The sequence below is a fragment of the Miscanthus floridulus genome, chromosome 5 (assembly GCF_019320115.1).
Source record: "Miscanthus floridulus cultivar M001 chromosome 5, ASM1932011v1, whole genome shotgun sequence".
NCBI classification, from domain to species: domain Eukaryota; kingdom Viridiplantae; phylum Streptophyta; class Magnoliopsida; order Poales; family Poaceae; genus Miscanthus; species Miscanthus floridulus.
The window spans coordinates 91,723,340-91,795,192 of NC_089584.1; the positions used below are offsets into that span (position 1 = coordinate 91,723,340).

The 71,853-nt window shown below is 47.5% G+C and overlaps 3 protein-coding genes across 6 annotated transcripts; 2 read left to right on the plus strand and 1 right to left on the minus strand.

Moving 5' to 3' along the window:
- Window positions 1-34,455: 34,455 nt before the first annotated feature.
- On the plus strand, window positions 34,456-35,070 carry LOC136452608 (uncharacterized). The gene has a single exon (XM_066453214.1). It carries the CDS (start codon window positions 34,456-34,458, stop codon window positions 34,909-34,911), a length of 456 nt encoding a protein of 151 aa, XP_066309311.1. The 3' UTR covers window positions 34,912-35,070.
- A 3,417-nt stretch (window positions 35,071-38,487) lies between these two features.
- LOC136450231 (oleosin-like) lies at window positions 38,488-39,119 on the minus strand. Its single transcript, XM_066450601.1, has one exon. The coding sequence runs from the start codon at window positions 39,055-39,057 to the stop codon at window positions 38,488-38,490; it is 570 nt and encodes a 189-aa protein (XP_066306698.1). The 5' UTR covers window positions 39,058-39,119.
- A 7,572-nt stretch (window positions 39,120-46,691) lies between these two features.
- On the plus strand, window positions 46,692-53,687 carry LOC136450230 (mitogen-activated protein kinase 16). 4 transcript variants are annotated; one of them, XM_066450597.1, is made up of 10 exons: window positions 46,692-46,991; window positions 47,107-47,643; window positions 47,739-47,798; window positions 47,964-48,113; window positions 50,855-51,010; window positions 51,100-51,237; window positions 51,306-51,379; window positions 51,993-52,094; window positions 52,334-52,496; window positions 53,176-53,687. In XM_066450597.1, exons 1-10 carry the CDS (start codon window positions 46,977-46,979, stop codon window positions 53,248-53,250), a joined length of 1,470 nt encoding a protein of 489 aa, XP_066306694.1. In that variant the 5' UTR covers window positions 46,692-46,976; the 3' UTR covers window positions 53,251-53,687. The 4 variants fall into 4 exon arrangements, with proteins under 4 accessions (XP_066306694.1, XP_066306693.1, XP_066306697.1 ...); XM_066450596.1 differs by lacking the exon at window positions 53,176-53,687 and having other exon boundaries at window positions 52,334-53,120; XM_066450600.1 differs by lacking the exon at window positions 53,176-53,687 and having other exon boundaries at window positions 51,993-52,048; window positions 52,334-52,472.
- Window positions 53,688-71,853: the final 18,166 nt, after the last annotated feature.

The following is a 71,853-nucleotide window of genomic DNA, read 5'->3' on the forward strand; positions in this document are numbered from 1 at the left end:
GCCACGGCAAAGAGAAAGATCCGATCACCATACAGGGAGAAGACACAGATCTGACAGAGGATTTAAGCTGTTTAGGAATGGTTCACTTTTTTCATTCGACGCGACTCGACTTCGATTCAGAGTTGTAGGAGAAAAGCTAACTGCACAAGGCAAAACACATGTACCAAGAACTAGAACAGACTAGGAGAATACTGAATTATTGTTTAACTCTATTAAACGACTAGCGAACGGATATGGCTGAAAACCCTGAGCAGGACTCTGTAGGTGTCTCAAACTGTTTAAAAGAGGAAAAGCTGGCTGGTTCTGTCGAAAATCAAACCCTGACTTAGACTGGAAACACCAGTTCTAGGCTTCGTTGGTTTCGCTGAAAAAACAAACTGGAACACTGTTTCGACTAATTTGTTGTGAGAGAGAAACACTGTTCCGGCTGAAAAAAAAAACAAACTGAAAAAAATAAATTATAAGATAAGCGAACATTACCCTTGTAAACTTTCCCTTAGCTACATTGTTCTTTTTCTTTTTTGGCGGTAGGTTGAGCCGTCTTGTTTCGACTAATTTGACAAATATTGTCCAATCGTGGACCAACTAGGCTCAAAAGATTTATCTCGTGATTTTCAACTAAACTGTGCAATTAGTTATTTTTTTTACCTACATTTAATACTCTATGCAAGCAGCTAAAAATTGATATGATGAAGAGATAGTGAAAAAACTTGGAATTTGAGGGTCATCTAAACAAGGCCTTGCTGGACATGGAGACCGAGGCCTTCGATCGCCCTCATAGCAGAAAGCAGAAGACCAGGCCTGCGAGCGCAGCCTGTCAGATCTGTGTCTTCTCCCTGTACGGTGATCGGATCTTTGTGTTTGCCGTGGCTTATAAAAATGTAGAAAAAAAATCAGCGCTGGGTTTGAACTTAGGTCTTTGAGCTAAGTCGTGCATATTCTAACTAGCTGAATCACAATGGTGTTATTGTATATTTCTCGGAACAATTATACTTATTTCATTTAAAACGTAAGATCTATAGGGTAACAACTCGACGCCAAGATCTATGGCGCCGAGGCCTTGTCCACATCGACGTCAGGTCACTGCTACGTCCGACACCTCGTCAAGACCTCGGCACCATTGGCCATGGCGCCGAGACGTGTTTCATCGGCGCCAAAAGCTATAGCGCCGAGGTCAGAGTCCATAAACAAAAATCAAACCACCAGAAATCTACTTGTGAATATTTTTCAAAAAAAAGCTAAAAAATAAAAAAATCAGTGGGACTATAGGAATGAGTTGTTAGACTATCTCCAACAACATCACCCAAAATATAAGAACCATTCTAAGTTTGGTTAGCGTTATAGGCAAATGGTTCAATACTCATTTTTTTGTCTCCTACAACCATAAGAACGAAAAGAGAACATTTTCTGCAAATGGATCTCCAGTAGAAATGATGCTTAGATTTAAATTATGTCTCTCTTGGCATCTAAAATAGGTCTCCTGTATAGGTACTCTGTTGGATGCTGATATAGTACTGTTGGAGACCCATTTTATATTTGGGTGCCCTTATGGGTCTCAGAGCAAGTACTTCGTGATGTGCTCTTCCTCCTTCCACTCTTATACTATAATGATTTCGCATAAATTACTTTTAACAACAAATATAAAAAATGGAGAGAAAAAATCTACGTTCCAAACGAGATCTTAGATTATTTTGATTTAAGGATCTTCTTTTGAGAGGTGTTCTTTCTCTCTCCACTCTTAATCTTGGGTTGCATTTGGTCTAAGGATAAGGAAGATGTGATGAAGCCATTCTAATTTTCTAAGATGGGATGACCCCGTCTCCTTTTTTTAGTTGAGTGGATGAGCACATCTCCGTTTTGTATTTGGTAGGAGAGATGGAGAGAGAGGAGATATAGATGACAATTTTTCTTCTATTTACAATTGTTTGTTGTTAGCTACTTAGCTTGGGCTTGTATGTCAGCTATTCTCTAACCTCCACCTTCTCTTGTGACAACCCCCTACTCATCGTGCTCGCCCCGACCTATTGCGCAATCGCCCTCGCCAACCATGGCTCCATAGGCCCAACTTCTAGTAGTTTCGCCTAGCCTGCCCACCCCTACCTCTGCTAGTTTTGTCTGCCACACTTGCCTCCACCCATGCTCCCCTCCCTCCTTGCTCTCACCACAATTTTGCACAACTGCACAACTCCATCAGTCGCAGCCAGCAACGGCAACGACCACCACCGCCACCTGGTTGCATGACTTGGTCCGCTACTGACGCTGGCCACCAGTGCTTAGCTTGGCACACCTGACCGCCCCCTCCCCCACACACCGGTTTCGTGAAGCCCACAAGAAGGAGAATGAAGAATGGCGTCAGGGAGAGAGAAAAATGTCATCGGGAGCTAGAGGAATCGATAGAGATGGCTCAAACATGGAAGACGAAGACGATACTTTATAGCGTTGAAGTAGGATGGATCAGTTCGCTCATTTTTGGGGGGATGAGTGTAACACCCTAGGTGTTAGCCTTGCATAACTTGACTTGCATAGCATGAGCATGAGCATCAAGCATTCATATGTAAGCATTTACACTTGAAATATGAGATTGAAACATGTGCAACATTTCTTATTATTTCATGTTTCCATGTGTATATGTATATGATCATGAGTGTAAACATGTAATTGGTTGATATGAGTTACAAAAACATGTTAGCAATACTTAGGTTAACAAATGGAACATTGTTCATGAATGTCACCTTTCATGATCAAGCACTTAAGTAATGTTACATGTGTTGATCTGGATAGCCCTATGTGTGACCAATGCATTAAATGAGTGTGTGACCTTGCAATTAGCTTAAACATGTTTATAGTATCATTATGAACAACTTTGGTATTCATTGGTAAGGGCAATTTGGTCACTAAGCCCTAGTTTGAAGGTATACCATCATTTGAATGTAACATGTTTGACCAAGTTTGAACTATGTGCTAGAGACCTTGCATGGAGGTGGTCACTAAAGCAAAGTTGTAGTGTTTGGCAAGAGGAACAACTTTTATTTTTGGGTCATTGACTGGTTTAGCTCCTAACATGCTTGAATTAGGCTCACAAAAATCATCAAATAACTGTTTTCAACACTTAGCACATTTTTGCCAAGTCAGTTAACTGTCAGTCGGACAAGCCTGACTTTGGGAAGACATAAATCGAGTTTGGTTGAGAATTAGGGCTTGAGTTCTAAACAAGAATTGGAGATGGTACTTAGGGCTACAATTTTTGTTTGAGTCATTCGGTGAATTGCTTTGTATCGTGAGGAATTGCGCTATCAAAACACGTCGTCAGGCTCGGCATAGTGTTCACTGACGAACTGAATCGCCGTTCTCGATGGCCGACCGGCTTCAGAGACCGTGTGCCGCATGGAGCCGAGGCACGCTGCGCGTCGCCGACGCCCTGCCCCGTGTGGCCAAGCCAGGCCAGAGCCAGCCTTAACACTCCCTGCGCCCGCCCGCACTGCCCCGCGCTCGCCATTTTCATTTTCTTGGCCACCTTCTTTGCCGCAGCAGCAGCCACAACACCAAGTGCTCACCGCCGTCGCCATTGCCGGCGCCAGCTCACCCTTGCCGCTCCTCCATCACCACAGCCGCCCCGTCGTGCTCGCACAGCCCCACCGCACCTGCCTTGCTAGCCTAAAGCGCACGGTAAGCTTCCGTGCCACGCGCAGTCCTCACTGGTGTCCGCCGCCGAGCTCTGTCGACGCGGCCACACCACCTCCGACCGCCACTCGCCGCATTAGTCGATGAAATAGATTCGATGTAGCTTGTATTTACTTGACCGAACCCTATTTCGAGCCTTCACGGCCGGCTCCGGCGTATTGCCGTCGTCCCACCTTGTCGCACCATCACAGTCGTCCGCCATGGCCGCCGCCATTGTCGTTAGTGTTGGCGAGAGGCCCAACCAAGTAGCTCAATCGGTGCGCTAGGTCACGAGGGTCACAGTGGTAGTGGTGCCGTCGCCGGTGAAGCTCGCCGTCGACGAGCCGTGGCCGCGCAATGTCGCGTAGCGCCGCTGCCCTATTCTGAGTCACTGGCGCGTGGGGTCCACTGTCAGGCGGGTCCCACCGGTCAACGACAGTAGAGAGTAGGATAGCTCATTTAATTCCAGATTTCATGCTGTTTTGTAAATTTTATATCTGGAGTTTGGGAGATCCAAAATTTGTAGTTCAAATTTTGTTAAGATCTTGGTGAAGTTTAGTATTTAGAAAAAAATATGATATTAGCATTTTCAGTAAAGTTTTTGGAAGATTTAAATTGAAACTTGAAATGTGTTTTTGAATGCATGCAAACTTGTTTATTTTATATCTAGAGTTCCTGTGCTCCAAAAATTATGAAAGTTTTGTGGTAAGCTGTTCTTGACATGTATGAGCTCTGGTGAAAATTTGAGGAGCAGTGCATGTATAGATTTGTAGTTATAAATTTTTCATTTATAAATAGGTAATCCTTGTATGAATTTTTATAAATTATTTATGAATCCAATATTCATGAGATTTGTTGGAGGTTATCCTAGTACCATATGGACGTTAGGAAAAATATAAAATCTGTTGCTTGACACTTTTCACTAGGGTTTTCTATTTTTGCTATTATAAGCCTTTCTACCTTATCATTTTTTTATAGAATGTTCTATTTGGTAAAATGACATGAAACATTTACAGTAGTCATTTGGTAGCATTATTAAGGCAATGTAAATTTTTGAAAAATTATGATGCACATTTAGTATATGTTTATTATTTAACCTAAGTATCTAAATAAAATAATAAAGGCATTTAAATAAATAGTTTGGGCCTTACCATTATGTTTTCTTGAGTGTATTTGGTATGCTTGCACTGTTGGTAGACTTTGGGTTGTAAAAATTTGAATGCTTGCATGAAGTAAAAGTATTGTTGCTTTATAATTCGAGTTGGGAGGATTTAGGATAGATTCTGTAGTTTGGTGTGATGCATAGTGAAAATGAGGTATGCTGTAAAAATAGTTAATAACAAAGTTGTAGATAACTTCTTCATACATCTTGTGTTTAAATTTTAGGACCATAGGCCAAAGGGTTTGGGAGTTATAGCTGTTTAAAGTTAGTATTTCTGAATTGCTTACTCTCTGGAATTTCTGGACAGCACTGGGTTGCTTGTCTATTTTGGTTAAGATAAATTGTGAATTAGCTTTTGGTGATTAAATAAGAGTTGTAGAAAATTTTATAAGCTTTCCAGAAAGTCCAAGATCACCGCATTTGGATAAGTAGAACTTCAGTTATAAGTAAATTGAGTAGCTATTGTTTGGTGATATAGTAGATGCATTGTTGAAGTAGTTAATTTAAATAATCAAGAAGAGATATGCACATACTCAGTAAAATGTGATACACTTGTTATTCCTTAAACAACATGCTGTTAAGAATACTTACAAGAATGCATTCATCACTGATCATGCAACTATACTTGTCAACATATACGCATTCGCAATACCTTATGCCATATTCATGCATCTAGGATCGAAGGAAGCAATAACGTTGCTGGAGTTCGACGAAGTAGAGGAAGGGGACCAGCAGGAGAATCCTTAAGCCGTAGCCCCCAAAGGTGAGGAGCAGAACCCAGAAGAGCTTCCAGAGTGCCCTGATCACCACCCCATGTCCTTTTTGAAAGGCAAGCCCTGGAGCATTCTAAGTCTCCCAGTATTTTACAAATGATTACTTAAGTTCTTATGATTGCTGCATTAGGTTATAAGAGTTGATTGGAACCACTTGATGCATATAAATTCCTTATCTAGATATATACACCGTTAACCCTATGTAGGTCTAGGATCGAATATATACTTAGCCTTGCTTAGACCGGTAGAAGTCGGGTGATTTCCTGTCACCTGCGAGATATAGGTGGATATCAGAGCATGGTTGGCTATATTTGCTATCGTGGAATAGAACCATGGGGTGATGTAAATCGAGGCCGGACGAAGTCTATGTGTAGGTTGACTCATGTGATTCCGCCTGTGCCAGTTAAGGACCGTACCATTGTTGGCACTTCTGACAAGATTGAACGCATGCCTATCACTTAGCTGGCTAGATAACTCGTTTCGACCGTGAAGCCGAGTAGCTCAACTCAGGTCGGGCACCATTCTGTTGTGCACTCCTTGTAGGGAGCCAAACTTAGCCCAAGAGTAGGGTAGTCCTGAACGTCCTGGCATTTGGTGTCCCCGATTGTGCGGCACGGTATGAACCCGCAAAATGTGTACCTGAGTTGTACCAAAGGTGACCTAAGGCGACTAATGATCTGGTCTGCCGGGGTTTGTGTTAGGAATAAATTCCCAGCTGGTTGAAATTGATTCAAATCGCTGTCTCTCCCGGATAGTGAGAAACTTGGCTAGCCCCAACATCATAGTAACTGTGTTATGAAACATGATGGTTCGAATGAATATGGAATTACAATACCAGCTATGGTTACTATTGTATGCTTTTAAAATGATATACCACATGTTTGGCACAGGTTAGTCGCTAATCTAGAGATGGATAGTTATAATTAACTTGATAACTGAATCATAATTGTATAACTGAGTTAATCGCTTTTCTGCAAAATGTTGTCAAGCTATCTCCACTTAGATAGCCTTGCATGATCCTTGGAGTCATTTTATTTCTGGTTTATGACGGGTAAGTCTAGCTGAGTACCTTCTGGTACTCAAAGTTTTATTTCCCATTGTTGCAGATGGCACTGTGTATCATGGTTATTGCAAGAGTTGCTTCTATCCCGCTGTGGATGAGGAGTAAGCCTTGGGCAGGCTTCTTTATTAATCCCTCTACTTGCTTTTGTGGATTGTGATCATATTTTGGCACTGTATTAAACTATGTTGGAAACTTTACTTTCAAACTTAATTTGCTTCCACTTTTATATATCAAACTCGGTTTGTAATAACTTTGTTTCATACTCTGATGATGGAAATGTATCTGTGAACTTTATGTAATATGTGACATGTATGTTGAATCATGTACGATCTTGGTTGTTGTAAATCATTTATCGAGACCCATCGTGGTACTCGACGGACTACCAGGTTTATATGGGTTCAAGTATGACAGTGCGACCGCTTGCGGGCTGCCATTGTACTTGTACTCTTATAAATTGGTCGGTTCTGCGACAATGAGCTCGCCTTGCATCTCACGGGAATATTTCCCAGGTAGGATGACCTGTTCCATTTGTTTGATTTTGGAGAATTTCACAGAGAAGTCTATTTTTGACCATCAAACTTTCATCAAAGTTTGATTTCATCCATCAAACTCAAAAACCAAAAATCTTTGCTAAGTTCATATTTGTCCATTTGGTAGATTTGAAAATAGTTTTGGACCATTTTGGCAGGCAAGGCCAACATGTGGCGGTGGGACCACATGTCATCTCTCTTCTCTTCCTCTTTCTCATATTTGCATCTTCTCTCTCTTCCACATCCACATCACATGACCGCCTCCTGAAAGGTCCTAAATGGCTAGAGGAGGGTGAATAGCCTATAAAAATTATCTACAAATTCACTAGAGCAATTGGTTAGTAACCTAAATGGCGAAATGTAATTTTGATCTAGCTCTACAAGGGTTACGAGCCATCTATGTCACAATTCTAATTCTTTACAATCTCTAGGCACACACAAGGCTATGTCACTACTCTTACACTAGTTGAGCTAGCTAACAACTAACAACAAACTAAACAAAGCTACTCAACTAACTAGCAAGAGAGTTACTCTACTCAAACTACAGCAAGTATGAAATAATGTAGTACAAGGGAGATGAGTAGGGTGATTATACTGCATGTGGCAAGAGATGATCAATCACAATATTAATGTCAAATAAACACCGGGAGATATCCAATGAGAAAAGTGACACATGATTTTTCTCCCGAGGTTCACATGCTTGCCGGCACGCTAGTCCCTATTGTGTCGACCACACACTTGGTGGTTCACGAGCTAATTGGCACCACACCAAGACCACACTAGGGTGCCGCAAGAACCTACCCAAAGTGAGGGTAATTCAATGACACGCGCAATCCAATAGAGTACCTTTTGGCTCTCCACCGGGGAAAGGTTAAGAACCCCTCACAAATCACCACCGGGATGGCCACAAACAATCACCAACTCATACCAATCACCGAGAGCTGCTCCAAGCCATCTAGTTGGCGGCAACCACCAAGAGTAACAAGAAAACTGCAGCCACAACGATCTCTAAGTGCCACTAGATGCAATAACTCAAGCAAATGCACTAGGAATCATGCCCAATCTCACTTTGATGATGAATCAATGATGGAGATGAGTAGGAGGTGTTTGCTTTAGCTCACAAGGATGTGTCACCGATGAAAATATACAAGAGAGTGAGCTAGAGTCGCCCCTTCTATTTATAGAGCCCCCTTGGTTCAAAGAGCCGTTGGGCTGTGCAGAGCTGACTAGACTCTGAGCAAGGTCTGGTCCTTAGGGTCTAGTCCTCCGATGACTGCCACATGTCCTTGGTCCAAATCCCATCCATCGGATTCCAATGGTCACTTAACATTCATGCGCAAAGTTAATGTGTGACCAGACTCGCCTGAGCAACGATCGAACTCGGCGCCACTCAGGGTCAGGTCACTTCCAATAAGCAACCAGAGGACATTTTTATGACCGAACCAACCCGGTCCTGATGATCAGATGCAGGGCAGGGTCTGGTCCTCATAGATGTTCACACCCACGTGCTAAGTCACGATGACAGGATGCACCCCATCGGGTCCGGTCCTAACGAGTTGACCAGGGTCTGATCATGGCCAAATTTACACCGAGAGCTCCCAGACCCCTCGGACTGGGTCTGGTCACCCATGATCAAACTCAGGGCCAGGGTCCAGTCACTCTTCGACAGCCACGTCGCCTCATGCCCGCGCCTAAGTTCAGTCGGACCCCGAGCGTCGGGTCCGGACTCACCACCATGCCGAGTCCACTCATAGCAGAGCCCTCTCAGCTTTAGCATAGAGTCTAGACCAGACTCACCCTATTAGGGTCTGGTCCTAGCACACCTAGGGTTCGGTCCTAGGGTTTCTCCTCCTTTTCTTTTTCTAACACTTCAACCACTTCACACTTGTTTCCAAGTTGCTAACCACAAAGCGTATAACCCGTGTGTATGTGTGTTAGCATTTTTCAAAGGTTAATTGTTAACACACTAGGTCTTAATGCATATGCAAGAATCATTTCACCTAGTGGCACTCGATAACCGCTTATCCAAGATTTTCCCTTCTTAATAGTATGGCTATCGATTCTAAACACACTCACACCCTCTATGGTGTCTTGAGTGCTAAAACAAAAACCTATTTGATACATTTGTCTTGATCAACACTTGGATTTTGTTTTTCTCTTTCTTCTTTTCCAAGTTGGAGCACTTGATCATCTCTTTTGACCACCACCATCACCATGACCATCATCTAGCTCCACCACTTGATGTGTACCACCCTATCTCTTATACAACACTTAATGACAATGGTTAGTACACTAGGTTTCTTCAATTATCCAAAACCAAACTAGGGTTGTCACCTCCTCCTAGTGAATTTTGCTAGGACATGCTAGAGAGAGGAGACGAGTGCATGGATTTGGGGGGCTATGCCTCAGCAGACCGTGCCTGAGGACAACGAGCACATAGACCCCATGGCGGGTCATGTTGCATCGGGCCTACCCATAGATGATAACCACAAGGGATCTAGTGGTAGGCCATGCTTTGCATGCATCAGACCTTGCACTCGTCGGCATGGAACGCCATCACCATGGGCTTGGCAATGTGGGAGAAGAGGAGGAGGAGGCTGCAGCCTCGCTTGTGCACCTCAGTTCATAGGGGAGAGAGAAGGTCATAGCTACACATGTTTGTTGCTGCAACTAGAGCAAGAACCACTCACTAACCACATTCAATGTCAATGGATCTCATGAGGTCGGCTTTCCCCATCCTTCCCGGTCACTACCTATCCAGGCGTTGTTGCCTACCTAGAGGCAAGCATTACCATGCCTCGATCAACACCCAAAACTTGAGTGGATCTCAATCCAGGAACTGCGAGGAGCTCTATTTAGCTATCAAAGCCACTATAGCTTGGGAAGATCTAGGTGTCACAACGACAATGAGCTTGGCGAGCAGGGAAGCAAAGCTATGGAAGAGGTGGCACATGGGTGGTAGGAGAAGGGAGGATAAGTGAAGAAAGAAAAAAAGAGAATAGATGAAGTGGTAAAGGAAGAGAGATGACAGGTGAACACCACTGCCATGCATTGCACATGCTAGCGAAAGCCACCTTGGACTCCATTAGATGGTAAATGTGAACGGTTTTGATAGTTATTAGGTGGTCGAAGATTTCTGAGTTTTGAGTCTAATGAACAAAATCAAACTTTGGTGATAGTTTGATGGTTAAAACTAGACTTCTTCCTTTTTCGATAAACCAAATAATTATGAACATTAGACTTGGCTAGGCCAGGTTGGCAAAAATCCCAAGTTCTCTCTAGTCTTGAAGCCAACCAAGCTTCTTGGGCTTGTAAATTTTAGACTACGTCAAGCATAAAGAAAAATAAGGACCTTTTTAGTGGAGCTTCAGCTAGCTCTGGCTCCATATTATGGAGATAGTAAGCAGAGGAGGTAGCATATAGTTTGTCTAAGTCAACTTTAAAAAATTAATCATTATTTTTATCGTATAAAAATCTATAATAATATGTTCTCCAATTTGTCATGTATTTATAAAACCTACATCACATTCACTTCAACCTATCTCCTTCAAAATTATATAAAACCAACACATAACATCTAGCTGAATTTTACCTATGTAAGGACAAAAGAATTCCGGTGACCGCTAGTTGTTTTTATTTTCCTTCTCCTTAAATGTCTTTACCAATTACTTGGACCAAGTTTAGACTTAGAATTTTGCCATGTAATAGATCAGAAAATCTACATTATTCCCTCACAAAATAAATCTATATGGCACCAGACAGTTTGTTTGCATAAATTGTTGTGATTTTGTAGCGATACCCGATACCTATTACTCGACCTAGCCACATATACTATAGTTACAATCGCCACTTTCTCGCCATGGCTGTTGTCGGTGTTTCGAGTAAACACCAACTAGTAAATTTGTATTTGTTGCGTGTTAGGCCCGGATGGTGTGCTAAAAGACACAAGGTTTATACTGGTTCGAGCAGAATGTCCCTACGTCCAGTTTGCTGCTGCTCATGTTATTAGCACTGAAAGGTTCGTAGTAGGAGGTACAAACGGTCGAGAGAGAGACATGTCCCAAGTCTCTGATGGAAAGGTTGAAAGGGTGCCGAGAGCTTGGTTGCTGCTCAGCTATGTGTTATATGATGTTTGGTGTGTAGAATTGATCCATCCCTTTAGTGGGGTGCCCTGCCCTCCCTTTTATAGATCAAGGGGGAGCAGGGATTATAGATAAGAGAAAGAGGAAAACCCAGAGGCAGAGAAGGTCCTTCGAAGGTGCTGGATCTTCTTTTTCCTTTAAGCCTGCCTGCCTGACATGGCAGATGGTGCCAGGGATAGCACGTTTGCTGATCCTGATACGACCGTGCTCTAGCTTCGGTCAGTAAGTGGTCACGTCCCATCCCACTCCGACGGATGGTGTGGCGCACCAGGGTAGCGAGCCACGACCCTATAGGGAGTAGATGGTGTAGAGGCCCCATGTTCGTTACTATATATGACATGAGTTTCCTCCTGGACCATAGTGGTTGTCGTATGTTCCCATCAGGACTCATGCCCGAGGGCAAATGCCGGCACCCATAACACTGTAGGACAAATGTTGGCGCCCACAACACTGTTTGGGCTCTGACATGCCTGGAAGGGCTTAAAGCGCCCGTCTGGTCATATCCTGATGGTACTTTTCTATAGGTGTGCAGGGTATGGTCCTCGGTATTGCGATTGACCTAAGTGCCCCGCCTTATCTGCGCATGTAGTCATGAAGGAGCAGTGCATAGACATCAGGCGAGGTGGAGCCTGCCCTCAGACATCGCCCTCAGACATCGGGCAAAGCAGAGCTGGCCCCCAAATGTTGGGCGAGGCAGAGCTAGCCCTCAGTCATCGGGCGAGGCAGAGTCCATCCCTTGAGGGTCGACGCGAGGTGGAGACAGCCCTCAAGGGTCGGGTAAGGTGGAGCCAGCCCTCGGGGGTCAAGCGATGCGGAGCCAACCCTTAGAGGTCGAGCAAGGCGGAGCCAACCTTCGGTCATTTGGGCAAGAAGTGCAATCGTGTTCTTGTCTATTCGAAAGCATCAACGTTTGATGGTTATTAGCTCCTTCTCTTTGGGTACCCTAGTATTCGGTCCCCAATAGTAGCCCTCGAGCCCCCGAGTGATTCGGATACAATCACCCGAGGGTGATTTGACTTGCTAGAGGGTGCGCGCGAGTGCACCCGATGGGTGTAGCCCCTGAGCCCCTGGGTGATTTGGATAGAATTGCCTGGGGGATATTTCAGTTCGCCAGAGGGTGCACGCGAGCGCACCCATCAGGTGTAGCCCTCGAGCCCTGGGTGGTTCGGATAGTATCGCCTGGGGGTAATTTGGACCTTTCGTGGGTATGGCTGTGAGATTTGATGTTTTGATCACTAAATGGTTTGATTGGAGTCCTGGTATTCCATTCATGGGGATCCGATAAGAGTCAGCCTGTTGAGGCTCAATCGTGGGTCGAGATACTTGTGGCACTCGCGTGCCTGGGTTTTGGCTGCTCGCGGACCCATCCTTTATCATAAGGCTGCCTTGGGATGGTCATCGAAACCATTGATGGGCCAGCCCATGAACTCCTAGGCCTAGGCGGGCGGGAAGAATGCTTTTTTGACTCATGTCCTTTTGCTGGTAAAGAGTCCTGGTCTGCCAAGGAAGGCAAAACGTCTAGCGTGACTTTGGTGGGAAAGGATAGGGATTGGGGGCGCATATCCCGCATGGTGACGTGGTGGCGAACCATGGTAGGTGCGTAGATCTAGGTAGACGGTTGCCTTCCTCACATCCATTGCCGCTATAAAACCAAAGGGCTCGCCCCCAGGGTTTCATACATTGCTTCCTTGCCTTTCCATCTATAACCTCCACCACCAATCGCCTAAGACTTCCGTATCCGCATCTTAGCCGCCATCAAGTTCACATCCACCCTCCCCAATCGTTCAATGGAGCTATGGTGTAGATCCAATGTCACCCTCTAGCGCATAGAAGGCCTCATTCGCCACGGCCTTCTTTGCGCGCGGACCACAGTCGAGGAGTGGCGGCTGCCGGCAATGAGGATGTGTTGTCGCTGCCCAAAGGCTACATTATGTCCTTCGCTCAACTACACGAGCAGAGATTTGCCACCCCCACCCACAAGTTCCTTCGGGGGTTGCTGCATTACTACAATGTAGAGCTGTAGCACCTTACCCCCAACAGGATCTAACACATTGTGGCATTTGTCGCCCTACATGAGGGGTTCCTAGGGATTAGTCCCCACTTCGACCTATGGTGGCACTTCTTCGATGTCACCCTCTTAAAGAAGTGGGAGAAGAGGCAAGAGTTGAGCGTGCCGATGGGATGCGCCGATATTCAGCTCTCCAACAACCAGGTAAATGAATACCCACTGATGCGTCTGTCGACCTCCAACAAGGGGTGGAATTTGCATTGGTTCTACATCAAGGATGATGCGGCCATCCCCTTGCCAGCGTTCACCGAACACCTCATCGAAGAGGTCCTAGAATCATGGAGGAAGTGGGGGTCCTGGATAAAGACAAGAAGAAAATCTAGAACCATCTCGCCACCATCCGCATCCTGAAGGAGAGGGGTGTGAAGGGGTCGGGGATCATCGGCGCCTACCACATGTGGAGAGTGGCACCACTGATGAGGCATGCACTTCCCCTATGTTGCGCCTAGGGTGGCGCTTGACGGGATGGCGCTCGTCGAGGGGGCGCTCTCCCCCTCCAAAGTGGCATAGCGCATCAAGGAGGAGATGGAGCCTTCATGGGACGACATCGGTGCTGCTCTTGATTTTGTGTATCCGGTGCCGGGGCATCCCCAAATGTAGCTGGAACCGAGGTACATTGACTTCGTAAGTTCCTTTCCCCATGCCTCCTTTTTAATTGAACTCCTGACCCCTTGATGTTGATATTGGGATAGCGAGACTAGCCAAAGAGACTCATCTTTATGGATCGCTCGGCTCCATTGCTGAAGGACCCATTGGTGATGGCGGCCAACCATGCCATGGCCGAGTGGCAGAGGAAGACGAAGGAGGTCGAGAGGAAGAAGAAGAAGCAGAAGCTACTGGCACAGGAGCGAGGAGAGAAGACCAATAGTGATGATGATGACAATGAGGAGGACAATGAGGTAGCTACCGACAATGAGTGGGATGACCCGGTGAGTGAGGATACGCTAATAGGTATCCACTCGTCTGTGCAGGGGCCTTTCCCATTCCACGTAGGGGAAAGCACGTCTACGGGGCCAGTGGGGACGGCCGAACCATCAGCCTACCCTAGGAGATAGCAGGAGCGGGTAGGTCTACCACCATGCCCGAGGTGTCGGCGTAGGGGGGTGGCCCCACCGGTGTACCTCAAGAGCTATCAGGGGTGGGTGGATCTGTCGCCAAGCCCGAGGTGTCGGTGGAGGGGGTGGATCTGCTTCCGCGCCCTTAGACATAAGGGAGGTGGGTCCCTCTACCTAGGAGCAAGGGGTGGGCTTAAAATGACCCTACAATGATGAGGCGGAGCAGAGGCCTAGGGGTTCATCCCCCAAACATCTCCACTACCCAACAGCGCCAGCGTAAGTCACTAGCTTCTCTATTTTCTCTATTTTTCTCTGTTTTTCCTATTGCCATCATGACTCACACCTTTTGTTTCTTCTATAGCATTGGGAGACGGTTCATATGGGGCACTTCTTTAGTGCTGGCGCCCAAGAAGAGCATTGCCATTTAGGCAAGGCGGGGGTCGTCGCCTGACGTCGCTCTCATTTCGGGCAAGAGTGGAACCGGTGTCGTAGCCTCATCGGCCGGTTAGGCGCCATCCATGGCAGTGCCTGTGCCCTCGGTGGGTCAAGCGGTCGGTGAGGCAGAGGGACTGCCCTCGGAGGTTGCCGAGCAATTGGCAATGGAAGCGATTTCATTGCCGATGTTGGAGCGGTCGGAGCTATCGGGCACACTCGTTGTGTTGACCACGACGGGCGTGGCACAGCCGGACGAGGTCCCTCCGATGGAGGTGGAGGTTGCGGTGGCTATGATGGATGGGTCATAGCCAAAAGCTGCTATGGTAGTGCCCGAGGCAGCAACGTGTCCCGTGCTACCGGCGGCCCTAGAGACGATGCCCATTGTGGGTAGGACGAAGGGGGTCATGGCCGAGGGACCCCTAGACACCGCGGCGGTTGCCGAGGAGACCGGCAGGGAGTTGTCCCTAGTCCTAACATCGGAGGGCCACCACCCACCCATGCAGGATGAGCCCCTGCTCTGGTGGACGAGTCCGTGGGACCCGTCGTCAGAACTCTTCACCCTCAATGATTCCACTGAGGGCATGGAGCGGGAGAGGCTCAATGAGGGGATCACAGCTGGGCCGGACGCTCTAAAACAAGCTAGGGGCGCCCTACAAGATGTCGTCATTCCCACCAGCTAGGTATTTACTTAGTCTTGACTCTCGCCCTCCTCTTTCTTCCTCTATTTTTGTGTTCTGACCACCGTCTCTTTTTAGTCTCTTATTGCTCGCGGCCAGGAGAAATCCTGGTTCCTTCGCAAATGTAAGGAGGACTAGGACTACCTTGTTGATGAGGCATGGCTGCATAGAGACGTGACCACCTAGCTCCGACGGAGAGTGGCCAAGCTGACTCCCTTGGTCAAGGAGGCAGCCAGTCTCTAGTTGTGGGAGGCCGAGGCCCATCAGCAGAAGGAGGAAACCGAGAAAGCATTCAAGGAGCTCTTGGCGAGGGCACGACAGGATGAGGAGGAGGCCGCTAGAGTGTGGAAGGAGCGGGATGAGCTACTATAGTGAGATGCCAAGACCTGCTAGTGGATCATCGACCTCCTAGCCAAGGCCGAGAAGGAGCAAGATCTTAGGCTGGGAGCTGAGGAGAGGTCCATGGCCCTAGAGAAGAGGGCAAAGCTAGATGCCAAGGTGGTCACCTAGCTACACCAGGAGAGAGATGAGTTATGCCATACTATAGAGAGGCTTCACTCGGAGCATGGCGTAGCCCATGGGGAGCGCGACCAGGCCATCTGAGAGTGCAACGAGGCGCAACAGAGGATCAGCTCCCTCTAGGCTGAGCTTGGAACCATGAAAGCCCAGAAGCTAGAGGCTGAGGGCGTCACTACCGAACTGGCCACGGATCTCACTAAGGCGAGGAGTATTCTTTAGGTGGAGAGCAACAAGCTCGATGTCTTGAAGGTTGCCCTTGGCGTAATCTGCGATGACCTGCAGGTGGTGCAGGCGGAGGGGACCTGCTCGCTTGCCGCCCATGTCGTAGATATTATGGCATGGGTGCATCAGCTAGAGAAGGAAGCACTTTGTACAGGGATCACCCAAGCCTTTGCCATCGCCCGCTTTCATTATGATGAAAGCATTGACTTAGAGGCGATGAGCCTCAGTTTCATGCCTAGCTACGAAGCCTCTGAGCTGGATGAGATAGAAGCAGCGGTGACTCCTCTTGCGGCAACCCTAGTGAGGAAAGTTGAAGACATGGTTCTCCCCCAGAGGGGGTAGTTAGTCAAATAGGTCTAATGGACACTATTTTTAATCTATGGACAAGTGTCGGCACTTTTGTATCTCAAGAATAGATTCGTAATTTTGTTTCGTTAAACAAATTCATAGTTTGATTGAACTTGTTTTCTTCCCTTTTTTGTTTTTGAAAAAAGGTGCTCATGCAATCCGACCCTTCCATTCATTAAGACTGTAGGGCCTGAGGTGGATAAGAGGGAAACTTCGATTACGCTGGTGAGCAAAGTTACCGTAGCCGTCCGGGCATGGGTTTTTTGCAGTCTGACCAGGCATGCTTGGTTATTTGTTCCCACAAACCTTGCCACTAACTTTAACATGAGAAATGGGTTCGATGTAGCGACTATTTTTAAAAAAAGGAGGTATTTATACCTTTATCAGCCCTAGAGTGAGATCCGACCCCTTACGGCTGCTGGGGTCGAATGTTACTGAAGACCGAAGAGGGGATAGTGAAACTACTTTCGTACTCGCACGTACCCCTTCCTTAGGATTTTAGCAATCGTTCTACGACCATGCGCTTGGTCTCTTTGTAAGTCCAACTTTCCTTGAGCCCCTGCGAGTGGTGGGGATTCGGTCAAGGGTTGGCTTGTTTTTGTGACTGTTGCCCTGTCCATAGTTTTCACAACCGGAGGGGTTGAGGCGACATCACTTGCCTCGATGGCTCGAGTGACGTGCTTGATGACCTCGCTAATGGGGATGTTCGAACAGAATCCAGTCCTGTCACTCATGACAGGGTCGACAAAGCCCTCAGGTGGTATTTTGTTGCTCCTTAACCCGCCTTCTAACAGATTCCCCCTCAATGGGGATTCTATGGTCTCAGCTAGAGGCTGGATCGAACGGGAAGGTTGAGATGACCCTCTCCACCTCTATGCGGGTTGGGAGAAGGCTGTTGAGGCTCATCTGCATTTTCTCCCCTGGCTCTTGTTCGACATGAGGTGACCTCGGGTCCTTCGGGGGCCAGCCTTTGAACCTTGGTCTCTTGATCTAGGATCGGGCGGCTCAAGCCCCCGAGCCCCTTGGGGTCTGATAGGGGTCAGCCGTGTTTTGCGTGTCACCTCGTCCTTGGTTTCTATAAATAGAGGGGCTGAGCTAATGACACTTGCCTCGATGGCTTGAGTGTTGCGCTCAATGATCTCGCTAACGGGCACATTCGAGTGGAATCTGGGTCCGTCACCGCTGACGGGGTCAACAGAGCCCTCATATGGTATTCCACTACTTCTTTACCCACCTCCCAGTAGATGCCCGAGCCATTCGATAGGCTCGAGTGACCTATTGGCCTCTCCTCAATGGAGATTCTATGGGTTTGTCTTGAGGTTAGAAGTGAACGAGAAAGGTTGAGATGTCGTTGTCCGCTTCTAAGTGGGGTCGAGAAAGGCCGCTAGGGCTCATCTCAGTTTTTCTCCCCTGGCTCTATTTGATGCGAGGTGGCCACAAGCCCTTCATGGGCTAGCCTTCGAACCTCAATCAATTGCCGCTCATATCGAATGAGGCGACTACCGCTTTGTGATGTGACACGAAGCGTTGAGATGCAGCAATTGCATATGCAACGCTTAGATATATGGGATGAATGTATGATATAATGGAAATGAAAGCAGGGGTCAGTGATGTAACCTTGGTGTCATGACTGATAGGGAGCTCTTACCGGATAGGTCCGTGCGGGGTTTGGGTCCGACGTTTGCGATGGGGCCGGCGTAACCTGCATGAGCACGACAATTTTTCATTTCTCTCTCTCGACAGTGATCCGAGCCGTTCGATCAACTTGGGCGACCTCACAGCTTCTCCTTGAAGGAGATTCCGTAGGTAGACCCCTTCAGACCCTTCTTGAGAAAGCAGATGCTAAAGCTTGGGGTACGGGGACAAAGAATTCGATCATGCTAGTGAACAAAAATGTCGTAGCCGCTGCGGAGTAGCGTCTAGCGGTTCGACCAGTTTTACTCAAAGTTTATACCCGCACACCGTGCCTCCCATTTTTAAACGTAAGGAGGGGTCGGTTGAAGAGAATGTCTAAACGAGTAGACACTCTCAGCAGCCCTCGAGCGATGTCTGCGCCCCTGCCATTGCTGGGGTCGGAGGCTCGATAGTGAAATTGATACGTAAAGTAAGTAAATAAGGGTGCTTATCTATCGGTGGCCGTCCGTCGCTCGGCATTTGCCTGGGCTATCCGATCAACTTAGGAGGCACATTGGTCTCCCCTTGATGGAGGCTCCATCATTGGGACCTTCCAGGTCCTATCTGGGAAGATGGAGAGTCGCATGCATGCGGCTGCGCCTTGTTTCTCGTGCCCGGCATGCGGTAGTGGTGGGCCATGCCTAGGCCACGTCTTGTTTGACCAGGCGCCATCTCATCGAGAAGGGTGCATCCTGTCAGTCAAGACGTGTCCCATCAAATTCCCATCTACATTGAATAGGGGAAGGGAGAGGGTTTTTCGCCCCAACGCTTCGCCTTTCTCCAACTATTGCATCTCCTTCTTAAATAGGGGAAGGGACAGGGTTCTCGTCCCATTCCTCCACCTATTCTTGAGCTGCTAGCTCTCCTCCTTCTTCCTTCTTGTCGAGTGTGTTTGTGCATCATGGCGGTTTCTAAGTGAGAGAGGGTAATGCGAGGGAGAGGAGAACTCATAGATCCGTTTGAGGATCCAGAGCGCGATGTCGAGCTAGAGGTCATCCGACATAGATGAGATGGTGCTGGCCACCTTCACCAAGAAGGGGCTGGTTCCACCAAAGGAGGAGGCACACTAGAGGCTATTGCACATCGCTGGATTTGTCACCATCTTTGAGGCCTTCATCGGGATGGAGCTGTACGTAGGCTTCTTCCAGCAAATCTTCCCTGAGCGAACCTTGTTGGTGGGGAAGACGCCCAGGACAACACCGATGGGGGGTTGCACCCTTGTAGCCACTCAGGTCGGCTAGTTCATCAAGTTTGATGAGACATCAGAGACATCCACTAGCCATGGCGGCCATACTTTGGTGGGTAGTGTCCCTATCTAAGAGTTGCCTCATCTCTAGGCACCATTATCAGGGTTGCGGCTGATCACGATGGCATAGTCCCTAGATGCCCCGGTGAAGACACCACGGTCAATGACGTGGTGCTCGACATTGTAGACGACGGCACCCTCAGGGATCCCACAGAGCGGTAGGACATTGCCGATGGAGAGCATGGTGCGGTGGCCGCAGTAGTATTTAGACTAGAAGTGGTCAGCAAATGTAACCATTTAAGTTGTGGAGGAGCCCCCATGTAAATACTTTTATGTATTCATGAATACATCAGTCCCTTTTCATGATGAAATCACTTTGTAACGGGAAGTTTGTCCCATCTGTTTCCTGACAATGGTCGTGCCATTTGGTCGATTTGGGCTACCTGCTGAAACAAAAATTCCCTGCAGATACAAAGGATGTGGACATCCCGTGCAAGAATTTAGTTAAGCAGGGAAGCTAGATGGCGAAACTTGTAACAAATGGACAAGCTTTCAAATTCCATTATAGCAAACAATTTCTTATTTCTTCTCCCCTTTTGTGTAAAAAAGGTTTAGTGCATCCCGACCCTTTCCGTGGTTAAGGTCGCAAAAGCTAGGAGTGCGGGTGAGCCAATTCTTATCATGCTAGAGAGCAAAGAGAATGTAGCCACTGGGCCGTAGGTGCCTCGCAATCCGCCCAGTTTTACTCAGAGCTTGTTCTCAAACTTCTAGCTCTTAGGATTTACCATGAGAAAGGAGGGCAGGCACAGAGAATGTTCGTAGGATAAGTATACTCATACCAACCCCCGAGTGAGGCCCAACCCCTCGCACTTGCAAGGGTCGGATGTCACAAAAGATCAGGGATTTTAATGACAAAAGTGATAAGAGAAAGTATGCATTTATTTAGGGGTAAAAATGACGTAGCTGCTCAATATTCCAAGCATTGGTGAAGACCTTGTCGTCGATGGTTTTCAGCTTGTAGGCGCCTGGCCGGAGTACTTCCATGACGACGTACGGCCCCTCCTAGAGCGAGAAGAACTTGTGGCTGTCCTTGTTGCTCTACATGAGGTAGAGAACTAGGTCCCCAACATTGAAGGCTTGGTCCTGCACCCATCAGTTGTGGCACCGCTGCAACGCCTGTTGGTACTTGGCCGAGCGGAGGAGGGTGATGTCATGAGCTTCGTCTAGCTAGTCCATGGCATCTTCGTGGGATGCCTTGGCTCCCTATTCGTCGTATGCTCTGATCCTTAGCACTCCATAGTCTAGGTCGGTTGGGAGGATGGCCTCGGAATCATAGACTATGAAGAAAGGCATGTAGCTAGTGGCTCGACTAGGGGTTGTCCTTAGGCTCTAGAGCACTGTGGGGAGCTCAGCGACCCACCGTGCGCTGAACTTGTTCAACCGGTTGAAGATCCTGGGCTTAAGGCCCTATAGAACCATGTCGTTTGCGTGCTCGACCTATCCGTTTGTTCGAGGGTGCACGACAGCGGCCCAATTGACCCAGATGTGGTATTCATCGTAGAATTGAAGGAACTTCTTGCTGGTGAACTACGTACCATTGTCCGTGATGATGGAGTTCGAGACTCCAAAGCGATGGATGATGTCGAGGAAGAATAGTACAGCTTGCTCGGACTTGATCGTGGAGATCGACCGAGCTTCTATCCATTTTTAAACTTGTCTATGGTGACAAGCAAGTGGGTGTATCCTCTAGGCGCCTTCTTGAGAGGTCCATCTAGATCGAGCCCCTAGATTGCAAAGGGCCACATGATGGGGATCATTTGGAGTGCCTGGGCCAGGAGGTGAGTTTGTTGAGCGTAGTACTGACATCCTTCGTAGGTGCACACGATCTGCTTGGCATCAGCTACTGCAATGGCCCAGTAGAAGCCCTGTTGGAATGCATTTCCAACCAAGGTTCTAGGCATGGTGTGGTGACCGCAGACCCTACCTTAGATATCGCTCAGCAAACGCTTCACCTGTTTGATGGGGATGCAACGCTGCAGGATCCTGGTGTGGCTCCGCTTGTAGAGTTCACCCTCCACAAGAACAAAGGACTTGGCGCGACGTGCGAGCCATTGACCTTCCATCTTGTCCATCAGCAGCATGTCATGGAGGAGGTAGTCAAGGTAGAGTACCCTCCAGTTGACCAGAGGTTCGAGCTCTATCACTGGGCCTTCTTCGAGCTCCATGCCTTTGGGGCCAGACAAAGCCGATGGTTGGCCAGCCCCCGAGGTTGAATCGAGGGGACCATCATCGGCCTATTCTAACCCCTCGTAGCGTACCGATGGCTTGTGTTGGTCGTTGGTGAAAACACCCATTGGCACCGGCTCTCGGCTGGATGCACCTTCGCAAGTGCGTCAGCTGCCTCGTTGAGGCGTCTCAGGATGTGATTGAGCTCGAGGCCATTGAATTTGTCCTCCAGCCATCAGACTTCTTGGCAGTATGCAGCCATCTTGGCATCATGATAGCTTGACTCATTCATGACTTGATCGATGACTAGCTGGGAGTCTCCCCAAACATCAAGACATCGGACGCCCAACTCGATGGCGATGCGTAGGCCGTTGATGAGTGCTTCATACTCAGCCACATTATTGGATGAGGGGAAATGGAGATGAACCATGTACCTCATACATACCCCAAGAGGCAACACAAAGACTAGCCCTACACCAGCGCCCTTCTTCATCTGTGATCCATCGAAGTACATTGTCCAGTACTCTTGATCGACGATCGCTGAAGGCATTTGGACCTCGGTCCACTCCATAATGAAATCAGCTAATACCTAAGACTTTATGGTCGTCTGAGGGGCATATGAAATGCCTTGGTCCATTAGCTCGAGTGCCCATTTCACAGTTCTTCCCATGGCATCCTAGCTTTGTATGACCTCGCCGATGGCGAACGACGTCACGACCATCACCGGGTGTGACTTGAAGTAGTGGTGTAGCTTCCTTTTGGTGATGAGGAAGGCATATAGGAGCTTCTGGATTTGGGAGTAGTGGGTCTTAGAGTCAGATAGTACCTCGCTGATGAAGTACACAGGGCACTGCACCTTGAGGGCATGCCCCTCTTCTTCCCGCTCCACTATTAGGGTAGCGCTGACCACTTGCATGGTGGTTGCTATATATAGCAGAAGGGAATCTCCATTGGTTGGAGGAACCAAGATCAAGGCCCTTGTTAGAAGCAGTTTGACCATGTCAAGTGCCTCCTGGGCCTTGGATGTCCATTCAAAGCGGTCAGCTTTCTTCAAGAGTCGATAAAGGGGGAGACCTCGTTCGTCGAGGCGCAAGATGAATTGGCTGAGTGCGGAGAGGAACCTTATGACTCATTGAACCCCCTTTATGTTCTGAATCAGGCCCATCCTTGTGATGGCTAAGATTTTCTCTAGGCTGGCTTTGATGCCATGCTCGGAGACAATGAAGCCGAGCAGCATACCCCTCGGGACCCTGAAAACACACTTCTTGGGATTGAGTTTGATGCCGTTGGCTTGGAGTTTTGCAAAGGTCTGCTCAAGATCGACAATGAGGTGGTTAGCCCATTTGGACATGACCATGATGTTATCAACATAGGCCTCAACGGTCCGCCCGATGAGGCCCCCGAAACACTTGAGCATACAACATTAGTATGTAGCCCCAGCGTTCTTCAGACCGAACGACATTGAGACATAGCAGAATAATCCGAAGGGGGTGATGAAAGATGTTGTGAGCTGGTCAAACTCTTTCATCACAATTTGATGGTACCCAGAGTACGCATCAAGAAAGCAGAGGGTTTTGCACCCCGAGGTAGAGTCAACTATTTGGTCTATGTGCGGCAAAGGAAATGGATCCTTTGGGCATGTCTTGCTAAGACCCATATAGTCAACACACATCCTCCATTTCCCACTCTTCTTTCATACAAGAACAGGATTGGCTAACCACTCTGGGTGGTATACTTCCTTGATGAACCCGGCTGCCAAAAGTTTTGCTATCTCTTTGCCGATGGTCATGCGTTTCTCCCTATCGAAGCGATGAAGGCATTGCTTCACCGGCTTGGAGCCTAGGTGGATCTTCAACGTATGCTCGATGATTTCCCTCGGAATGTCAGGCATATTCAAGGGTTTCCATGCAAAGATGTCTTTGTTGCCGTGGAGGAAGACGATGAGGGTGCTTTCCTATTCAGAGGAAAGTGTGGTACCAATGCGCACCATTTTGCCCTTGGAGCTATCGAGATCTATGAGGACTTCCTTAGAGCTCTCTACTGGCTTGAAGGACCTGGTGTACTTCTTGGTGTCAGGCGCTTCTTCGGTGACCTCCCTCTTGATGGCGGCAAGTTCTCCTGAGGCGACGATTGCTGCAGCATGACCGTAGCACTTGACCTCACACGCATAGGAGCATTGGAAGGAGCTGCCAACGGTGATGACCCCATGGGGGCCTAGTATTTTTAGCTTGAGGCATATGTAGTTGGGGATGGCCATAAACTTCACATGGCATGGACGTCCTAGGATGGTGTGGAAGGTTCTGAGGAACCCAACCACCTCAAAGGTGAAGGTTTCCGTCCTATAATTGAACGAATCCCCAAAGGTAACGAGCAGATTGATCTACCCAAGTGGCATGGCCTACTTTCTAGGCACGATGCCAGGGAAAGGTGCTCGGGTTGGGCGGAGGCATGTCCGGTCGATGCTTATTTCATTGAGCGTCTTGGCGTACATGATGTTGAGGCCGCTGCCTTTATCCCTCAGTACTTTGGTGAGCCACTTTGGACTAACGATCGGGTTGACCATGAGCAGATATCTCCCCGGATGTAGGACGCTCTCTGGGTGGTCTGCCCGATCGAAGGTTATGGCAGCCTCTGACCACTGGACAAAGGTAGGCGTGGCCGGTTCAGCCATATAGACCATGCGGCGTATGACCTTCTAACGGCGTTTGGAGTCATAGGCCGTCGATCCTCTGAAAATCATGAGGCAATAGTCCGGTGTTGGAAAGCTATCATCATTCTCCTCAGCATCGTCTATGGTGGGGGCAGGGTCCTTTCCATGCTCCCTTTTGTTGGAACCTCCGGACAAGAACCGCCGCATGAGGCTACGATCCTTGTACAGATGCTTCACTGGGAAAGCATGGTTCGGGCATGGCCCCTCGAGTAATTTTTCGAAGTGGTTTGGAGTGCCCTCCATGGGCTTTTGACCACCCTTGTGGTCAGCAGTGGCTACGAGCGAGTCCTCGCGCCATTGCTTCTTGTTCTTCTTTTTAGTAGAACGATTGGAGGTGCCTTCGTCAGCGCCCTCGTCCTGCCTTGCCTTGCCATCGAGACGATCGAAGATCGCTCTGACCGCTTCTTCTCCATAGGTGTGGCTGGTGGCTGGTGGCGATGTCTAGGAGTTCCTTAGTGGTTCGTGGGCTATGGGAGTTTGGCCCCCAGTATCCACAAGATAAGACATGGGCTGCACCATCAGAGGTGGCCCAGCTCACAAGATCAAGACATGCACGGCGCTACTCGGCGTGCACCACAAGATAGTATAGTACCAAATAGGATACTTTCCTTATAACCCTACCCCTCTAGAGTATATAAGGAGAGGCATGGGTCCCCTAGCAGACAAGATACATACATCTGCATACACGTAATATCATACGATAGCTAATACAAACCAACAGACCATAGGAGTAGGGTATTACGTCATACTGATGGCCTAAACCTGTCTCACTCATGTGTCCACGTTGCCTTCATGTTCTTGGTCACATGTTTCCCTACCGATCAATCTACCTTTATGGGATACTCCTCAGAGGACTACCGACGATATTCTATTGACAGTTGGCGCACTAGGTAGGGGAGTGCGTGCTATTTTCTTGTCGAACAAGATGGCTTTTTCTATAGACTCTTCGTCCCTCCCGCAGCCTGGCCAGATCTTCATAGTCGAATCCATCTCGTGGGTCATCAGCGCTAATGGAGTCAGAGACCTCATCGAGCCAGTGCAGATCAACGCTACGCCGATCACCTCAACACCTATGACTACAGATCTAATCTCAGAACTGCCTCCGAGGTCACCTTCATCGATGACTCACCGCCCGCTTCCTCGCTACCAGAGGAGGCAGATCAACAATGACGATCTGATCACATCCATCGATCAGGTTGGTCTAAAGCTCACCGATTGCCTCTCCATTGCCAAATCAGCTCTAGACACTCTGGTTCAGCATCGACCACCCTCCAATCTAGATCTATCGGAGGCTGCTCGAGAAACCCCAGGGGTTACCACCCTACCCTTTGGGTTCACCAACATTGCCACCACCTACCAAGATGCCCTAGGAGGCAAATTCACCGACTAGGTTGGAGATGTCCATCCTCTCGCCGACCAGATAATGCCATATGCCACCGACTAGACATTTTGTTTAAAGCTAAGTCATGCTTTAATATTCTTCTAAATATTCTCCAGTCTCCGTATATCGCCATAATGTTTCCCTGAGCTGTTTTCTCCATGTTTGCTCTCCAAATGATTTTTCGAACCCCCAAATAGTCATGTTGATGCTCGGATGCCTCCAAAGACGGCCCTGTCTCTGGCTCCTCCCTACACGTGCTATGGGCTCCGCGCTCTGTGCTCTACATTATGGGTGGTCGACAGTGGCTCCTTAGCGACGCCTGTTTCTCCTACATGTGCACGGGCTCCGTGCTCGATGCTATGGTTAATGGGCTAGTTAGGGCTAGAGACACAGCTACACACTAACTGTTCAGGTGGTTTATATAAAATACATCTTCACACTAACTGGTCGTCGAGCTACTTACGCTATTTCATCGCCATTGCTGATTTTTCTCCAGAGTTCATATATTTTTACATCATGTACTACCCGTTCTACATATTTATATTGCAGGATCATCGTCCAGGTGGTCGCATCACCTAGCCTTCGGACTTCTCCACTGATCAACTGGTCGAACCGCTAGGTTCATGGACTTTGTCACCGACTAGTTGATCGGATTGTTCGCCGATCGCTTCTACTCAATGCTCACTTCACCACCGATCGGTTGACCAGACTATTCGTCATTCGTGCTTCATCGCCAGCTACGTTGGTTACTCCTCAACACTCAGTTTCTTCATGCTCGAGGACTAAGTGGGCACACTTTACCTTACGGACATCGCTAGCGACGCCGGGGACTCCTCGGTGCTCAGACATCGCTAGAGACGCCGGGGACTCCTCAGTGCTCGGACATCACCGGCTATGCTGAGGACTCCTCTATGCTCAGACATCGCCAGCTACGCCAGTGTAAGGTTGAGATGGTGGACTAGAGGGGGGTGAATAGTCCTTTCTAAAATTAATCGCGTCAGCTAACCGAAACAAGTGCGGAATTAAAACTATCGGTCTAGCCAAGACTACACCCCTCTATTTATGTTCTCTAGCACCTTCCAAAGATACTAATTAAGCAACAAAGGTGCCGGGCTAGCTAAAGCTCACCTAACCAATTCTAGAAGCAAGGTCACACAAACCTATGCCACTAGTACTTTAAGCAAAAAGGGAGCTCCTACATATGCTAGTAAGCAAAAGCACAAAGCCACCTAAGCTCACTAGCAATGCTCAATAACAAGGCAACCAATGCTAAATTAGAGAGCGTAAATACTTAGCTACACAAACTAAGCAATGTGACTAACAAGGTTACACAAACCAAATTAGCCACGCAAGGGAGCCACTTCTATGCTACACAAGCAAGAAGGTAACTAGTGAGCTACACAAGCTTAACTAAATATAAGAGCAACTACACAAGCACAATGTATATGAAAGTAATTATAAGCTTGTGTAATGAGGATGCAAACCAATGGGAAGAACAAGGTTGACACGGTGATTTTTCTCCCGAGGTTCACGTGCTTGCCAATACGCTAGTCCCTGTTGTGTCGACCGCTCACTTGGTGGTTCGGCGGCTAACTGGTATCACCTGCCAAGCCTGCATGTCGGGCACCATAAGAACCTACCCCAAAAGTGAGGATAGCTCAATGACATGCTTTACTAAAGTTGCTCTTCGTGGCTCCCGCGGGGCAAGCACAATGCCCCTCACAAAGCTCTTCTTCGGAGCACCGCACAAGCTTCTTGCGGGCTTCAACGGAGACCACCACCAAGCTGTCTAGGAGGTGGCAACCTCCAAGAGTAACAAGCATTGCAGCTCGATCACCTAGTGCCACTCGATGCAACCTCACGATGCAATCGCACTAGAATTGCTCTCTCACATAATCGGATGATCACTATCAAGCATATGTGAGATGGAGGGCTCCCAAGCACTACTACACAAGCCACCAAGGCTCTAGTGTGCTCCACTACAAGCCCAAGGCTGAGACCCCTTCTATTTATAGCCCCATGGGCTAAAATAGTTGTTACCCCTTCACTAGGCATTTTTCGGGTTGACCGGACACGCCGGTCATATCGACCGAACGCAGGACCTCAACGTCCGGTCAACGGATGCTCACCACGTGTCGCCTTCGTTCAACCTTAGTCACCTGATCTCAATGGTCAAGTGATGACCGAATGTAGCTGCTCAAACTGACCAGACGCAGCAACCCCAGCGTCTGGTCGTTTCTAGTAAGGTACCAGTCACGACCGGACATGTCCGGTCGGTCACGATCGGACACAGCGTCAGCGTCCGATCCATCTCCAACTTTTCTGTGTCACCTACGTCACCATATGTCAGCCTAGCCGGACGCACCCTGTCAGCGTCCGATCAATTCCAGCGCCAGCGTCCAATCGAAGACCAAGGCCTGCACGCTCTCTGCAGTCACTAACCGGACATAGGACCCTAGCATCCGGTCACCACGTGACCAGCATCCGGTCCACTCTAGGAGACCCTGTCTTTTCTGTATAGGGTGCCGGTGGTACCATCGGACTATCCGCACTCTATGGGCGGACACTCCGCCAGTGGAGTTCGAACCCTTGCCTCCGTTCCTTCTCCGAGTTGATCCACATCAACTCCAACTTCATCTCCTTTGTAAATGTGCCAACACCACCAAGTGTACACCACTATGTGTATGTGTGTTAGCATTTTCACAAACCTTTTCCAAAGGATTAGCCACTCAACTTGCCACGCCACTCAATCCTAGCAACGATGCAGAGTTAGATCACTCGAGTGGCACTTAGATGACTAATATGCAAACAAATTTGCCCCTCTTGATAGTACGGCCATCTATCCTAAACCCGGTTATCAACTTCTCTACACACCTATGACCGGTGAAATGAAATGCCCTAGGTTATACCTTTGCCTTGCGCATTCCATTCCATCTCCTCCAATGTTGATGCAACACATGCACCAACATGATCAATAATGATATGATCCACTTCATATCATCACGTGATCATATTGGTTCATCGATCTTGACTTCACTTGCTTTTCACCATTGCCTTCGTCCATCAGCGCCAAGTCTTGCTCAAGCTTCACCACCACGCGGTCCATCGCTCCAAAGCCTCTGACTTGCCCTTCATGCTTGCAACCGGACCATCAAGCCAAGTCTTATCTTGATCTTCTCCACCTTGATCACATGACTCAATGTCATGTCTCATGTGCAATGAGCTCCTTCATCATCACATGTGTGAGCTTTGCAACATCTCCAACCCATTTTCACCTTCATGGCATATGTTGCTCACACACATGTACTTGTGGACTAATCACCAGTGTATCTCACATAAACTCAATTAGTCCACCTAGGTTGTCACTCAATTACCAAAACCACATCAAGATACATACATCTGCATACACGCAATATCATAAAATAGCTAATACAAACCACAGGAGTAGGGTATTATGTCATACTGATGGCCTGAACCTATCTAACTCATGTGTCTCTGTTGCCTTCTTATTCTTGGTCATAAGTTTCCCTGCTGATCAATCTACCTTCGTGGGATACCCCTTAGAGGATTGCTGACGATATTCTGTCGAGATGGGCCCTTGCGTCCTAGCTTATGAACCAGAGACTCGTAGGTAGTTCTGGATAGGAAAGCTCCTATGACGTCGGTGTTGGCGACGTTAGGCAGCTCGTTGCACTGACGGGAGAAGCGCTAGATGCACCCGCGAAGGGTCTCACTGACCTTCTGATGGCAGTTTTTGAGGTCCCATGGGTTTCCAAGGCGCTTGTATGTGTCTTGGAAGTTTCCTACAAAGATCTCCTTTAGGTCCACCCAACTCTAGATTGCGTTGGACGATAGGTGTTCCAACCACACTCGTGCCAAATCGGCTAAGAACAATGGAAGGTTATGGATAATGAAGTCATCATTATCTGCACCACCGGCTTGGCAGGCAAGTCGATAGTCTTCGAGCCATAATCCAAGGTTTGTCTCCCTAGAGTAATTTGGGATATTGGTCAATGGTCGATACCTTGGTGGGAAAGCAGCGTTGAGGATGTGATGGCTAAAGCCTGAGGGCCCGGTAGGCCGGGGCTTGGGCTTCGATCCTCGCCGTTGTCGTAAAATCAGCCGCGATGAGGATGATAGCCGCGGTGGGCTCCTTCTCTCGGGTCGCCGTAGGTATGTCTGTGGGCATCGAGGGTGTTGCACGTGTCGTGGTTGCGTCAAGGGTGCTGCCTACCGCCCTATGGTGCCTGGTGGACCAACACGTCCCCACCGGGCCGCTTGAAGAGCGTACGATGGCTGACGTCGAGCTCGCATCATTGAGATAACAAACTTTCTGCCTACTGCGCTGCTGCACGCTCGAGTAGCGTGCGAATCTCATGGTGGGCCTAATGGTCCTTAGGCGTTGCGTCCTCTAGAAGGCCATGGAGCAGGGGCGCTGCAGTGGCGATGTTCTGGCTTGCCTAGGCGAAGCGAGGAAGGGCTTCATCGTTAGCGATGATCCTCCAATTTACATCACAGGCCATGGCGCATGCGCTCCCACCGTCTCCACTGCGCTCGATCTCTCGATTGAGCTTCATGCATTCCTGCACAAGCTGGAGTCACGCTTCCTCGATCTCTCGGTGTCTGGCTTTCAGCTGCTCCACCCCTATGCGAGGTGGGGCTGTTGTCTCCCTCTTGGCCTCGTCGCCGAGGTTGTTCGCCGGGGTAGCCTCCTCCTTGGAGATGCTTTCAACGTTGTCCCTCAGGGGTACCCGCCATAAAGCATTCCCAAGAGGGGTGATGGCTCCCCTGCTGGAGTCAGAGCCAGAAGATGACCTTGGCTCCTCTACGAGGATGTCATGGAGAGACTCCATGACATGTTCGATCACCCCCATGAACTCGTTGTTCATGGGGGATGGGATCAGGCGATGTGCCACAAGGTGGCTAATGGTTGCCACGGCGTTGCAGAGACCGAACGGAAGCACTATCGGGGCGCTCCATGTGGGGTGTTCTAAAGAGAGGGTGAGGCAGCGTGGGTCCTCCCTGGATGGCTGGGGTCCAAGGGAGATGCCGAGGTGGCGCTCAAGCCTCCCGTAGTTGAGGTCGATGGAGGGGAGAGGTTGGATGGCAACGTGAGCCAACACCAACTCTCCTCCCACCATGATGATGAAGTCTAGGTCCCTAAAGCACACGTGTGTACCTAGGACCCAGCTGATACCATGGGTAACCATCCATGGCCTGATGTTTAATGTCAGAACGCACAAAGGTCCCCTACCTGGTATGCCAACTGTCGGTGTTTCGAGTAAACACCAACTGGTAAATTTCTATTTGTTGCGCATTAGTCCCAGATGGTGTGCTAAAAGACATAAGGTTTATACTGGTTCGGGCAGAATGTCCCTACATCTAGTTGCTGCTGCTCGTGTTATTAGCACTAAAAGGTTCATCGTAGGGGGTACAAACGGTCGAGAGAGGGATAGGTCCTAAGTCTCTGATGGAAAGGTTGAAAGGGCGTCGAGAGCTTGGTTGCTTCTTAGCTATGTGTTATATGATGCGTGGTGTGTAGAATTGATCTGTCCCATTAGTGGGGTTCCATACCCTCCTTTTTATAGATTAAAGGGGAGCAAGGATTACAGATGAGAGAAAGAGGAAAAACCAGAGGCAGAGAAGGTCCTTCGAAGGTGCCTGGTCTTCTTTTTCCTTCGAGCCTGCCCTCCTGACATAGCAAATGGTGCTAGGGATAGCACGTTCGCTGATCCTGATAGGACCATGCTCTGGCTTCGTTCAGCAAGTGGTCACGTCCCATCCCACTCCGGCGAATGGCGTGGCGCACCAGGGTACCAAGCCGTGACCCTACAGGGAGCAGATGGCGTAGAGGCTCCATGTTTGTACTGTAGATGACATGAGTTTCCTCCTGGACCATAGTGGATGTCGTATGTTCCAGTCAGGACTCGTGTCCGAGGGCAAATGCTGGCGCCAATAACATTGTAGGACAAATGTTGGTGCCCACAACACTATTTGGGCTCTGACATGCCTAGAAGGACTTAAAGTGCCCATCTGGTCATATCCTGATGGTACTTTTCTATAGGTGTGCAGGGTATGGTCCTTGGTATTGCGGTTGACTTGAGTGCCCCGCCTTATTTGTGCGCGTAGTCATGAAGGAGCAGCGCACAGACGTCGGGCGAGGCGGAGCCTGTCCCCAGACGTCGGGCGAGGCAGAGCCTACGCCTAGACGTCAGGTGAGGCAGAGCCTGCCCCCGGAAGTTGGGCGAGGCAGAGCCTACCCTCGGATGTCGGGCGAGGCGGAGCCTGCCCCCGGACATCGGGCGAGGTGGAGCCTGCCCCCGGACGTCGGGCGAGGTGGAGTCCAGCCCTCGAGGGTGGTCAGTGCAAGGCAGAGCCAGCCCTTAGGGGTCAGACGAGGCGGAGCCAGCCCTCGGGGGTCGGGTGAGGCAGAGCCAGCCCTCAAAGGTCGGGCGAGGCAGAGCCAACCTTCGGTCATTTGGGTAAGAAGTACAGTCGCGTTCTTGTCTGTTCAGAAGTATCAACGTTTGATGGTTATTAGCTCCTCCTCTTTGGGTACCCCAGTATGTGGTCCTCGATAGCTACTGTGGTGGTGTGGAGGCGGCTGCAGTCATGGTGCTCGCACTGGTGGCTTCGGCCTTTGGCCGGTAGTGCCACCGCTGTGGGTGTCACGGTTACAATCTCTAGGCGAAAACCATGCCCGGTTCTTCTGGTCCGACAGCGGTGGTGTGGCAAGCGTCATCTACCTTCTTGAAGGCGTCATCGAAGGCTCTATTCGTCGGGGCAGGCTGGGGGCGAAAGTTCTACTTGTGTGCTTCTACCAGCATTGTTGATGTCTGCAGATGTCAATATCCTTCCTGAAGGCATCGTTGGAGCACTTCTGCAGCCCCTCTCCTGTCACGCTCGCCGGAGTGGCTCCTTCCTGCGCTGTACCTGTGTGCGCTTCAAGCTCCTCTTCGTAATGGTTTGTCTAGCTTGCCTGGTGTTGCCGCAGTCGTCTGGTTCTTCGCAGCAGATACTTTGCCGCTCTCTGTTCGTTGATGGATGCTTTGCCATCGTTGTTGCTCGTGCGGATACTTTATCGCCGACGTCGCTTCGGGTTCCTCCCTCAGGCAGACGCTGATGAGTGCGTGTTGGCCCCCCACTTGCGGATACGTTGCCGCGCTGAGTCTGGCGGATGCTTTGTCGCGTGGTCTTGCTCGGGCGGATACTTCGCCACCGCAGTCGTTTCTTCTCAGTGGATGCTGTGCCACCGCGGCTTCATCTTGTATGTTGGCAGCCTTGTGTTGATATATTTTTCATTTGCATGTCTAGTCAGTTAGGTTTGTGGTAGATCGTCTCTCCTTAACGCCTCTTTTTCTATTCTATTGTCGTTTAGGTTCCTAACCACTTTTTTCTGTGGTTTTGTAACCTGCACTATGGGTTCTCCCGTAGCTGCGTTGTGTAAACCGTCCGTTCGGCACTCTTCTTCCTAAGTTCTTGAAAAAAAATTGATCATATTTACACAATCAATAATTTTTATGTTATAAGTGGATTTTCAAGAAAAATGACACCAATACAATTTTCACATTTCCAAGCTATATAATTTAAAACTAGTGACGGCCAAAGTTTTCTGTTAAGAACTTAAGCTTGTCCAAAGCATGTTGTAACTATCCAAATGCTACAAATAGATTACTTTTGTTAAGTTTCCACAAACTACGCATTCGTCCCCAGGTTTATTTAGATTGTTGAAATTTCATTCATCTTCCCTGAAAAAAAAATAGAAAATTGGTCTATGCTTGTTAACAAAGTGAACATCATCCAAGGAGGTGGCTACTGGCTAGGATGCATGCCATTGTCGACAAATTTGTCAAAGAATGTATAATGAGCGGAAGAGCAACCGTGATAAGTGAATGTGATGTACGTGGCGTAGGTGGTTAGTAGAGCAAAAGGTGGCTATCCTTATCACCTTATATGCATATTCTAATAGAACTTGAAAATGAATTTGTAATTTATTTATTTTTTTGCAACTGTTGTTTTAATTCCTCAAGCTTCCTCTGAATTCACGATTCTACTATAAATCCCATGTGATCCTTTTATAGAAACTATTCGAATTTCATAATTTCAAATGATACTGGCATTTCTGCACTGTCACAGTGCCGCACTGCTTTGTGCACCTCATTCCTTCCGTACTATTCTGCATATTATATTCATTTTTTGGTCTGGTCTTTTTTCCTTGTAATATTCTTATTAAAAGTTCGTTTTGAAGTGTGACCAATCACCAATAGCATATATTAATTTTCCAACGGTCCCTATAATTTAATTTTCAAAAGCGTAATTAGCAAATTTAAACCTGTAACCTTAATGCGCAATTGAAATGCTGCTTGGTGCCTGGCCCTAATAATTTCATAATTTATCATGTCGGGTGCTAAACGGTCCACCAAACCACTGCTAACTGGGCGTCAGCTCCCCCTTTAATAGCATTCCGATTCTCGCCCCCACAGTAATCCAAAAAAGCCATCACTCCATTGCACTTGCAGACCTGCAGTCTTGCTGTTGCACCCGATCGACCCTGCCTTCGCGCCATGTTCAGTGCCATGTCCGCCCTCCTCTCCTCCCTGGCCCGGCGGCTGGTGCCCCTTCGCCGCAGGAAGAGCATCACGTCCTCCACTTTCGTCGTCGCCAGACGTCCGTTCTTCCCGTGCGGCGGGGGGCACCGCGACGTCGTCAGCGACAGCGCCTTCGTCGTCGTCAAGCGCAGCAAGACGCTGAGGAAGAAGGTGAAGCCGCCCAGAAAGGTGGGGGAGCGGAAGCGCGGGCGAGGAGGCGACGACGACGACCTCCTCGACGGCGATGAGGCGTGCGTGTGGCGGCGGACGATCCTCCTGGGGCGTAGGTGCCAGCCACTGGAGTTCACGGGGGCCATACACTACGACTGCGAGGGCCAGCGGCTTTGGGAGCCCCGCACACCGCCGCCGTCGCCGCCGCCGCCGCTGAGCCCCGTCCATCCTTCCGAGCTCGGCTATATGGATCGCGCATAAGACGATCTGCACTGCACAGCAGCCTGCACGTACTCCTACTATGCTAGCTTATGGATGGATGAAGATAGACACGGTTTTCCTTTGGTGACTTCACTGCTTCCTCTCGTGTCTCGTGGCGTGTTCGATCGATCTGTTGTCTTGTGGAACTGAGTAACTAATAATGAGTATATTATATTGTTTCAGTGAAAAAAATGTAGTACAAGAAATTGATTGGTATATAACTTGTGTCGTGTGTAAGATCTTGGTAGATGAACAGTGATGAATCCTTTCCAAAAAAGAAATGGTAGATGAGAGGTTGTTCAACTACCTGTTGCTCACGTTTTGGACGCATGCACGCTGGCAGTACCCCTCACTTCTGCTTTCGCTGCATGAGCGACTCTGTTTCGGTCTGGAACATCGAATTTGTTAGCAGGCAGTCACTAGCATGCTATAGTGCGTCTCCTAATTCAAACGATACTCCACAAACCCGAGTAGCCTGTAAAGAGGTGGATTATTTCTTCATCTGCAGGTATGTTAATTTATCATGTCTGGTGCCAAACGGTCCACCAACTACGAAATATACATATCTATGACTACTAGATTATTAATTGGTTTTCTTGCTCTGTTATCATTGTCAATTTCTGTTTACAAATATTTGTCAATATATGACAATCATATGATATATTCATGATTTTTGTTTTCTATAGCGGGTATGTGAATTCAAGTGCAGGTTACTTGTTGAGTATTTTTACTTGCGCGGTATGGGTATGGGTAAATTCTTTTTACCTGTGGACGAGTATGGGTATATTAACAAGTATAATTTTATCTGTCGAGTGCATGCATAGATGGTATTACCCGATAGGTATACACCCGTTGCCATCTCTACCTCTGCTATTATGATTCATAAAATTATGCCACCACATACTCAAAATCAAGAGGGTTCACGAGTTTCTCCGGTCCCCATGTCGTCCTCATTGGCGACACGGGTGGTCCCTCCCTCCCCCATCCCTCTTGGACCTAGCACCGCCATTAGGACCTTCCGAAATGACCTCGCCTCCCTTACCATTGCCAAAGACTGGATTGTTGTAAGCAGGTGATGGTGACGGGGCCTTCCCTGTCAAGTGAGAGAGTCTCTCGCATGTGACATAGCTTCACTAGTGGCATCGCTTGGTGCAAACATCGTAGATTTGATGTTGTGGTAGGCGAATTTAGCTTCCTTGCATATCCCTCTACCCCTAGGCTGGATCCATCATGCATGGCATGACCTTAGTGACAGATGGGCATGCAGCGTCGTACTATCAAGGAAGGGGTTGTGTTCATAGAGCAAGTATAACATCAGGCTGTAAGCTGACTAAATGCTGAGATGGAGGAAAGAGGAGAAGCGGACTGTAAGCTTACAGCCTGCTTAGGCACAGGAACGTAACCAAGAAACTTTGTAGAAGAGACAAGTAGGACATGTATTTAATAGTGAATAGCTAACTACTATATGGGTGGGCTGCGAGAAGGCTGCAAAGAAACCTTACAGCCAACAGTCGGCTGAAAGACCGATAGCCCTATGAGTTCGGCTAAAGAAGTTGCACCGGTGATGTAGAGTCAGGTACGAAAAGTTTAGTGACCACCTATGACTGTCATCGGCCCAAGTTCACCAGTGACTGTCATTTGTCCCAAGCTCGCCCTTGAACTCCCCGCCGACCACCACCGGGCTGAGCTCGCCTGGCATCATTGCCACCCTGAACTCACCTACGAATGCCATCGCCCGAACTCACCCTTGTGCTCCTCGCTAAGCGCCGCCTTTTAGCTCCGCACGAGCGGGATAGGCCCATCGACGAGCAAGATGGGCCTAGCAGAGAGGAGCATAGGCCCGATGGGTTGGGGGATGGAGCCACAAGTTTGTCCTCTCTACAGTGCTGCCGGCGGCGATGAGGATGTATATACCGAGGGAGATCAAAAGTTGTGGGCGCCAGTATGTAAAAAATCTTTTTTTTAGAAGTCAGTTTTTTTGGGTAGTAGTGAAAAGCCAACTTATCAAAAAAAGCTCTTTGAAAATAAGTGGATTCAAACAGGGTCAACTCATTCAAAATAAGTGGATGTGGATCTAAACAGAAATTTAGGGGATCTAAGAGGAATCTTATTGGATAACTAAACATAATCTTATTACATCTAAATAGGACCATCTTATTAGATCTAAACAGGACCTTAATTTAGCCAACGAGTCGTGATGTTCAGTCTAAGTTGATCCTGTTTGGCCACCAATTTGTGATGTTTAGTTTAAGTTGTACGCCTTACATGTTTGACATGACTCCACTTCACTAGTAACTTTTTTTCTTTAGCTCCACGAGCTGCTCTACCAGTGGAACTGGAGCTGCGTTAGTGATCTGTTTGGCAAAACACTCCATATGTGAAGCTCCTTAAAATATGCTCTCGTAGAATCTCACGCAGGGGCTCACCATTGCGAGTTGAAGCTACTATTTTCAGCTACATCTCTCATTCATCCCTTGTGAGAGCACAGAGCACAGAGCACATAGCACGTTTTAAAAGGCTTCATGAATGAAGCTATTTTATTTTAGCTTGTTTAACACAATACGGCTCCAAGCCAATGGCGGAGCTATGCCCAAAACGTACATATTTTCGACTCCTCCATATAGCTGAGTGATGATGAGTTTTGTGAAATGTGATGTTGAGTTTGTGAAGTTTTACGGTGCGTGTCTTCAACCATATCGTTGTCGAGTGATGTTGAGTTTGTGAAGTTTTTATTGTGCGTACCGTTGTCGAGTGATGTTGATTTGTTGAGTTTGTGAAGTTTTACCATGCGTGTCGATATCGTTGTCGAGTGATGTTGAGTTTGCCGTGCGTGTCGACTCCCCCATATCGTTATCGTCTGCCCCGTATCGTTGTCGACGTCCGCTGGTCCGCAGAGTTCCAGCTGTGTATTGGCGTTTGTTTTCTTTCTTTTCTTTTACCGCCTGAGCTATCTGTTTTTTTTCAATAATATTAATATTTTTATATCTATAGAGATAGAAACTGTAAATGCAAGTTCGTTCAAAAATCAAAACAAGAAATAGTTCCAAGACCCCTTAAATCCAAATTACGTGGGCATACCGCTTCTAGCGAAACACGACTGCTACACGACAAAACATATGAACAGCACGAGAAAAAAAGACATCTCAGGACAGTCCCAATGGTGCATTGATGATGGTTTCTATCCTCATTAAATGACTTGCCACGTAGGCAAAATGCTGACGTGGCAACGTAATTAATGAAGAAAGAGAGCAAAAATCATAGAAATGGTTTCTTCATGAAGAAACCAGGTCTATTCTTGATCCAATGCACTAAGAAACCATGAAATCGCCATTGGGGAGAAACCACCAGTTTCTAGGGAGCTCGTGTCGCACTTTCATTGGAGGAAAAGATAGAGTTGGGAGAGAGAAAGAGAAAATAGTTATTACTCATAGAAACCATGGATTGGAAAGCAGTACTTTTTTTAGTGTGGTATCCTGTATTATAGACTAGTTTCGGAACTGCTCTCAGAAACCATCCGACCTCGAGTCCCGAGGCCCCATGATTCATGAACCATGCCGCCCCGGCACACGGGCTAGGCTACGCCCCGGGCGCGGCGTCCTTGACCCGAGCGTGCGAGCGCGGCGGGTACCCGCCATACTCTCGCGCGTAGGCGTCGTAGTACCCCCTGACTCGGCTGGCCACGTCCGCGACCGTGCCCCCGCGGGCGTAGTGGTCGTGGTCGGCGGCGGACTCCACCCGGTGCGCGCCGACGGGGTGGCGCCCCGTGAAGTAGCGGTGCGCCCACGTGCCCACGGCGACCGCGGCCACGCCGGCGCAGCAGGCGAGCAGCGAGGCGGCCCCCGTCAGCAGCGCCACGACCACCACGGGCGCCCAGAGCGGGACGGTGAGGAGCACGAGTGGGCTGAGCAGGACCAGCGCGGCTGTGAGCGTGACGCCCGCCAGGACAAGGAGCGCGGTCAGGGTGACGGCCAGCGCGAGGAAGCCCAGGAGGTGCTGGGTGGAGCCGTGGACGTGGTGGAACGTCTGGACGGCGCTTCCGAGCAGCGAGCGCTGCTGGCGCTCCGTCGACGACGACGCGTGGCCGCGCCGGGCGGCGGCGGGGCTGGGCAGGGCTGCGCGTGGCCCGGGCAGCGGCCGGCCTGCCATGGCGAGGCGAGAGTGCGCGGATGGAAGGGGGAGAGAATTCGTTGGGCGCTGGGCGATGGCGGGCGGGGATCCAGGGGGTTAAGTGCAAGGGCTCGGAGTCTGAGCGACGTGTGGCAGCGCCCGCAGTGCTGCGTGGGCGCGTGGCATGCGCGGCGACATGTGGAACTAGCAACGAACAGAGAGCACTTGCAATCACGAAATGGGAAGAGGTAAAAGAATCGTACACGTAAAAGCAGTCAGCAGAGCGAGCTACTACCGTATTCTTCTTTTGTATAGGAGGACTACACACGATTTTAGAGGCCCATGTCCTGGGACATTTACAGATTTGTTTTCTATCACTAAAGTTCAAATCACACACTGGTAATTTGATTGAGCTCCCAAAAAAAACTCTGTACAGGTTGTTAGTTTGTTCCATCAGTGTGTCACCTTCTTAGCTCCGCAAAAGCATCCAAGCTCTCGGCTGTGAATCCGCCTGCAAATTGGCAACGGGACAAAACTAATCTAGAACTGTCAACCATGAAAACAAAATAAAGACAACGGCGCGCTTTCATGCCTGATGAACACGGAAGGCGAACCTGGCACCCTGATGGAGCAAGACTTCCCCGTTCTGCTCTTTCAGATGAGACGGTTGAAAAGTTCCATCTCCCTGCTCTGCTCCTCGGTGTTGCCACTGAGGCGGCTCTTGTTCGGCTGGTATTAAAGTCGGCTGAAGCTGTTTTGTTGTAAAAGAAAAATACTGTAGATTTTAGTTGATAAGCCGGGGATAAGTTCAAACGAACATGCCCTCGCCAGGTTGACGCATGCCGACTTTGATCTGCCACGTGCATGTCATCGCATCACAAGACGAGGACTCAGATTAAAATGCAGGCTGGCTTTAGGTGCTTACAGTAACCGTGACCGTGTAGTGCTAAATGGAGTAGTTCACTTCAGTCAGACAACGAGCGTGTCTAAATGTAGCGACGCACCTTGACAATCAAACCCGTGTCCGACATCATCCATCCTACCGGTATGTCTTGCTCCTCGTACCGCGGCATGAGATTGCTCTTGGCGTCAGCAGCCTCGCGCTCTTGTATGAACTTGTACACGCTCCTCTGATCTGCAAAACAATCAGTGGAACATGGCTGGATCAGTGGAGAAAGCGGTGGTAACATCCAAGTACTCGCAACGTGACATAGAGCAAGTATAATAAGAGGTTGTAAACTGGCTAAATGCTGAGATGAAGAAGAGAGGAGAGGAGAGAGAAGAAGCGGGTTGTAATCTTATAGCCGGTTTAGACATAAGAATCAAAAAACTTTGTGAGAGAGACAAGTAAACCCTGTATTAATAATGAAGAGCTGACTGCTATATGGGTGGACTGAGAGAATGCTACAAAGAACCCTTATCACCAACAGTCGGCTATGTTATTAGCCTCGCCCTAAATGCACTTTTCAAAGAGGGAGAACATCTTGCCGAGCGCCGGTCGCAGTGAAGCGCGGGGTCGTCATCGACGAACGGCACGATCCGCGATCTGCTTTTGCAGCTGCAGGAGCCCATGGTACTTGGCAGCCGCGTCTCGTAGATCGTAGCGCATCCGCTCTTTTCTCCGGGCAGTCGAAGTGCTAGAGGACCGCTTGCTCGTCGACCTGAAGATGCACTACTGGAAACCGGCACTTTGCCGAGTGCATGCGGCACTTGGCAGAAACCGGCACTTTGCCGAGTGCATGCGGCACTCGACAAAGGCTTTGCCGAGTGCCACACTCGATAAAGGACACTCGGCAAAAAATTAATCGACAAAGAAGCCTTCACCGAGTGCTTTTTGTCGGGCACTCGGTAAAGCTTTTGCCGAGTGCCGGAAAAGCACTCGGCAAAGATTTACACTCGGCAAAATAAAAATGCGAAAAAAACCCAAAAATAATAGCAAAATTTTTTTTCCGGGGGAGGCCGCCCCCGGCCAGCGCCCGTCCGTCCAGCGCCACCGGCCATCGAAGTCGCTGCATTTTTTGCAGCAAAATTCGCGGCTAACGTGGCCAGCGGGATTCGAACTCACGATCTCTTCCTCGCGTGTCTGCTGCTCTACCACTACACTACACTATCACTTGTGTCTAGATTCCGTTATCTATCCTCATATATTATACTAAATCAAGAGTAAATTGCTTGTTTGAGGTCCTAAATGAATTCAAATAAAAAATTGGTCAACTACAAAGTTTCATAACTTTTCGAGATCTACAATTTTCATTTAGAAAGTTTTTCCATCCAAGGTCGTTTGAAAAATTCAAATTTTAAATTTGAGAGATTCAAACGTAGTTTTGCATGATAAGATGATTTCAAATCAAAAAGTTGTCAACTACATAGTTTTATAACTTTTGGAGATCTACAATTTTCATTTAGGAAGTTTTTCCATCCAAGGTCTTTTGAAAAATTCAAATTTTCAAATTTTCAAATTCAAACGTCGTTTTTGCATGACAAGATGATTTCAAATCAAAATGTTGCCAACTACAAAATTTCATAACTTCTCAAGATCTACAAAGTTTATTTTGGTCATTTGTTCATCCGACATAGTGGTAGTAACATTATTCACAAATCTTATATATCTCTCTTCTACTTTTATTAAACTAATATGAAAGATATGAGAGATGTAGATTTTATGAACAGCGTTATTGTCGCTTTGTCAAATAAAAAAATGACCAAAATAAACTTTGTAGATCTTGAGAAGTTATACAACTTTGTAGATGAAAAGTTTTTCATTTGAATTCATTTAGGGTCTCAAAAATTGTTTTGAAAAAAATGATTTGCCGAGGACTAAAAAAATGCACACGACAAAATGCCTCTTTGCCGAGTGTAAAAAAAAAAAGGCACTCGGCAAAGACGCATTTTGTCGAGTGCTGCCAAATGGCACTCGACAAAATGCCTCTTTGCCGAGTGTCAGATAAAAGGCACTCGGCAAAGACGCATTTTGCCGAGTGCCGAAAAATAGCACTCGACAAAGCCATATTTGTCGAGTGCCGAAAAAAAACACTCGACAAAGCCATATTTGTCGAGTGCCCAATAAAATATACTCGATAAAGCTTCCGGCACTCGGCAAAGTACCGGTTTCGGTTTGATTTGGTTTGATCAACGTGGCGCGTGTTCCAATAGAAATAAATTCGATCAATGGCACCGAATTAGTATTTGATACCCACCAGGAGGGAGAGCTCTTCGTCTAGCCGGGCCACGAACGCGACCACGTCTTCGATGCTGGCGAAGGTCGTATCCTGGACCTCTGACCTAGCTCTCTTCTCCGAGTCCGAGCGCGGGCAACTTGCTCATGGCGAACTTGCTTCTTGGGCCTCGGTGAGCTGGTTCGGATTGTTTACCCGGACCCCCTGGCGGCCTGGCCTCCTCCAACCTACTAACGTACGACATGCTCTTGCCATGCTGGTTATTGCTGTTTATTCCTGCCATGCTCAGCTGTTGGCGTCAACTTTCTGCAGTCTGCACCAAGCAGCACGCGACGGGTTAGCTTCGACATGGTAGAGAGAACGGGACGTGTGACGCAGCGAGTGGTGATATGGTAGTCTAGTGAGTGTTCTTCAACCTTGATTTGTGTACTGGCATAAGTTTGTTAGATGTGTATTTCTTTTCGAATCAGATGTGTTGTTAATGTTCAAATGTACTCTGCACCTGTAGCAAGTTGACTTTGACAATCCGTCCCCAAGAAAAAAGAAATGGGAGGTGCGGCTGACGCTCCGTAGAGGGACAATATCATTTACAAGTGTCGCAAAATATCATTTACAATAGAATTTATCCATACATTAACCTGTTTACAACCCTCGGTTCTTGACTCCATCCTTATTCATTTTGATATGGGAAACACAGATATAGAAATCTAAAATCAAAAGCCTGATACAGTTCAACGTGGCAAGTAGAGTCTCTCAACAACACAATTACATACTGATATTTAGAGTAAGTTAAGTATAAGATTAAGATATCTGAAATAGCTCCCTGATGCCTAGACATTCAACCAGAATGGCGAACGAGTGGCAAAGCAACAACAGGGATTCTAAATGCAGAGTGTTGTGCTTAAGACAATAGCCAACCATTTTATCCTGCTCCATCATCACATCTTACAATGACGAAAACTGCTATGACATAAGTGACACCAATCATCCGTGACTTGTAGGTTGCTGGGTAAACAATCATAACACATTCAGAATTTTCAAATTACAGCAAGTCCAAAACATATAGAACATAAACTACAATTAGGATTGGTTAATTAATTAGCATACAAGTGATGCAGTAGGAATTTAGCAAAGCGACACGCAAGACAAGTGAACTACTAATATGATGTCCTGTTGTGTCTTCTACGGGCTACCCTCGTCTTGTTGCGCCTTCTGTGGGTCGGACTAGGCAATGTAGGTGATTGAGAGGAAAGAGTGGTTGCTGGGGCTTGGGGGGTGGGGGTGGGCAGCGACGAGCGAGAGCAGCTTTTGGGGCGAGCGGTGAGTGCGCTGCCTCCACCTCCACTATATATAAATAAACCCCACTTCCGTCTTTCCCCTCATCTTTCTTCAAAGACAAAGAGTAGAGGGAGGGAGGGAAGAAACCTACCAGCGAGTATGGAGGCGAACCGTCGCGGATGCTTTGCCGCTCTTCTCCTCTGGTTACTGCTAGCTGGAATAGAGGGCTGTGACCTATCGCGTCGTCTTGCCGCTCGCGGGGGTGGCGCTCCTCGCACCCGTTTTTTACGACGGCGTTACTAGTGGGCTTCCGGTGGTGGGCTTCCGATGGAGGCTCATATCCTCGACTGCGGCGTCACTGGTGGGCTTCCGGTGGAGGCAGGTAAGAGAGTACACGTGCCCCTACCTTTAGATCTTAGCTTCATTTCTACACACGGTGATTGTAGAACATCTAGGAGATCTTTGTTTCAATTCTGCACACGGTCGAATGATTAAAAAGTTGTTTTTTATGGCTCACGCTTATAAAACATCAAGGATATCTTCATTTCAGTTTTGCACACAGTAAATTGATTAAAAAGTTAATTTTTTAATGGCTCGTGGTTGTAGAACATGGGTGTGCGGGGTGAGTAACATGTTTTGTTGCTTTTTTAGTCCATCCATAAATAAGCTGGCTATATGATCCATGGGCTATCCGCCACTTCTTTCATTTATGTGAAAAAGTCAAAATCTTAATATCGAGTACTTGCAACTGGAAACCGTAAGCTACTCAAGATTAATCAAATCGACGATGTATGGATGTGACGCCCACACTCTGGGATACCATATAACCACATACCGCCCGATCCCTAGGTAGAATGAGACTCTTACACTCAAGTGCTGCGAGGCTATAGCTGGCTCTGTCGATCTTGGGGCTATCTGTATCTCGTTATGAACTCCACATACATGTAGCGATCTATAATCAGGGTTGAACATGTCTATGATATGTACTCTAAATGTGGTGGCGTCCGTTCTGTGTCACACCATACTGTTTATGCAAAGGGAAAGGGTGAAGTTCTCGTGGATGTGGGCAAGCGGCTCGGGGACGAGCAGCGAGCGATAGGCTTTGAGGGCGAGCAGCGAGCGATAAGGCTTTGGGGGCGAGGGAGAGCATTTTTAGATCTTGCAAAGGGGATGACGAAGTTCTTGTGGAAAGGTCGTAGGCGAGCCAAAGAGAAATAAGTTGGAATAAAAAAGGTATGATGTACTCCCTCCGTCTCAAAATAAAAGCACATCTCGCTTTCTGACAAAGCAAACTTTTTAAATTTTGACCAAATGTATAAAAACATTCTATTATTTGTCATGTATAATAAGTATCATTAAGGCAATACTTATTAAGCACCTCTGTGGAAGTTATGTGATTACTGTTCTAACACAAGCTACCGAATCTTGCAAAACACGGCAAGGCAATCTAATATATAGCCTGTGGTCCGCGCATGGGTCTGGAAGTTTCTCCTTTCTCATTCTTATAAATATCTTGTTTGGCCTGAGCACAACTTGGCTTAGCATGGATCTAGAACTTTCTCGTTCTTATATATCTTCTCCATGCTAAGCTCTGGATCTGACGAGCAAGCGTATCGCAGTGACAGCAGCGGCCGCGGCGGCACTAGATCTGAAGGGCTTGGCTGTGGACGTGAGTGCATTGGTGATCTTAGCCTTTTTGGCGACAGGGCCTCGGCGGCCGGAGCAGGGGCGGATGCACCCTTCTTCCTCTTCTTGTTGGCGACGGGGGCCTTGGCGGCCAGAGCAGACGACGACTTATTGCCCAGTGCGGTGTGTGGGGCATTGGTGGGGCTGGCCTCCGTTGCCGGCGCCGGTGCCACGGCGGACACCTCGCGCATGACCGTGGGTGGCGGAGACCTAGCAGTGGTGGAGACAGGAGTTCGCGAGTCGCACGCGATGGAGATGGGGTTGCAGGCCTCTGCGGGCTTTTGCGGGTTTTGCAGGTTGTCCACTTGCGCCAGCAGGCTAGCCTGCCTCAATCCGCAACAGAAAAATAGGCAGCCTGCTGTTGTCTAGCCGGCCTTTTTTTCCGGAGCTGGTTAAGTGGGCTTGCGGGGCCGCTTGCATCCTTAGAGCCTAGAGGTGCCACTCTTGATCACTAAGAGCAAGTTTAATAAGCATATCTATTAGCCAAGTTCACGTGTGATCTTGAGACACTACAAGAGATAAGCAGTGGTACAACCACCTAAAAAAGTACTTAGGTGTTTAAGTCCCTGAAGTGCATTTAAACTAGGTGATAAACACTAAGTTCAACCTATGTAGCTACTTGTGTTGCTGGTTGCAAAGAACAAAAATTACTGAACCAAGTATTTATGTGCTTGCGACATTCAGGCCAACGGTCAATTGTACAAATAAATCAAATAAGGTGTCGACAAGTTGAAGCAGACAAGGCCCTGTTCGCTTTGCTGATAAGCCAGGCTGAAAGTACTTATCGCTGATTTTTTGTGAGAGAAAAATATTGTACCATAACTGATAAGCCAGGCTGATAAGTTCAAGCGATATTGTTCACTGGTCAAATATAGTGGCTCTTACAACCAGGTTCAAATAACATAAGACACACCAAGGACACACAAATACTTGAAAGCTCAAGAAATAAAACATGATTTGCAGTGAAACTAAAACTTGATTAAAAAAAACTATTACTACCATGAGCAGCTATTACACTAATGACTTACAAATAAATCTAGCATCCACAATTTACTTAGCCATATCTCCTGATGACTAGCAAACGGTCGATGATTGAAGGAAGAAGATGACTAGATTAGTTTTTAATATTTTTAAAAGGTAATTTTATGTCAAGCGATACATGTTTGTACTATCAATTGTTTTTCTTTATAAAAATCATATATAAGCCACTCTTAAGCGTCTTTCTTGATTATAAAATTGCTGGGAGTATGATAGAACTTGCGCAGAATAATGGATGGACCCTTCAAAAGCGCTCTTGGATCGCTTGTATTTGGGCAGGCGGTTTCGGGCTTTCGGCCTTCTGGACCGTTTGATGATTTTGGTGAAACGTTGCCTTGGATCGCTTGTTGGGCAACTATACGGGTCTGAATGTAGCCCATTTAGACGCACCATTATCGTAGTATACAGAAATCTAAAAGCCCAAGCTGGGAAATCTGTGGAATGCCCGGTGCCGTCACCGGTCACCGTACTCCGTCACGTCGTGCCATGGCTCATCTGACCGCAGTGCTCCCGCTCCCGCGCTGCCCGCGCACCGCGCGCCCGCCGTGGTCGGGCGTCCGCTGCCCACTTGCGCGCTTCCCCTCTGCTCCCCCGCCGTACGTAAAATGGACCTATCCACATCACCCCGGCGCCTCCCCCTCTTCCTCCTCCCTCACCGTCACCGCGGCCCCAACCGTCGCCACCGGCAGCAGGACGGTTCACCCCGCGCGAGAGGGAGACGCCGCCGAGGGCGAGGGGTGCGTCCCGCCGGATCGGCACGGGGGCGACGCACGCGACGCCATGGACGAGAAGAAGGTGCGGGCTGGCACCGAAATCCCCTCTTAATCGGGATATGTTCTTCGGTTAACGCGTATCCGGATTCGGAGTGTGGATTTGATGGGCTCGGTCCCCGTCGACGTGGCGTGACCAGGGCTCCGGGGAGGCGCCGTTCTTCACGGACTACGGCGAGGCCAGCAGGTACGAGGTCACCGAGGTGGTCGGCAAGGGCAGCTACGGCGTGGTCGCCGCCGCCCTCGACACCCTCACCGGCGAGCACGTCGCCATCAAGAAGATCAATGACGTCTTCGAGCACATCTCCGACGCCACCCGCATCCTCCGCGAGATCAAGCTGCTCCGCCTCCTGCGCCACCCGGACATCGTCCGGATCAAGCATATCATGCTCCCGCCATCGCGCCGCGAGTTCCGCGACATTTACGTCGTCTTCGAGCTCATGGAGTCCGACCTCCACCAGGTAATCAAGGCCAACGACGACCTCACGCCCGAGCACCACCAGTTCTTCCTGTACCAGCTGCTCCGCGGCATGAAGTACATCCACGCAGCCAATGTCTTCCACCGGGACCTCAAGCCCAAGAACATTCTCGCCAACGGTGACTGCAAGCTCAAGATTTGTGACTTTGGCCTTGCTCGGGTGTCTTTCAACGATACACCTTCAGCAATATTCTGGACGGTAACCAAATCACAAACCAGAGCACATATATTGTGAGATACGATGAGCAGCCACACAGTTTAAGTTGTTGTTCTTGATGTGTAATTTAATCACAGGATTATGTGGCAACAAGATGGTATCGTGCTCCAGAATTATGTGGCTCCTTCTTTTCAAAGGTCGGATAGTTTTCATCCTGACAAAACTTACACTAGCCCTTTATTGATATATGATTTGTTTAGGAGAACCTTTATATGAATGTTAAGTTCATAAATGGAAGGTTCTCGTGTAGGAGTACAACACTTAATTTTGCTGAATTTACAACTTAACATTTAATTTTGCAGTATACTCCTGCGATTGATGTCTGGAGCATAGGATGTATATTTGCTGAAATGCTTACAGGGAAGCCTCTCTTTCCTGGCAAGAATGTGGTACATCAATTGGATCTCATGACAGATCTACTTGGCACTCCTTCATCAGAATCACTTTCCAGGGTCGGTTCACTTTCCCTGCTTCTAGTATAAGAAAATCAGTTACAGGCTTGGAGAGTTGGAGCCTTATCTTTTATTCAGAATCTCTCATAACAGAAAAAATAAGATTGCCTCATCTTAATGCTAAGAAAGTTATTGTTTTACCCCTGGCATCATATTGCAAACTAAGGTATACTAAGGCTGCGTGTGTAGATTCAGAACTATAGCTCAATGCTGCTGAGGTATGGTTAGAGAACTGGATAATTTAGAGGTACAATTTGTACGAGGAATAGAATTGGTGGAATAGTCAATTATATTGCTGAGCCTCGTGGGCAGATTACATAAGAGTACATTCCTTAAGGGGCAAGAAGCCTCCCTTAGAGATAAGGCAAGCTGTGATTACACGATCCTAATCTACCACATTTAGAAATATCCTAATATACTCTAACATTCCCCCTCACAGTCATAACGGGAGCAGCATAGATGGTGAGACTGGAGAAGAAACCCACATTCGAAAGGAAATGTTGATCAGCGACCAGCAAGAGAGAAAACCCCAATCAAAGGATCAGGAAAAGACCCCCAGGGTGGCCAATCAACATGATTGGCAACGCGAGCCCTAGGTGCAGGCGGTGTTGCCCCTGGCGGAGATCCTCATGGGCAATCTCCCTGGGGCATGTTAAACGGAAGTTTTAGGGTTTGTGGTCTAGGATCTAAACCTAAACTCGTGATACCACGTAGGAGGAATAGAATTGTTGTAATAGTCAATTGCATTGCTAAGTCTCGTGGGCAGATTATATAGGAGTACATTGATTAGGGGGCAAAAAGCGTCCCCTTTGAGATAAGGCAAATTGGGATTACATGATCATAATCTACCATATTTGGAGATACCCCAATATAATCTAACACAATTGGCTCATAGCATAATTATAACATTTAGAATTATCTGCACCTCGACCAGTTTGCTATTTTCGTCAACTGTAAAGGTTAAGCGCTTACTTAGGTCACAACTGGCTGCATACAAGCATTTATGTTGGAACCACTGTGAAGGTATATATTGTTTATTCAGTTTCTCCAAGTTTGCATTGCATTGGTTATGAGGCTTTTTGACAATGCAGAAGCTTAATTAATTAGTTAATGATTTCCATACAATATAATAGTAAAACTGTGTAAATTAGCAGAATAGGTATTACATGAACATAGTCACTTTCCTTTTAAACTGATAATTGACATGCAAGGCCATCTAAATTCCCATTTCATGTGAAGGACCAGGGTTTTTCTATTACTTTTCTGTCTAAATCATGTGAAAATCAAGTTTTAATATGCAATGTTAATAATAGTTTTGTTGAAAAATCTGTAGTTCACGATGTGAAGTCCAAATCTTATATATTTGATTTCAACCATAGCATTGGCCATATCTTGATTAACTGAAAATAAACACCCTTGTATGTTGAGTTTGGGAAAAAAAAATGTTTACACTCTAGAAGAAGAAGAAGAAGAAGAAGAAAATGCTAGAGATGTATCCATCTTCAAATTTAAGACCAAACCTGATTTACTGAACCAGCATAGACTTTCTGGAGGTTTCCATCTTCAACTGCAAGGCCACACTTGAAATACTAAGCCAGCATAGGCTCTCTGGTATGCATGTTATATGATACAATCCATTATGGTATGGGTATTGAATACTTTCCTCCAGTCTTGGCTAAATTTCTGGCCTTTCAGCTACCACTGTAGTGTTATTTAAGCAATTGTAGTTGTAATGGTTGTTTTCTATTTTTGCTTGTCTCATGTATAAGTTGAACTGAACTCAATTTGAATTTAATAATACATAGTGTGTTTCTTGGCCAAAGGGTGCCTAGCTCAAACGGTTAGGTGACCCAGCGGCACTCCTCAGGTCCTGGGTTCGACTCCCCGTGGGAGCGAATTTCAGGTTGAGGTTAAAAAAATCCCCTCGTCCGTCCCCATAACCAAAGCACTGGGGGGGCACCGGCCCAATTCTCACTTGGGCGACGGAAAGCCACCGTGTAAGGGTGGGGGCGGGGGTTCGGGGGTTTTCTCGGCCGGGTGAGAAGGTCCTTCTTCTTATTTGTAATGCTGTGGGGGCAATCTTAACCCCCCCGGTCGAGTTTTTTTATAGTGTGTTTCTTGCCCCCCCCCCCCCCCCCCCCCCCCCCCAACCCCCCACATAAAAAATATGAGACCACCGTAGGAGAAACTAGGTGGTTTTTCAATAAAAAGGAAACAGGCACCCAAACTCTAGTTGAAGAGGACTTGAGCTTGGATGGTTGGGTACCTCACCATATCTCCCACCCAACCAGTTGAGTTAGGCTTACTTCCTTGTTTCTTGGCTCCTATTTTGATGATAATATAAGTTATATAAGTGTGTTTCAGTCGATACATAGTGTGTTTAATTTGTTAGCAATATACCCCCGCCATTTAGGAATGATAAACGTATTTTGATTTGGAAAAATCACATTTTACAAATTTTGACCAACAATTAGTCAAAATTATATGCAAGTTTAGGTCATAAAACTTGCTTCAATACATTTGTATTCAAAGTGCCTTTGAGATGGCGTTGACTCTTTAGCTATTGACAACCTATTGTAAGAGAAATTAAGGTTCAAAGTATACTTTGCATGACTTTTCTTTTATCAAAATATGCTTACTATTCTTGGATGAAGGGATTAATGTGTTCCTTTTGGTCCAACAATCATAGTGCAACCGTTTTTGCTACTCTAAGCTATTTTTCACCCTTTTATCATTTGTAGATTCGAAATGAAAAGGCTCGCCGATACTTGGGTAACATGAGAAAAAAGCATCCAGTTCCTTTTACGCAGAAGTTTCCTGGTATAGATCCAATGGCTCTTCATTTGCTTGAACGTCTACTTGCTTTTGATCCGAAGGATCGACCAACTGCTGCAGAGGTAGTAGCAATGTCAGCAAGAAGCGGTAGTTTCAAAATGTTGTATTATTAGTTATGCTCAATACTGATATTACAATAGTGGAATTCAAGGCCTTAACAGATCCATACTTTACTGGATTAGCAAATTCTGAACGTGAACCGATAACACAACCAATCTCAAAATTTGAGTTTGAGTTTGAAAGAAGGAAGCTGGCCAGAGATGATGTTCGGGAATTAATTTACAGAGAGGTACTTTTAGTTAATTCTACTGTGGTTATTATGGTATTATGTTACTAATTCATGATGTATCTGTTTAGACATTGGAATACCATCCTCAGATGTTGCAGGAGTTTCTTGGTGATGGGGATAAGGCGAGCTTTGTGTACCCGAGGTGTGTGCGTGTTGTTCTGTTGCTCTTCTTAAATGCGGATTATACTGTCTTTGAAAAGTCTATAGTATACTTCATTTGTTTGATAGTATTGAGAACCACAACAAAGAAAGACATAGTCGAATTCCTTTTTCTGAAAGATGTGTGCTATCTTAATTTTTTCTCACTGGGTAAAATTTGGTAAAAATGTTTATTTTTAGTTGGTGTTACTTGACATCTCTACTCTGAACTTTAACATGTTGCAATGGTAATATAAAATTGCACTGTTTGGGAGAACTTCGCCATATTACATGAAAAAATAGAAGGCTAGTGCAGATCATTGCTCTTATAATTGCAGAATGAAACCTAACATGGTGAAGTGCTCCCATAGCGCAAATCACCTGTTAAATTACATACATTAGAGAACAGCATATCAAAACTTTTAAATGCTAAACAATTTTGTTTTTATCCAAGTTTCTTTTCTATTCAAACGGAATGAACTTGTATCTTTGATGCACTGTATATTGAATCCAAGCATTGGACTTTGCTGAGCATGATAAGGAGTATTCTATTGCAAAGCTAATTAGTTGAGGGGCTGTTGTAATTGTACCAATGGTAATGGATGCACTATTGACAGTGGGGTGGATCGTTTCAAGAGACAATTCGCTCATCTCGAAGAAAGTGCTTCTAAGGGTGAGAAGACTAGCCCACAGCTGCGGCAGCATGCTTCCTTACCAAGGCAATACTTCTCCCAATATTCTAAAGGACTTTTCAGTGGTCTTTAGTTTTACTGTATGATCGTGAGTTAAGTGTGCATATCCTATGCGGTGGGTAGGAGCAGGACAGAGTTGTTTCTCTTTTGTTGGGATGTAAATCAAAAGTTCAAAGGGTGCAAGTTGTTTATCTTGTATTGATACCGACGTAGAATTACTGGCTGTGAATTTCTCTAGTACTAATAGTTCTTGCATCCTGTCGCAGGGAAAGAGTAAATGACAGTGGCGACGACCTTGAGAAACCAAGTGCAGATTACTGCATAAGATTGCATGTATGTGAGCCACTCTCAAGTACTCGTAACTTTCTGAAGAGCGAAAGCATCAGTGCTTCCCAGTGTGTGGTCATCAAACAAAAGCGAGAGAAAGATGTAAGTGCAATAACCATATCCTATAATATACCAATTGATTCAAGTTGGTCTATCAAGATGTTAGATGACCCTGCTGTCACCTGGTAATTACTAATTTTCAACCAATACAAATGTGAAAGAGAAACTAAAAGGTGTCAGTCAAGTATAATAGGGTGGAACTCAAAAAGCTAATGTTGATTGTTAGATAGAGTACACTTTACTTCCCTAATTACCTTATTATATGAAAATACTGGGATGTGGATTTTTACTCCTATTGCCAAGCATAACCAGCGAGTTATTATCAAAATCAGCAATGCTGATTGGTTCCAACAATAACAAAAGAGAGACGCAGGCAGGAGAAGTTGATACTGACTCCATTCATTTAAAGGGTCCTCTTCTATTATATAACAGATTTTGTGTACAGATTTGCTATTATGTTACTACCGGTTGCCTTTCCTGTGCTTTCATTTTCGCATGACATTGTTCTGGACTTCTGGCCGAACAACCTACTCCACATGATCTACGAGCTACGACTCCACAAGGGTCCAACGGCTCCTAGGTTTCAGAACCATGATGCTTGTTCCAGAATCTTGGTGTTACTCATCGAATGCACTGAAGTTACATACATTATAAGTTGATATCTTGACTGAATGAATTATTATTGACATGCTAAATGGTGTATTAAATACGTACTTTGCAGGAGGAATCTATATCTGAGTATGTGAACGATCCACAGCCTGTTCGTTTGGCTGTGGCTTGTCGTAAACGATCGTAAATTTCCAGCCGGAATAGTATTTTTCTCTCACACAAACCAGCCAGCAGTACTTCTTCACGAACCAGCAACGATATGAACCAGCCAACCGAACAGGCAACCAGCTGATGGTGTGCCACAGAGGATTGCTCAACTCAAAACCTGACAGCCTTAAGGTACATACCAGCAAGACCGATCTGTGCACATCGACCTGGCCATAGCGTACTTGGGAAGGCTGATTCTACAATCTTTGAGATTCAGTAGCCACAATCGTTTTTTGATAATTGTAGTGCATTGTGTTGTATCCCCCCTTCATCTTTCTATCTTGGAGCTAGATATATTTGACTCCAGCTCCAGGTTTTTGTCAGATGGAATTCCTATTCACCCATGATCTGATTAGCTAGTTAAGTATAGGTTAGCCAGTAATTAATCGTAGCATATACAACGTGTTCCAACACACTTTTCTAACAAATATTGACATATTGTCATGAATTTATGAGACTATCCTGATTTCCGTTCCCTACCCCCGCCATTATCTTTTATTTTCTCAAACACGTATGCGTATCATTATATTAAGGGCAAGAATCTATACAAGAAACCTTACACACGCAAAACACAAACCACTAGGATCCTAAACAAACAGTCGCGCTCTTAACCAGAATTGGAGACGACCAGCTACCACACTCAATACACAAACAGCCCCTGGGCAAGGAGATGATTTATGCCTCTCGCCCCAGCAAAACCCCGAAAAAGAAGCTCCTCACTAGCAAGCAATAGTGCCCTAGCTAGGTTAGGAGGTTCACCGTCAAAAACACAGCGAGATTCCATAATGTCCAAGCCCCTAAGCTGATGATGGAATTGAAACCCTTTCTTAAATGATCAGGCACCCTTCTTGAGCTTTTATCCCACCAATCATCAAAGGAGATCTCATCAGATAGGGAGTGAGACTTTGTGGTCCAACTCGGCGCAGAACGAAAAACCAAAATTCTCGTGCAAAGATGCATGTCGACAGCAAGTGGTTAATATTTTCCTCCTCTTAGTCACAAAGGGGACAACAGGAAGGGTGAGGGAGCCTCTTCGTGCCAACCGATCAACTGTCCAACACCTTTTGCGGATCACTAGCCACATGAAAAAACGGCATTTCTCAGGCACCCAAGTTTTCCAAATCCTCTCAGGCGGATTTTGCTGAATAATGCCCATCACCAAAGAACCTCCAAACATGAGCGTCTTCCGCCTCTGGTTGTAGTTGTACTTCTAAGATGATATACCAAAGGGCAAAATATTCAGTGAAAAATGCAACAGAGAAGGCGCCCTGAATCGCCCTGTTCGCTTGGCTTATAAGCCGTATTTTTTCAGACGGCGAATAGTATTTTTCTTTCACAACAAATCAGCCAACAGTACTTTCAGCCGCCATGGCTTATCAGCCAAGCGAACAGGACAATTTATCCCTAACCCATGTAAGGTTAGTTAAAGCTTCCAGAACTGTTCTCTTGTTCCTTTTCCTTTTGGAAACTAATGCCAAGACTTGAGGGGCAAGATTAGCCATACTCTGGCCGTAAATCCACGCGTCGGTCTAAGGCCCTGTTCGGCTGCTTATATAAGCGGGCTTATCAGTCATGGTACAATATTTTTCTCTCCCAACAAATCAGCCGTACAAATCAACACAAGCGGCTTATAGACCAGCCGAGCAAAGTTGCAGCCTCATTACCAATCTCTGAAACAACTGCAATAGAGAAGAAAGCTAGGACACACTTATGAACCCCTGCCATTATCGGCACAGAATTATGAGAACATACAAAATCATGTACAATGTATACCTATTTTTGTGTCTTGGAAACGTAATATGGTGACTTTGCTGATGAACGACGCACAGTGGGAGTGTGGAGCACACATGTTTGCAATGCCGGTTGCCGGCAAAGAAGTGTCATCATCATGACCAGTGGGAACACATGCCCTCGATACGCATGCATGTTCCATCCTAGACCATGAAAGCCTGCATTCATGTAACACCTGTGCCCTTTTTGACCAATGAGGAGCGTGACTAGCTGTAGAAGACTGGCCAGCAGCTTGAGCATATTGGGGATTCTGCATTCCGGGAAGAAGCTTATATTGTACTACCTTAAATTCAAATCATAGTTCGATTTAACTTTGCCATAAGTACAAAATCCATAGTTTCGATTAAGTTTTTAGAAAAAATATGTTAGCATTTACAAGTTCAAATGAATGCACTATCAAAACGTATCATTTATGAATTAACGAAACTAACTCGACATTGTATATGTTCACACATTTTTCTATAAACTTTGTCAAAATTTTAGAAGAGAGACAAAGTGAACTATAATTTCAAAATGAAGGGAGTAGTAAATAGAAAAAAGTAAAACATTTTTTGAGAAGAAAGATAAAAAAAAGCAATTCTCGCTTTTCAAAAAGTCAAACAAATTTAACTTTAACTAAAGTTATATAAAAAAGTACAAAATAAGTACCATTAGATTAGTTATAGAATATATTTTTATAATAAATTTATTTAGAGACATAAATATTAATATTATTTACTATAAATTTGATCAAACTTGAGCTATTTTGATCGGCATGGATTCATTAATTGCATTCTTTTATGAACAATGGAGTATCACCCAAAACCATAGAAAAATCTGGACCTTACTCAAAGACCGCAATAAATTATTTAACTCTAGATTGACACGTGGGTCTAAAGAGATAGACCTGTCCCTAAATAATTATCGTCGTTGGTGTATGTGCCATAAGTTTGACTTGATTTATAGAAAATATATGTAACATTTGTATCTCTAAATAAATTTATTAAAAACTAGATTCAAAGATCTTTCTAATGATACTAATTATGTACCATAAATATTAATATTTTTTATTTTAATATATATTTAGCCAAAGTTGTTTATCGGGAAACGAAAACGGTAGATATTTAGAGACAGTGCCATGTAATCCAGACAAGGTTGCAGACGTTCAGCAACCATTTCAGCGATTTACTGGGACCCGCGGGTGGCTCGAGCACATGCTACGCTAGCTAGACCTGATACAATGATGAACATGTGCTCCTATGAGTTTTGGGCCGCGTTTAGTTCGCGGCAGAATCGGCGCCGCCGGAATTCGCCGGCACTGTTCCGGCACTGTAGCGTACTGTAGCATTCGTTTGTATTTTGTAATAATTGTCTAATCGTGGACTAATTAGGCTCAAAACGTTCGTCTCGCAAAGTACAACCAAACTGTGTAATTAGTTTTTGATTTCGTCAACATTTACAACCAAACTCCATGCATGTACCACAAGTTTGATGTGACGGGGAATCTTCTTTTTGCATAGTGCCAAATTCTGAAAAATGGGGGAACTAAACAAGGCCTTGCTACTACTCCGTACGTGCTCTCCTTACGCTGATGGGCAATGATTTCTGAAGGTACATCTAGGCACCTAGCCATTCCATTGTGCCTATCATATAACTTGAAGGCGTGCACGTCCTCAAATTCAGTAGCGTGTTGAAAAACAGATGAAGCAGGGGGAGCAGGAGCCACACCACCCAGCTGCATGCCATCGATCGGCATGCAGCATGCACGTTGGCACGATGCCACGATCTTGCTTGCCATGTTTTTCTCTCTCTCTCTCTCTAGCCCTCTTTTTGACTGGAAACAGCGGCAAAAAGGTTGGATTGGGTTGGGTAGCTCCAGGTGGTCAGAAGAACCCACGAATCAGAGTCAGATTAGGTACCGCACCTTGCACAGTGTTTGCGAGTGCTTCAGGGCCTCGTTTAGTTCGTGGCGCGTTTGTACAGTGTTCGATGTGACGGCGAACACTGTAGTACTTTCGTTTGTATTTGTGAATTATTGTCCAAACATTGACTAATTATACTCAAAAGATTCGTCTCGTAAAGTTCAACCAAACTGTACAATTAGTTTTTGATTGCATCTACATTTAGTACTCCATGCATGTACCGCAAGTTTGATGTGATGAGAAATCTTCTTTTTGCATAGTGTCAAAGTTGAGAGTTTTGGAGTAACTAAACATGGCCCAGGAGGGTTTAAATCCAGGGCTAAAGTTTAAGACTGTCGTATCGGATGTTATATGGGAGTGTAACATCAAGTGTTTAGACAGTAATAAAAAAACAAATTACAGAAGTTCTTAGTAATTCGCGAGACGAATTTATTAAATATAATTAATCTGTTATTAGCACATGTTTACTGTAGCATCATATTATCAAATCATGGACTAATTAAGTTTAAAAACTTCGTCTCGCAAATTAGTCTCAATTTATGCATTTAGCTTCGTAATTAGTCTACATTTAATACTCTATGCATGTGTTCAAATATTCAACGTGACAGGGCTAAATTTTTGGCCATGCACCGCCTTTTGCCAATATTTCCTCTTCTATACTATGGTAGTAGAGTATAGAGAACGTTAAAAGGTCCTGAAAGAGACATCCGGCAAGGTTCATTTCTTCCCTTTTTCATTCAAAAAGGCTACCCATGCATATACCTGCATATAATACCATGCTTCACCAAGCGTCCCCGACCGACGACCCGTCCAGAGAGATAGAGATAGAGAGAGTACTCCTATGCAATCAAGACCGGCCGTCATCTCCAGTGTGGACAACGAGAGAGGCGGCCAGACTTTAAATCCAGGAGTCTAAGTTTTGGAGTGTTATATTGAATGTTATATGGGGTGTTGTATGGAGTGTTCGGATATTAATAAAAATAAATAAATGACAGAATTCATCAATAATCCGTAAGACGAATTTATTAAGCCTAATTAATCTTTCATTAGCGCATATGTGACTGTAGCAACACATTGTCAAATCATGGACTAATTAGACTTAAAAGATTCGTCTTGCAAATTAGTCGTAAACTGTGTAATTACTTATTTTTTAGTCTATATTTAATACTCTATGCATGTGTGACGGTACAAGGAGTAAACTTTAGGGCGCGTTTAGTTGGCAAAAAATTTTGGTTTCGGCTACTGTAGCACTTTCGTTTGTATTTGGCAATTAGTGTCTAATTATGGACTAATTAGGTTCGAAAGTTTCGTGTCGCGATTTCTCACCCAACTGTGTAATTAGTTTTGTTTTTCGTCTACATTTAATACTCCATGCATGTGCCGTAAGATTCGATGTGATACTTTGGGGCGAAAATTTTTAGAATCGGCCTTACAAAAGAGAAAGGCCTTAATTGTCGACACGACGGGAGAGGAGAGACGGCCCGTACGTGACCGGTTACATCCATCCATCCATCGGAGGATGATGCGAGAGAGATCAGTCGTCCGCCGGCCGGCCGGGGCATTCAACACTCGAGTGGGGGCAAGCGCATGCATGCAGACGCGCGCGGTGGTGGTGGTGTACCCTCGCGGCATGCGGCATGCCTCAGGGACGGCCAGCAGCTGGCAGGCATGCATTATTGTGCAAGTAGAAGCAGCAGTGAGCAGTGAGAGAGCACTTCATGCAGAGGGACGAAAGCAACAGGCAGCATGTGGAAGCGAGGTCTCGCCACTCGCCAGGGCGCGGCCTACACATGCAAAGTGCAGGTGCGCAGGGAGGAGAAGCACGCAGGCGCATGCAGGATGGTAATCGCAGAGAGAGCAGCGAGCTGCAAGCAAAGCACAGGACGAGATGATGGTACGGGGGAGTCGTGGGCTGGGTACGTACTGTACTCAGAAACCGCAAAGCGCAAACAGCGCGGCTAGCGCGAGAACACATGCATGGACGGGCGCTGCTGCATCTGCACCTGCGTCTTCATGTGCCAGGCCCAGGCGCCAGCAGCTAGCATTGCTGCAGGCAGAGCGCAACAGCGCCTGGGCGATGGGTGGAGTCGTGGAGAGCCGACCACGGCCAGAGCCACTGAGCCAGCACTACTACGTACTTGTGCTAGCTAGCGTCAGTGGTAGCTACACCTGCGGCCGGTATAGGCTCGCCTTTCCGCTCCAATATTGCCGCGTGCATGCATAGGTGCCGCGTGCAATGCCGATGCAATCCAAACCCACCGTGGCGGGGTCATCTGATAGGAGTGGCCATGCAGTGATGAGTGCTGCACTGCTGCTCGCTGCCGGCTATACAATGCCTACTATTTACGGAGGTACCATGCATGTCCTCCCTTTTTTAGGGCAGGAGTCTATTGTACGAGAGTTCATCTTTTAAAGAATTTCTGAACACAATGGTGATGGTCATGGAGAGAATGGTCTTTGAGGAGATACAAACGGCTCTCTGAAAGATGACATTGTCTCATAATAGAAAGGTGCGCCCCATTCGGCTTACTCCATATTCGGCTTGTTCGGCTTGTTTTTTCAGCCGAAACAGTTTTTTTTCTGACAACAATTCAGCCAGAACAGTCCAAGATTCAGCGAGCCGAACGAGGCCATTGTCTCACAATAGAAAGAGTAAGCTGCACTCTGCCTGTACTCGTTTAAGATACTCCTACTCCTACACAGCAGCAATGCTACTATTACAGTATATACTGTATTTGGAAATGGCAGGTTGAGAATGTATAACAGCCAGCCATTGACTGTACTAGTAGTACATACGTACAGTAATAAATCATTGCCATGCGTGTTCATGTATTATTACTCCATCATTCTCTAGCTGGGACTACTAGCGTATTACTCCGTACTGCTAGCTGCTTGTCAAGTTTACTTCACGTGGTACTAGCAAACACTGTTTAAATAAAGATGCTTAAAGAAGCTAGGCCATGTTTAGATTGTAAAAAAATTCAACCCGATGAATAGTAGCACTTTCGTCTTATTTGGTAAATATTGTCCAATCGTGGACCAACTAAGTTCAAAAGATTCATCTCGTGATTTCCAACTAAACTGTGCAATTAGTTATTTTTTTTACCTACATTTAATGCTCCATGCAAGCGGCTAAAAATTAATGTGATGGAGAGAGAGTGAAAAAACTTAGAATTTGGAGGTGATCTAAACAATGCCCTAGTAAGCTGCGGATGGAAACGGAAACAGAAACAGAATCTTAGACTGCGCATGCAAAAGCCTTGCTCCTTTCTAGGGATCAAATGGCTGGACACGACACGATGTGGATTCTGAGCCAGGCCCAGGCACACACCGCTCGCTCCCGGCCCAGGCTTGCATTACCCGGGGGAACAAAGGAAAAAAGGGAGCCGGGTGTGCATGGCCACCAGCACCAGGGTCCAGGGACAGGGAGGGGCCAGCCAGAGCCACGGCAGCAGCAAAAGAAGACAAACGACATGATTCGCTGCGTACGCCAGCCGCGACAAAAAGCGCCTCTCATCTGTCCCCTCCCCGTCCGACGCCGCCGCCTGCGGCCTGCGGGCTGCCCCTGGCCCCCGCCCTGCCCGGCGCGCGGGTGCGCGTGAACTCCACCGGTCCAGTCCACCCACCCGCGCTCCCCGGCCGGCCGGTCCCCATCCAGCCTCTCTCCAGTCTCCACACGGCATACTCCTCCTCCTTTCCGTACTATAGTTAAGGTTGGCACCCCCAAAATCCAAAAAAAAATGCTACAGTACCCGCCACATCGAATCTTACGATATGTGCATGGAGCATTAAATATAGACGAAAAAAAAACTAATTGCACAGTTTGGTTGAAAATTGCGAAACGAACGTTTTAAGCCTAGTTAGTCCATGATTGAACATTATTTATCAAATAAAAACAAAAGTACTACAGTAGCCCAAATTCCAACTTTCATCCAACTAAACACACCCTTACACTGTGCTGCGCCAAGGCCCAAGAGAGAGACGAGCGAGCGCCATGCCAGCAGAACAGAAACCGCGGGTGTCCCCCGGGGGAATGGGATGCGACGACGGATACCCGGACCCGACCACCGCCCACAGTGTGATTTTGTGATGTGATGCTAATGGGATGGCGCGGCGCAGCAGCTAGCGGAAGATCTCACGGCGCCGGGGAATCCGGCCGGATGCGGAGGTACCCTGTGCAGTGGCGCAGTCCAGTGGCACCCGCCGCTATCATTTCTCGTACGTACTTACAGTATGCATGTACGCGCGCCCACCCGCGTGGCCATGTTTGCTTCCACGTATTTGACGTATACGTGACGTTACCTGTAGGGTACGTATTCGCAACCGCATGATTGATGACTCGACTATGAACTCGGCATAGATACATCCTCCAAAGTATGAAATTAGTAATGAAGTCTAAATTTTACTGTATAAATGTATTATCTATGGTCTAAACCCATGCATCTGCAAAACATTTGCTCTTAGCCTAACTTGTCGCTACTACACAAAATCTTTTGCGAGGCGTTTTGAATTTGGCCTCGGAGGCGGGCGGGATTTTAAACCGCCTCGTTAATGCCTGGATTAACCGAGGCGGTCATTTTTTATTAACCGAGGCGGTCACAGTCAACCGCCTCACAAAATCGATTTACCGAGGCTGTCCAAAATCAATTAACCGAGGCGGGCCTTATAATTAAGTGACCCGTCCGGAGAAAATAAGACCATTTTCGGAGGCGGGCCTTATAAGTAGGCCACCTCGGTTAATATGGCCGAGCACTAGCAAGCCCACGAAAACCAAGGCCCATACTGTCCTTACCGGGCTTATATATAGAGAGGAACTTAGGGTTTCCTCTCACAGCCTCTCATTTCCTCGTAGAACCGACGCACTTGCCCTTTCCTTCGACACAAGTCGTGCGCATCAGCGGCGCCTTCCCCCACCGGCGCCTCTCTCTCTCACTTGCCCTTTCCTCTCCCTCACCTCTCTCACAACCTCTCATTTCCTCGCAGAACCGACGCACTTGCCCTTTCCTTCGACACAAGTCATGCGCACCAGCGGCGTCTTCCCCCACCGGCGCCTCTCTCTCTCTCTCACTTGCCCTTTCCTCTCCCTCACCTCCCGCTCTCCCATGGCAGCCCCAGCGATGGAACCTCCCTCTCTCTCCCTCTCCCCCACCGACGCAGGCAGGGCGCGGGCACCTCTGTCTCCTTTCGATCTCCAGCGACGGTGGCGTATGCCTCTCCCTCTCCCTCGACATCGAGCTCCGCCGACGCATAGGGAGGCCGGATCCAGCCTTGGCACTGGTGGATCCAAAGCACGGTGGCGCACGGGGAGGCCGGATCCGGCCCCGGCGCGGGCGGATCTGGCGGCGGCGCATCCCTCTCCCTCGAGCTCGGGCGGCGCATGTGGAGACCGATCCAGCGGCCTGAGCTCCTCCCCTTGCGGCATGGCTACTAGAGGTGCAGATCTGGCGGCCGGAGCTCCTTCCCTCGCGGCATGGTGACTGGAGGCGCAGATCCGGCGATCGGAGCTCCTCTCCTCGTGGCAAGGCAGCTGGAGGCGCAGATCCGGCGACCGGAGCTCCTCTCCTCGTGGCTAGAGGCGCAGATCCGGCGGTCCAGCGAGGATGCAGCACCGGCGACGCATCGGGCGGCGGGGAGCCTGCAGGGGCGGCGGTGGAGAGCCTGCAGGGGTAGCGGCGGGAAGAACCAGATCTAGGCGTAGTTGGGCTATGGCTTTTGTTTTTTTAATTTGATTTATCGAGGCGGGCATTTCAATCGCCTCGGTAAATAATTGATTTACCGTGACCTTTCGGCCGAGGCAGTTGTGATGGCCGCCTCGGTAAATCAGATTTACCCGCCTCGGTACAAATTTTCTGTAGTAGTGTGTTCTAATGTATATACTAATGTACCTTTCAGCTAGTTTCATCACCGCACATACTCCACAGTAGTACTAATGTATATCGTCCAAGCACTGCAAAAAAAATGATGTTTAAACGCGACATTCGTCTACCTCCTGCGTGCCCTCCCCCCCCCCCCCGGCCAATTGTAGTCGCACCGCCAGCCGCGCTGCCCACCTCCCATCCTCGCCGCTCCGCCCCACCCTCCCCTAAACCCAAGGTTCCGGCGAGCTCTGTCGTCCTCATCCTCACCCCACCCCACCACCGGCGACCGGTGACGAACCGTCTCGACGTGACACCCTCGTCCCTCAACCCACCCACCCTAATCCCAGGGCGTCGACGAGCTTGCCACGACACCCCCACTGCCAACCTTGCCACACTGGTTCTCCCCGACCGCTCACTCGGCAATGTCTCCGCCGCCTTTCAACCCACCACGACCGCCGCGTCGCGGCCACCTCCCCAAACCTCCTTCTAAGGTTGCCAGAGATGGAAGCCCTAACCTCGTCGACGTCGGAAGCCTGGAACCCTAGCCACCGTCGGCATCTTCTTCCTCTCCAGCACAAACGCGGGCATGGGCGTGGACATGGAAGCCCTGACCTCGTTGGCGCCGGAAGCCTGGAACCCTAGCCACCATCGGCTTCTTCTTCCTCTCCAGCACAGACGCGGCCACTGGCGTGGACATGGGCGAGCTCTGGATGGTCGGGCGTGTGGGAGAGGGAGACGCGGGGTCGCAACATGGAGCCTTGCGGAAAAAAAAAGGTGCAGACACAAGTTTGTGCAAGTTTTTTTTTTGTACAAGTTTTCGTGATACAGGCTCGCGTTCACATCTCAAATTATTTGGTCGTCGTCCTTGATCCTGAAAGATACCCGTGCACCGCTCTATCCGCTGTGTGATGCGCTGTTGTCACTAGTGTCGCCTTCATCATCGAGGTGGTTCCCCGAAGCTAATGGAGTAGTACTCCAGTAAACGGTCAATCTGTCTGCAGTGCCAGCCCGTGCATGTCACATCTATCCGTCTCTGAAACAAAGCTGGACAAGTTTCGTGGAATGCAAGCATCCTGTTAAAATGGGACATGACTCCCAACAACTCCATTTCGCATCGATGGCACGCCTGCCGATCGGGCACGCCGTTCTTTGTGCACCGCTTTATTCGGACTAGGACGACTCGACGACCTTGGGGCTTTGGCTATACGCCTATACGACGCTACTAGCAAAGTAGCAAACCTCGTAAAATGCATTGTGATCTCGTCGGAAGAAATAGAGCGATGGCCTTCGGAACAGCTAGACTCGCAGAGACCTTTATCATCATCAACATGTAGTACTCCTCCAGGCCTGAAGCATGGTGCATTGGTTTGGTTCCATTCGTGAATTACTCCGACTACTCCTGGTCAAAAGGGCATCATGTGAACATGATGAATCCACCTCAAAAACAAGTCACGTCACTCTTGGTCTTGGAGGAAACCTCGTGGTCACCCGACCCGCGAGATTACCACGCCGATGGATTAGACTTGGGCGGCGGTTAGAGCAGGTACAATGAGCCTGTTCGCTGACGGTTTTTAGGTTGATAAACCCGACTGATACTGATTTGGTGTGAGAGAAAAATAATATTAGTTGGCTGATAAGTCATGGCTAAAATCAATAAACAAACAGCTGAATAAGCCAGGTTAGCGAGAGAAAAGAGGTGAGAGAGTGTGATGGTCGACGCATGCGTCGCCGGGCTCTTCACGAGCTCCAAGACTCACGTAGGTCCGCAAGAATTCAATGCTAGCAGGCTGCCTGTGTTTTCTTGTACCATGCAAACGAGCGACATATTTGTTTGGGTGTGTCTGGTTTGTAAGTAGTATTTTTTCGGTTAATGAATATTTTTTTTCGTACCGAATTAGTCAACAATATTTTTTGTTTATCAGTCAAATAAGCCCAAATAAATAGGACGGAGAACAGAGTAGGGAGGAGGAGAGAGAGTATGGGTAGTGGTGGGTCCCATGCTATTTTTGGAATCTATGAAGAGCCTTAGTTGTTGTATAACCTGTCTATAAAAATAGTTTGCATATGACATGGCTTAGCTATTAGATAAGTTTATTGGCCTGGCTCTTTAAGCCCATGCAACCACGGCCACGGCGCTACGGTGGTGAGGATTTTTTTGTTTTTAATATTTTTTATAAACTAATTTTAAATTTAACACTGTTTTTTTAACTAACACTTTTGCCCGTGCGCTATTGCCATGGCGCGGCGAAACGCCTGTGCCACGCCACGTAGCCACGAATGCCGGCGCGTCACGGTCGCCGACCGCCCGCTCATATCAAGGTAGCTCCCTCTCAATTTCATGTTATTATGATTGTTATTGATTTAGGATAGTTAGTGATTTAGGATAGTTAGGTTAGTGATTTAGGATAATTAGTGATTTAGGATAGTTATGGTTTTATGATTATTATTGATTTAGGATAGTTAGTGATTTAGTATAGTTAGTGATTTAGGATAGTTAGGGTTAGTGATTTAGGATAGTTAGGTTAGTGAATTTGTTTATTTAGGTAGGTAGTTTTTAGGTTTGAGGTTGTGTGTTGTACTATAGTTAAGGTTTGATTAGGTAGTTAGGGTTTGGTTACTGTTAGTTAGGATTTTGGATTTAGGGATTGATTAGGTATTTATTATTTAGTTTATAGTTAGTTATTTAGTTAGGGATTTTGGGTATAGATACTAGTTTTCAAGTGTCGGTACTTATTAGTGCGTGATACGTCGATTTGGATGACTTGATGAAGTTTTGTCAAATGCTTATTTTTCTAGTGAAGTTATTTAATATATATGTTAATGTTACTTTGAATATATACATGTGCTTTCATATTGTATTCGTATTGCATAACAAATAGTTCAAATTTTGCAATACTACATAATGTTAATTTGAATATTGTTAATTTGAATACTCTAACCCTTTGTTTATCAATTTATAACAGGATGGTCCCTCCTACGCAGCACCCGTCGTATCCCATTCTTGAGGTGGAGTACGACGACCAGCACCGGGCACACATCTTGAGTGACACCGACGCAGAGGTGGCCTTGCCTCCTTTGAGGCCCCGCACATACACTAGGGCACACCAGTAGGATGAGCGTTACGCATCATTTATATGGCGTGCCGGCTTCCTCGAGCTCGTCCGTGTTGTCAACTACAGTCTTCCACCCCTTGACCCAGCACTACTTACTGCAGCTGTAGACAGGTGCGAGTGCCTTCTTTGTACGTAAACATTTTATAACAAATTTGAGTCAACTAACCGTCGTTCTATTCTTATAATAGGTGGAGGCCTAAGACCCATACGTTCCACCTACCTTGTGGTGAGATGACCTTGACCATACAGGACGTGGATGAAAGGTCCTAATGGCTAGAGGGGGGTGAATAGCCTAATAAAATTTCTACAACAACACTTAACAAAATGATTAGATAATTATGAGGCGAAGCAAGAGTTGCGCTAGCCTACTCAAAATGCAAACCACCTACCACAATTCTAGTTTAGATAGTATCTATTCACACAATAGCTATGACACCACCCTATGTTAGTGTGCTCTCAAAGGCTAACTAAAGAGCCACACCAACCAACCAAGCAAGCTCTCACAACTAGCTACACTAAAGAGCTTGACAACTAGTTTGCGGTAATGTAAAGAGAGTGATCAAGAAAGTTATACCACCGTGTAGATGAATGAACCAATCAATCACAAGGATGAATAACGATGAAGACTAATCACCTCGGAATCAAAGGATGAACACAATGATTTTTTACCGAGGTTCACTTGCTTGTCGGCAAGCTACTCCTCGTTGTGGCGATTCACTCACTTGGAGGTTCACGCGTTAATTGGCATCACACGCCAAACCCTCAATAGGGTGCCACACAACCAATACAAGATAAGGATCACACAAGCCACGAGCAATCCACTAGAGTACATTTTGGCGCTCCGTCGGGGAAAGGTCAAGAACCCCTCACAATCACCACGATCGGAGCCGAAGACAATTACCACCCTCCGCTCGACGATCCTCGCTGCTCCAAGCCATCTAGGTGGCGGCAACCACCAAGAGTAACAAGCGAATCCCACAGTGAAACACGAGCACCAAGTGCCTCTAGATGCAAACACTCAAGCAATGCACTTGGATTCTCTCCCAATCTCACAAAGATAATGAATCAATGATGGAGATGAGTGGGAGGGCTTTGGCTAAGCTCACAAGGTTGCTATGTCAATGTAAATGACCAAGAGTATGAGCTTGAACCGGCCATGGGGCTTAAATAGAAGCCCCCATAAAATAGAGCCGTTGTACCCCTTCACTGGGTACAGCGCGGGGTGACCGGACGCTCTGGTCCGATCGATCGGACTCAGGACCTAGCGTCCGGTTGCTTGATGTCAGCCATGTGTCACACTGCGTTCAACAGGAATCGTCTGATCTCAACGGTCATCTGTTGACCGAACGCTCCGCTACAACTGACCGGACTCTGAGCCTCCAGCGTCCGGTCGTTTCCAGTAAGGTTCCAAAAACATATTTTGCTGACCGGACTCGTCCGGTCATGCATGACCGGACCCTGCTAGCGTCTGGTCAGACGACGTCTCCTCTGTGCGCCTCACATCAGCGTACGTCAGCACTGATCGGACGCACCCTGCCAGCGTCCAGTCACAGAGCGACCAAGCGTCCGGTCATTTGACCGACGCTAGCGTCTTCGCTGTTACACCTGACCGAACGTGCCGGTCCAACCGAGGCCAGCGTCCGGTCACTCCCAGTGACCTCCGTCTTTTCTGTCTAGGGTGCCGGTGGCACCGTTGGACACTCCGCCGGTGGAGTTTCTTACCCTTGCTCCCAAACTTCACCACCATTGATCAAATGTGCCAACCACCAAGTGTATCACCTTGTGCACATGTGTTAGCATATTTTCACAAATATTTTCAAGGGTGTTAGCACTCCACTAGATCCTAAATGCATATACAATGAGTTAGAGCATCTAGTGGTACTTTGATAACCGCATTCTGATACGAGTTTCACCCCTCTTAATAGTATGACTATCAATCCTAAATGTGATCATACTCTCTAAGTGTCTTGATCACCAAAACAAAATAGCTCATATGGTTTATACATTTGCCTTGAGCTTTTTGTTTTTCTCTTTCTTCTTTCCAAGTCCAAGCACTTGATCATCATCATGGCATCATTATCATGTTATGATCTTCATTTGCTTCACCACTTGGAGTGTGCTACCTATCTCATGATCACTTGATAAACTAGGTTAGCATTTATGGTTTTATCAATTCACCAAAACCAAACTAGAGCTTTCAGTGGAGGCTATCTTTGGCCTTCGGTTGGGAGGACTTCTAGTGATGGATATAGTTGACAACGATCACTGGAGGGAGCTGGTGGCTCAGTTCACTGGCTTTCTTCCACTGGACGATGTGGTTTCAAAGAAAAATAAGTGAGCAATTCAAGCCTATTTAATACTTGCATTGTTGTCCTATAGCCATTGGGTCTCATTTTCTTTGGTGAATTTTAAGAAAGTTTCGGTGTTTTGTCGTCCTAGATCACATAGCGCTTTGATTACTTGGACGCATTGGCTGAGGAGGCTCAGATCGACAGGTTCGCTAGAGTGTGGCTCTGGCACTTCCTTAGTGCTTTCCTCTACCTAGATGCCTCGGGCAACACCATTAGCTAGATCTTCCTTGACATACTACGCTAGCCGTGGGAGAACATAGCAGCGTACAGCTAGGGTAGCGCAGTCCTAGCATGGACGTATCGACAGCTATGCGTTGACTGCCGTCGCACCTCAGGGTATTCGAACCTTGGGGGTTGCTCTTACCTACTCTAGGTTTGGTGTTGAGAATGATGGCCCATTGGGAGGTCCCTTAATACTAGTTTACCGGTAAGTACTTTGGTTCACTATATTCTTCGAGACAGTTACATATGATGAAATTATTAATGGCTAATTCATTATCGTGTTCAATGCAGCAATGGAACGGGTAGGATACACTCCCTACAGCTCTGTATATCTAGACGGAAGCAGAGTTAGTTAGAGGGAATGCGAGGCGCAAGTATAGGGAGTACACAGACGATCTCGATGTCCTGACACAGCACCAGGTTACGCTCTCTTTACTATCATACATGTGTCTTATTCGATGTACACTATATCACAATCTAACTCAATTATGAAATGTTTAGGTGCATTGGTGTCCTTGGGATGCTCCGGAGCTCGAGTACTATCTGAGTCCTATCACTAGGGATGAGTCAGACGAGTATCGCTGCAACGTCCCTCTTATTTTTTCCACGTGGCCGAGATTCACTTGCTCATTAGGGTCTACAGACAGTTTGGAAGAATGATAGGCTACCCACCACCACTTTACTCCACCAACCAAGAATTGCATGGGTGCGTTATCGATTAATAACAAAGCTACAATTCAGAGGTGTGTGTGGTACAACTAACATCGTTTTGTTGCAGGTATGACCGCAGGAAGAGGTACAAGACCAAGGATTGGCGTGTGACACACAACACATACATCCACTTATGGCATAACAGGGAACGACAGCCGGTCCATGCGGGACCCCCACACGACCAGCACACCTTTGACGAGTACCTGCGGTGGCTTCACTGGTCTACGAGGACACATATCAAGCCCCCATACACTGAGGAGACGATTGACGAGGACTCGGAGGAAGATGTGATCGAAGATGAGTACGACGTTGCCACTAGGGATGATACACAGCTACAGAGAGTCCCGCTTCAAAGATATGTGGTAAGATACTTGAATGGTACAATTTGTTATCCATTTGGTATTAAGTATGTTTACTAAAGTTGTCCAACCGCGTTTCTGTACCCAGACGACACAATTGTCAAGGATGTCCAACGAAGCAGCGTTTCGGCTTCATGAGTCTAGAGGGCAGGGGCCAGGCGTTCTCGAGGCTTTTGTGGAGGTAAACATAAACTTGTCCATTTTGAAAATGTTTCTTTAGTGTATATGCGTTTGAGAAATGCACTAACTTTAACGTCTATTTATGCAGAAGGTGGAGAAGAGCTGCAGGAAGCTAGCTCAGAAGCTGAGCTGCATGGGCACTCCTTGGGTGGAACCGACAGTCCCAGCACGGTCGGGTGGCACGTCTTCTGGCTCTTTGAGGACACCAGTCGGCTCTTCTCAGCTGGTGATAGGTGCCACTTCCGCAGTGCGTACACCACCATATCATGGCGCTGGGAAGGACCCTGCAACCGAGGACGACGACGACGACAACGATGACCCCCCAGGCTTTCGTAGACAACACAACCAGTGAGACGATTGGCCATAGGACGAGATCAGCATGTGTCAGCTAGGTGGTGCCCCGCTTGGTACCCAAGGAGCCTCACATGTACTAACAAATGTAGTTTCTTTAAATACGTAGGCTCCATGAACTAACGATCATAAAGATTACAAGTAATCGTGCATATCATATACTTGCAGGGTACGAGCCGTACGCACCGGCAACGCGACCACACCGACGTTGGCTATACTCCCAATGTGTTGCCAACAAATCCGGAGAGACGGAGGCGTCCGAGGGATCCCTACACTCCTAGGTCTTAGTTTGTTAGGTCGAACGAATATTGTCGTCCGGAACTTACAGGCTTAGTTGGTTATGTTATGTCGAACTTATGTCAAACCAATAAAAATATTATGTGGCAGCTTGTCAACTTGCGCATAGACATCATTTATTTGCTTTATATTCATTTCAATGCGTCGCGGCAGTACTGCCGGCGAGATTAACTAGGAACTAGTTCGGGAACCGTTAGTCCCGGCGTATCTCGCCGCCGGTGGCCGACGTCTTGACCCCGATCCTCCCGAGCTTGGTCATCGCCGCCACGAAATCGTCGAAGAAGGCACCCTGGTTAGACGCGTAGTAGTCGACCGTGCTGCGCGACCTCATGTCGGACTAGAGCACCTGGTCGGAGCCTACCGGCGAGGGGTCGAGGAAGCCGGGGTCCATGGTCGCGTCGCTGCCGATTCTCACCGACAATAGCCGATCTTCTGTCTGCGTCGAGGTCCTGCCGCGCCATGCACCGTGGCACGTCAGTGCCGCGCCAAGATCGGTAGCGCGGGAGACCCTGCCACGTCACTGGTCAGCAGCCCCGGTCGTCGCCACATCATCCTCCTACCGCACAACCACAGCGCGGCGCCATAGCAATAGGCGCGGGTAAAAGTGCTAGTTTAAAAAAAATCTACGTTAGATTTAAAATTAGTTTGAAAAGTGTAAAAAAAAAATTTACGGTGAGAGCGGCCAGCCGGAGGCAGCGGGTAGGTGGAGGTGCAATGATTAGGGCGGCCGAGCTGCGGCCCGACAGGCCGACTCGCCTACCCCCGAACTGGGGGACCTGCCGGCGGTTCCCCTGCACCCGCCCCGCCCCAGGCGCCGCTCGCCTACACGTGCCCTCCACCCCGGCCCGGCGGCCCCCTCTCCTCCTGCTTCTCCTGCCTAGTGGGCCACCCTCGCTACGCCACCGAGTTGAGTAGTGGGCGACTAGCCCAGGGCCCAGCCAGCCCAGTCAGTTTGACATGACGAGTCGGGTCAAAGTACGTGGGGCCCACTCACGCGAGCGCCCGCGGGCTCCCGTTATCCCATGCAACATTGAAGCCGCGCCTCGCTCTGAACTCTGGGCTCCGGGCGCTCTCCCTGTCCTTGCGTCCTCTCCAGTGATGAGTGATGGCTGGCACAGCATCTCTCGCAGCTCGTCCATATCTGCAGCGCTTGCCACTGCAGTGCGAAATGCTAAGGGCACCAGCCGATGAAGAAACAGAGCGGCTTGAGTACAATTCTCCGCAACTACTCGTGTTTCACTACTTTCCTTTTGTTTTCTGGACTAGAAAGGCAAGACTGCAAGAGGAATGCAAAGGTACGCGCTGCTATACACGATTCCTTCGGATAATCAAATGAACAGCTGATTACCGCAATTTATGAGTACGTTTGTTAAGAGAATGGATAGTTTTATTCGGTGTTACTCTAAACATAAAAGGATATAAACCGTCAGTCACTTGCGGTTTAACCAT

What these genes read in the sequence shown, in the direction of transcription:
- LOC136452608 (XM_066453214.1), top strand. Translation starts at nt 34,456, where the DNA reads ATGTTCAGTGCCATGTCCGCCCTCCTCTCCTCCCTGGCCCGGCGGCTG.
- LOC136450231 (XM_066450601.1), bottom strand. Translation starts at nt 39,057, where the DNA reads ATGGCAGGCCGGCCGCTGCCCGGGCCACGCGCAGCCCTGCCCAGCCCC.
- LOC136450230 (XM_066450596.1), top strand. An exon ending in CTTCAGCAATATTCTGGACG is followed by an intron (nt 47,644 to 47,738) that starts GTAACCAAATCA and finishes ATTTAATCACAG; the next exon opens with GATTATGTGGCAACAAGATG. An exon ending in CAGCATGCTTCCTTACCAAG is followed by an intron (nt 52,095 to 52,333) that starts GCAATACTTCTC and finishes ATCCTGTCGCAG; the next exon opens with GGAAAGAGTAAATGACAGTG.